Genomic DNA, 72,089 nt, shown 5'->3' on the forward strand with positions numbered 1-72,089 from the left:
AAGATGAGTACAGAAAGTCTAACAGCATAGACAATGTATTCAGTGAGGCTGTAGTAGTTTTCTTAACCTAGTGAAAGAAACAAATTTCTAAATCCAAATACAAGAGACGTTTATGTCATAGAAAACAGGTTAATTATGCATGGATGGTTTGGCTTTTGAAAATTAGACTAGTTCCACACAACAGACATGCACTTTCAAGACATACATGCTAATTGATAAGCAACGTGTAGTTTACACACACAGTAGAATATTATTTGGTCATAGAGAGATGGAAAAATGTGGGTAACTCTCCAAAGCATTAGTATGAATAAAAGAAGCCAGGCACAAACTGTCACATGGTGTATGATTCCGCTGATGGGGAACATCTACAACTGTCAAATTTATAACAAAAGAAAGGTTTGTGGCTGTCAAGATCTGGGGGGAAAAGAAGGTGGGTGATTACTGCTTAGTGGGTACAGAACCTCCTTCTGTGATGCTGAAAATGGTTTGGAACTTGGCGGAGGGCGTTGTTTAGCATTCTTATTGTATTGAAAGCCACCGACTCATTTAAACTCAATGTGCTTAACTGTATTTCATGTGAGTTTCAGCTCCAAAGTTTTAAGCTGTATATTTTATTTCCATCAAAAAAATTAAAACATGTGACGAGAAGCTTTAGGTACCATGAGAGTTTGGTTAACTTGCGTCAAACTAGAGGAACTTGATTTGAGCATTTTCAGGATAATTTCATTGAGGATGGAAAAATTCACAGAGTGTGGGCACCATAATCTCAAGAACCAAGGACTCTCAGTGAATAAAAATGTAAATCAGGTGCAGGTCTGTGAAGCACCAGAAGTCACCCCTTTGTGTCCCATTGAGAGCTGCTGGTAGCAAAAGTCCACCAGAGTATACAACAGTGACAACTAGAGTTCAGAAGGTCAACCTATCAGAACTAAGGGTTCTGTTAGAGGAAACCATCTCTCAAGGCATCATGCAATTACTGCCTTTTGAATGAACTGGCTGTCTTTTGTTGTAAACTTCTTGTGCAATAACAGCTATGATTCTCCCCATTTACCATGCATTTCCATGTTATGTGTACATGTAATCTCAGGACTGCATCTCAGTCACAACTTTCCCTATACATTTGGGGTAATTGGATAACTGTCCCCAGCTGTGTTTATTTTTCATTAACAAATCTGGCCGAGGTCATTCTCCAGACAAAGTATTTCAGCAAAGATACCTTTGTCCAAGGACAAATGCAGAGAAATAAACATTAGCTCATTTCACCCACAGATAGAGAAAATAACCACTAGCAATTAAATCCTCAACTCTTTACCTTCTCTCCGGGTTATTTACACAAGACCTTAATTTAAGAGATTTACTGTTCACATTCCTGGGATAATGTTTTAGCCACTTGATAGTTACTGAGTTAAGGTAGTTACTTCCCACTGACCCAAGGGGACTGCTGTCAAGGCCAGAAAGGTGATAAGTGCCAAGCTTCTTTCTTGTGCAAATTAAGTTTTACTTCCTTCTCAGCCATGTGCTATTCCCAGATTCCCTAAATTATCTTACCCTTTAGTTGACCCTACCAGAGACCTCCCCTTTAGTCACTCCCCTTTTGGGTTGTAATTAGAAGCTGATATTTATTGCTTTATGTGTGAATCCTTATCACCTCTCTCTGTGACCCTGAAAACTTTAAGCCTCAACTGCTTTGTCAGTTTGTTTTTATATACTGGTTCCCTCACAGCCTGGGGAGAATGGATTTAGAAGAACAAAGATGAGGATGAAGATGGAAAGAACTAGATAGACATGAGAGAACAGCAGAAGGGACTGAGAGGAGGAGGGACTGAGAGGAGCTAAGTATGAGAACAGAAAAGGAACTGTGTAAATGGTTGAACTTAGAAGAATAAAGTGAATGGACTAACAAACTCAGTGTGTTTAGATTCATTTGCTATCCCTCAGATTAGTATCCTTAGTTGCTTGTAGCATCTGTTCTGGACCCTGATGGAAATCTCTTCAAGGCAGGCACTAGGGGGGAATTTGGTAGTGTCCTGATGGCAGACACACTATAATGAGCCACCCCAAGGCATTCCCTTGGGTCACAACCCCACCATGTGAGAATGAGTTGATCATCAATGTACTTTGCTCTTTGCACCCACCCCAGGAAAACAAGACATCAGTGTAGACAAGAAAACAGACATTTATTATCAGAATGCTCCATAACAATAAAAGAAGAATTGTATCTAGAGAGACATCTGATGGATCTGTAACTTCTGTCTCTTCAAAAACACACGTTTACCTAAAAACTGAGGTGAAAAAAAAAAACATGTTAGAATGAATGTCTCGGTCTCCTCTACTGTCCCAAGATCAATATCACGTGTGTCTCCTTCCCTCAAAAATAGTACTTTTTTCTCTCTCAGATGAGAGATCAGAATAGAATGAGTCCATGGAGCAGATGTGGCCAAAGAAAAGTCCATGCTTCCTGATTGTAACACTGTTTAAAAGACATTTAATTCATTGATCACTGTCATTCATTGATCACTGTCAATGTTCAGGAAGTTTGTTTTAATCAGAAATCTCATATGCGGATGATGGATAATCTCCAACCACTTAAAATTTGATACTCCATGCACACAAGAAAGTCGGGGATATTGATGCATTCACAGGGAGACCCCCCACAATGTGTTTTAAATGATGATCAAGCCATGGTGACAGAGGGGAAAGCAGATTCGGTTATATTTTAGAGACTTTAAAATTGTGTATCTGTGTAGATGTGTGGGGAGACACAAGCAGCTGTGGAAGGGAGTTCCAGGGGAGGAGAACATAAGGAATGCTGATGTTTCTCTTGTCATGTGCTGTTTCAATGTTTCAGTATCTATCTCATATTTATTTTGTGACTCAAAGCAAGTTTTAAAACTGAAAAACAGTCCAGCGGTGACACACACCTTTAATCCTAGCACTTGGGAGGCAGAGGCAGGCAGATCTCAGTGAGTTCGAGGCCAGCCTGGTCTACAAAGCAAGTTCCAGGACAGCCAGGGCTGTTATACAGAGAAACACTGTCTTGAAAAAGAATTGAAAAACAATGCATCCATAGTAAAGTGGCTAATTAGTAATCATTGTTAATGTGACTGGATTTGGAATCACCCAGGAGACACACATTTGGGCATGTCCCAAATGATTTAACTGAGAAACAAAAACTCACCTGAATGTGGGCAACAACAGCTCTTGAACTGAAGCCTTAGTCACTATAACAGGAAAAAAGGAGTCATCCAACTGAGTACAAGCCTCTATCTGTCTCTCTGTCTGTCCACCTCTCTGTCTCTCCTGAATGCAGACACAATGTGATCAGCTGACTCATGTTCTCACCACCGCACCTTCCATCCATACCATAATGGACTATGTTCCCTCAAACCACAGTAGCCCAAAGATACCCTTCCCTCCTTCATTGAGTTTTCTTTCCTTGGGTGATTTGTCACAGCAACAACAAAAGCGACACATGTGATTTATAATCATTAGAAAAACATGTAAATGGACACCAGCATGTCAGATTTGCCAATGACCCAGTACACTTGTCCTTTTGTGACTGTGTTTGTGCTACCAAGCCAAGCTGAGTGTTTTTGACCAGCACCACATAAGCCCACTGTAGTCAACAGGAGACACTTCACAGGAAATGTCTGCTGCCCCCTGACTAAGTCATCAGACTTCTCACCCACCAGCCTAATGCTTTGCTCCTTTCACAGCTAATAGGACATTGACCCACCTCTCCCATCATCTTACTTGTAAGGAGAACATTGCTTCCATTTTTTATCTTTGTTGTAATTGTCAGTCAATGAACACCAACTCCGATTCAAAATGTAGCCTTCCTTGGTGCATTCATAAATGTACTTTTTTCCAAATTGGAAAGGAAAGATACACATTGGAGGATCTGCAGAGAAAGATGGATAAAGGATGCACTAAGAACACTGTCCTCAAACTAATCCCTGTGGAGAAAATAGTCAACTATTTTTTTCTATCTGATTGGTTTTATATATATATATATATATATATATATATATATATATATATATATATATATATATATATATATATGAAAGACTGCTTTCTGAAATTTAAAACATTTTCTCCAGATTCTACACACTGCCTCTTGTGTCGTGGTTATATAATATCTACCTTTACAGGACTCTCACCAAATGCTTTGCAGTATCTCCACCTTCCTTGGAAATAATAATCAAGGGAACACCAATCATAGTCACTGTGGACAGAGATGCAGCTGTGGTAGATTACCTCGTTATAGATGAACGGAAAGGTACAGTTTGGCACAGGAAATTCTGGAGAAAAGGACAATTTCAGAATGTAAAAGATGCTCACAATGAGAAATGAGTTTGTTTTGTTTTGTTTCTTTGATTCCAGGATCTCACTATGCTGACCTGAGCTGGCCTAGAATTTGCTATATAGATCAGGCTGGCCTTTAACTCAGAGATCCACCTGCCTCTGCCTCCTCAGTGTTGGAATTAAAAGGCATTTGTTATCATGGTTAGCAGGAATTGACTTTTAAATTTTTATATTTCATTTAATTTTTAAACAAGGTTTCACTTCTGTAGCTCAGTCTGTCTTAGAATTCTGTAGCTAAGATTGGCCTCTGATTCATATCAGTCCTCCTGCCTCAGCCTTCTGAGTGCTGAGATTAAAACCTGAGCTACCATGGCCAGCTGGGACTTGATTTTAGAATGTTCATTTCAGTGAGGCACAGGCCTGCTCTCCCAAAACCCCTACATACACCTGTAGCTGGTGTCACTCACTACCTTTCTGCTTGTGACAGAAAATATCAGCAAATCTCCAAGAAAAATCAGAGATTTCCTCAATTGGAGGTCCATTAGCAGTGAGAGACTTCATTTCCAGAGCTCCTAACTCTGGAACCTTTCCCATCATCTGTTCCCCTGACTTACCAATGTAATCTCCAAAACAACTCTCCAGTCTCTCTGCTGCCCTCCACAAGCATTTTCATCATTTAGCATTTTTCTTTGTTCTGTCTGCAGCAATAGCATATCTATGCCTTCTCCCAATGTATTGTTCCATTCTGAAGGGCCCGTGCTTACTCTTAATCATAAACGGAACCATACAGATGACCTATTGACATTCCCTTGTTCTTAAGATAAGACAAGTCTTTGACATGGCTTATCTTTTTCTATTAAAAAAAAACTGAAGCTTGTCAGAATAATTCCTAACTGCATTCTAAATACATATCCTTATACCCACAGATAAGTGTAGCTCCCAACCTTCATCAAATAAGCTTCTTCTAGCAACTAACAGAGACCGTCACAGAAAACCACAACTAGTCAAAATACAAAGAACAACTGATCATAAGGTTCCCTTTCCCTGTGGGTACATCTACAACACAACTCCTGCACAGAAGGCTCAGGGAACACTGTGGAAGAGGGGACAGAAAAATTGTAAGAGTCAGAAGACCAGGAAATTTGCTGTGAGATGTGCCTCCTAGAAATGGCAGGAAAGCTTCACCCATAAAGCACAACAATATAGCTGCCTATTCAAGACCTGAACAAGGACAGCACCAATGGGCATGCTAACACAGAAGGGGGAAATATCATTAACTCTCGCGCCGGGTCAAAGAACTACAGGAAAAGATGCTGGGAGTGGGAGAATTAGTTTTCTCTCATGGAGGAGCCTCCAATACCAAGTGGTCAGCCCTGTAATCATGTACATGCATGATTACATGAGGCCAGGAATTTGAGAGAATGTGATGTGGAGGGAACATTGGAGGAGTTGGAGAATGGAAAGGGAATGGATGGAAATAATGCAATTATATTTTGATAAAATAAATACATTTTAAACTGGTATTTGTAACAAGATGGTTTTATTAATTACATTAATGACCTTGATTTAACCACTCATAGTGTGAACCTATATCCAAGCATCAAATTTGACTCCATACATATGTAATTACTATTACACTGTAAAAAGAAATAAACAACCAAGTACAGAAACCCACATAGTGCCTTATCTGAGTCCCAATGGATAAAGGAGTGCCTTCCTTGAGTGACAAGTGAGAATCTTGAGTTGGTCACTTAACTGGATCTTCAGTATTGTTTAGCTGATGTAGCCCAGGGAAGCCTCTTAGGTCAGAAGAATAAAACAAAAAATTTCCACAGCAGGAAAGTATGCATCTGCTACTCTTAAGGGGTGTAAGCTGTCATTTAAGATGCTGCCAGATAGAGGTTGCCCCCTTACCTTCCATTGGGGGCCGAAAATAGGGAGTCAAGTCTGAAAGACAAAAAATAATTTGTAAAGTGTAAGCCACCTTCTAAAGCCCTGAATATACAGAATGACTACAAAATATACATCAGTGTCCTGCAACATCTCATCAAGCTGGGGTTGTATATCTCCCAGGGAATGATGTCACATCAAGCTGTGGAAAGCCAGGAAGTTCCATCCACTTAGATGTGAGCTCTTACTCCTCTGATGTCTTCCTTGGAGTCAGTTAAAGTCATCCCACCACGTCCAACGCCATGCCAGTTCTGTCCATTCACTAAAAGTCTAAATAATATTCTTCTTCCAACTTATTGTTAACAGAACATTTCAATGAGAATATGGTGCAAAAGTAAATGTTAGTCATATTTAAGGAGCCTGGGTCAAGTGGGGATAAGAAAGTTTGTCAGATAAATTGAGATTATAATGGACCCCAAACATCCATAATATGAGTGGTGCCACCCCAAAATGCAACCAACACCTGCTGGAAAATGTGATTGAGAGAGTACTTACAAGATTTTTTTGTGTGTTTGAGTTTTTGTTTTGTTATTCTTTATAAATGTGTGTATGTGTATTTGTGTGTGTGTGTGTGTGTGTCTGTGTCTGTGTCTGTTTCTGTATGTCTGTTTGTAAGCCTTGATATATGTGTGGAGGTCAGAGGACAACTTGCAGAAGTCATTTCCTTCTTTCTACTATGTATTCTGTGAATCCACATCAGTTGGTGAATCTTAGGGTCAAGCTCTTATATCTACTGAGCTACCTCCATGCCTGATCTCCTGTAAGGTCATTTACACACCCTTCGTGTATAGCTGTCATTCCTGTAGAGCATTTTATAATAGCTTTTTCATTTTCTGGAGCAACTTCCTAAGGATCCTTCCCTCATAACTTTCTGGCTTTACACGTTTTATTTTCAGTTTTGTTAGGACTGACTTAAGCAACTTCCTTGATATTCTACTATGCTTCCACAAAGTTCTGAAGTGTTTTTATGAGATAAAATGAGTCATGATAAGAGAACTTCAGAATTCAGGGGGAACATGGGAGGGTGCTGTGGGATGTCCTGTATGCCATAAATATATGTTGCTATGATTGATTGATAAATAACATGCTGATTGGCCAGTAGCCAGGCAGGAAGAATAGTGTAGGTGAGACAAGGAGGAGAATTCTGGGAAGTGCAAGCCTGAGGCAGAGAGATGCTGCCAGCCACTGTGATGAGAAGCAACATGTTAAGATACCAGTAAGCCACAAGCCACATGGCAACTTATAGTTTAATAGAAACGGGTTAATTTAAACATAAGAACAGTTAGCGAGAAGCCTGAGCCTAGAAGCCTAGACCAAACAGTTTAAATAATATAAGCATCTGTGTGTTTATTTTATAAGTAGGTTGCGGGGCTGTGGGGCCTTGGCAGGACCTGGAGAGAAAGACTCCAGCTACAGGAGGGAAATAAAGCCCTGCCAGCAAATGGTCTTACTCCCTTCGCCAAAGCGAGTGACTCAGTATACTTTCCTCAATCCTCACTTGCTCTACACTGTCCCCCTCCAACCCTCACCCCCTATTTTCTACCTATCTGCTTTCATTTCTTACTTAAAGACAGCTACTCTGCCTTGTCGTAGACAAGATTTACTAAGATACCATGTTATAGCATTGGCCTCCTTTCTGACTGCATTCCAACTTGCATGATTCTTGCTTCCTTTGTATCTCTGGTAACAACAAGAGTCCAAATCCTTTCTAAGAGAAGAGGATATGTCTCAGTTGGTTGAGTGCTTGCATAACATGCACAAAGCCCTGAGTCTGATCCCAACAACATATAAACCGACTAGGGATGGTGGTACTTGCCCATAATCTCAGCTCTCAAAAGGTAAAAACCAGGAAATCAGGAGCTTAAGGCTATCTTCATCTACATGGTGAACATGAGATCTATTTAGACTACATGAGATTCTTTCAAAACATACTTCTAAAACAACAAAGTGTTCTAACTCTCTCTTCGTTAGAGAGTACAGAGTACCCCACACTCTGTATATTTCAAGCTGTCCTGCACAAAAAGCACAGCTTTCTCTAGGGCTCTGCATTCCTGTGGACACAGCTGCAGGATGATGGCCGTGCTAAAGGACTCCTCTACCCTTCCTGATTAACCCTCACAACCACACCACAAGATGAGACCCCTTGTTCTGCATTGAAATTACTTGTCTCCTGAGGATGCCATTCATATGGTTCAAATTCCATATAAGTGACTTATAAAATGAATCAACATGAAATTTCTCCCCACCAAACCTGACCTCAGTCACCCTGACATCTGCCCCACAGGCAACCCATGTCATGTGTGTTTGAAACTTATAGACACTGTCAGTCAACAACCAGATAGGAAGGCATTAATAGACTACTCTAATGCAAAGAATAACTGAGTCCATACACTATTTTAGACCTTGCTTCCTTAACAAGATATTTTGCAGAAATTTCCAAAACAACTCATACTAGTTCCCCTCTTTCATGAAGATATTTTTTATTACTATACAGATGCTGAAACTAGGGCTCCCTCACAGGTAAAGTCACCTGTTCTGTGCTCACTCAACCAAGGAGGGGAAGAACAAACAATTAGTCCAATCCACAGCTCTCTACCCTCTGTTGGCTGTACTGAAAAGATGTCACGGACAGCTGATCTCCAGCCTTTCTCAATTCTCATTTGCCTTGGACTCTCCTGCTCCAACCCTCTCCCCTCTTTTCCACCTCACCTGCATTCAGTCCATACATACAGACAGCTAGCAACACCCAGCCCACAAGATGTCTCATCACCTCCAGTTGCCTGCAGATGGCACACCCAGGAGCAAACCTTGCCTCCAACTTTATACCCTCTCTTTCTGCTCCTCCTACTCTGTCTGCTCACACACTTCCTCCACAGTGAATTCCCTTTGTCCTAAATGACTTAGAGTGATTCAACATTTACCTTAGAATGTTCCATGGTGTTTTTCTGAAAGTGTTGTTTGCCCTGTAGGGGATCTTTTGTTTTTTTCAACATGACAGCCAATCTTTGAATATCTTACAACTTTGTAAGATATAGTCTGTGTCTTCTCCTGATTTTTAGAGATGAAACCTGGAGATATATAAGTATTTATTCAACACAGCACCATGCAGGTGCATTGGGGATCACATCCAACTGTGTCTGATTTCAAAAGCAATAATTAACCAAGAATTTGTCCTTGGGAATGAGGAAGGGAGGAAGGAGGAGAGAGAGGAAGAGAGGGAGGAAGGGAAAATATGAGAATGGAGAGAGGAAGGTTAACAGTGAGGGTGATATTTGGAAAATAGAACACCAAACCAGAAGTAGATATCTCCCTTGCAAATGGCTTGGTGTACTTCAAGATAATCCAAAATAAAGAACAAATGGTCTTAGAGGTCAGGCATTATGGCCATGTTAGTAAAAGCAGGGTTAACAGTCATCATTCACCAAATGCCTATGAAGACATCAGGGATTCTTTTTTTAGTCATTATTTCTATTATGACCATATGTAAACATGAGAGGAAATGCTGATAACGGCACAGAACCTGGAGAAGATGAGCATCAAAAACACAGGCTTTTATACTTTTGATAAACTAGCATAACAGCCATAAAAACCCTCCAGTGTTGCCATGGATGATGAATATCTTCATCAGATGCAAGCATGAAACACACAGGCTAGCAGTGCTTCTTGAATAAACCCATAGAAGTCTCATCACAGTGGCACCATATGGGATCCTGTACTGGGTTCCACTAGGAAATGTAGGGCCAAAGATTTAGAAACTGGGGGCCAAAGAGTCCGAGTCATTCATTAAGATTAAGTGTCTCCACAAAACCAAACTAGTGGGAACTCATAAACATTAGACCAACATCTGTGGAGTCTCCATGGGACTGGACTAGGCCCACTGCATAAGTGAAACAGTTGTGTAACTTGATCTGTTTAAGGGACTCCCTGGCAGTAGGATCAGGATCATCCTTGGTGCATGAGCTGGCTTTTTGGAGCCTATTACCTATGGTGGGACACCTTGCACAGCCTTGATGCAGGGGGACAGGCTTGGACCTGCCTCAACTGAAAGTACCAGGCTCTTTGGACTCCCCATGGGAGACCTTGCCTTGTTAGAGGAGGGAATTGGGGGGTGGGTTTGGGGGGAGGTGAGTGGCATGGAAAGAGAGAGGAGAGGGGGATCTGTGATTGGTATGTAAAATGAATTAAAAAATTCCTTAATAAAAGAAGATTAAGTATCTCATGAAGAAGTGGAAAATCATGGGTTTCATTCAAGCATCCTGAGCAGATCTATCTGACTCATCCTCACTCCAGAGTCTAGGAGATCTTACAGGTTAAGTGTCTTCACAGGACGCCTGATCTTCTCACAGCCACTGGAAAAGTCATCTCTCCATTGGAAATAATTGATTTAATGCCAGTTACAACTTAGTTCACATGTCTGGAAAACAAGGGACCCCAGCCCAAAAGACAAAAGCTATTTTGGGAGCCTACTTTGAGGGAAAAATGGTTACTGTTTTAGTTAATTTGTGTTCATTATTTCCCATCATAACCCTGTCTCCAATTAGAACTATCACAATCCAATTTACATACATCTCCAGGAATGAAAGGTTCTGGTCCATATCCCTTACTCATAGAGTACGGCAAGTGGCTGGAAGTTAGCACACCCTTGAATTGATTCAGCTGCCTTTTCCCTGCTTTGTTGAAGAACATTCTTCTAATCCTCTTTACTGTGGTCCTAACTTTTCCCAAAGACAATGGGCAGATATATTCCTGAATGCTAATGCAGTTACGTAAATTCTGATAAATATTTACATAGTGAGTGAGGAGTGGTCAAAAGATTCGTTTAGTTTTACATGCTAAAGGACATTGTGATCAGAGGCCAGAACATCTCACCCTCTGGAAAGACTGCAATGGACATCAGAAAGAACCCATTATTCCTTTCTATCTCACCTGAATAGTTATTATGTCCTAAGGCTATTGTCACTTGTGCTAAAGAGAAAGCTTTCCAATTTTCTCAGAACCAAGGCTGGTATCTAGCCAACAACATTTGGTGGCTTGGGGCAAGTTTCAAAGGAAAATTTTACCCAAGATCAAAAACCTACAAAAAGGCAGAGGTGGGCTTAGATTTTACAGCTTCTATGTGAATACCCAATTGATTTGCAGGCCAGTGAAAATTATCAGTGATTCTGATACAGAAGGAATCAATAGGGACTCCATTTTTATGTGGAACACAAAAAACAAAGAGATATAGCAATGAGTTCACACTTTTACTGTCTTCTATAGAACTGTAGAACCTTGAGAATATACACCCATTAATATCAGATAGACTAAAGCTCAAATAATGAATCTCCATTTGTTAGTCAGGGTCATGGATAAAGGACTTTTTATCTGTGGCAGGGGTTGTTTCATATCTGTGCTTCATAGTCACACAGCATAAGAATATTAAGTTCTCAAACATCATGAGTATTTGTGAATTTAAGAGTAAGGCAATTGGAGGGCATGGTGGCACATGCCTTTAATCCCAGCACTCAGGAGGCAGAGGAAAGTGGATCTCTGTGAGGTCAAGGCCAGCCTCATCTACAAAGTGAGTTCCAGGTCAGCTAGGGCTACACAGAGAAACTCTGTTGCAAAAAAGTAATAATAATAACAAAAAAGAGTAGAACAATTGTATGTGATATGTATGAGTCTATTATATTAGTCTGCTAAAACTGCCAGTACAAAACACCACAGACAGACAAATCATGCCCTCACTCATTCAAATCAATGAACTCCCTGTCATTCCTCAAACATCTAAACAGAGTATTCTTTAAAAGCATATGCATTTCAACACTGTTGGCCCCCAAACACTATTCCTCAAAGTTATCAGACCAGACTCATTCACTCCTTTTCTTCAGATCCCAGAGAACCCATGTGCTGTCATTTGATAGTGAAACGTCAACCATAGATTCACGTTTGAACACTTTATCAGCAGCAGGGGGCACTATTTTGGAAGGTGGCACCTCCTTGGAGAAGGTGAGTCTCCAAGGGTGAGCCTTGAGTGTTTATGTCTTGGCCCCACTTCCTATCTTCTCTCTGCTTCCCAACTGCAGGCTAAATGTGACCAACAAACTCATGTTCCTCCCATCATGCCTTTCCTGGCATGATGGACTGTGTCACCTCAAATTGTAAACCAGAAGAAATCTCTTAAGTTGCTTCTTGTGAAGCATTTGGTCATGAAAGGACATGTAGCAATAGCAGATACGTAGTCTGAACTGGTCATCTCCTGTGACCGGATTGATGCCTACCCCAATTGTCATCAGAGAAATGTCATCCAGCAACTGATGGAAATAGATGCGGACCCACAGCCAAACATTAGGAGGAGTTCGGGGAATCCTGCAGAAGAGGAGAAAGAATTGTAGGAGCTAGAGGAGTCAAGGACGCCACAAAAAAACACACAAGATCAACTAACCTGGGCTCACAGGGGTTCACAGAGACTCAACCGACAACCAGGGAGCCTGCATGGGACTGACCTAGGCTCTCTGCATATATGTTACAGTTGTGTAGCTTGGTCCTCTTGTGGGACTCCTAACAGTTGGAACTCTTTTATAGGCTTTTGGGACCCTCCTCTTCATACTGGGTCACCTCGCCAAGCCTTAATAAATGGGGTATATGTTTAGTCTTACTACAACTTGATATGCCATATTTTGTTGATACTCATGGGAGACCTGTCCTTTCCTAAACAGAAACATGTCACGTTTTGTTGATATTCATGGGAGACCTGCCCTTTCCTAAACAGAAATGGAGGAGGAGTGGATTGGGGGGTAGGAACAGAGTTTTGCAGGGAGGGACTTGGAAGAGAGGAGGTAGGGGAAACTGTGGCCAGGATGTAAAATAAATAAATAAATAAATAAATAAATAAATAAATAAATAAATAAATAAATAAATTTATTTATTTTAAAGAAAAAGACATCATGTCACTTACTCAATCTCCATTGCTTCTGCCTGATGTCTACTCTATATTTGTATCAATAATTCACATTTGCACCTATTGATGTGCATGTTTATTATCAATTCCTTTTATTGCACTGCAAGTTCAATGAAGATGGAGATTATCCCCAGACAAATGGACTAGCGAATAACATGCTCAGCCCCATTGTTTTGAATGAATACATCATGCTTTTTCCACAGATTTGGGAATAAGGATTTTGTGGCATAGCATAGGTAAAGCAACTAGGATAGATGGCATGTGCTGAGTAATTATACAGAATAGCTGTTGGATTTTTTGTGTGTTTTTGTGCCCCACTTCCTACTTCTATGCTGGAATATTGTCTGCGTGGAGCTTTTACAGATCTTTTGCGTGCTTTCACAATCACTGTGAGTTTGTGTGTGTATCTGCCCAAAGTTGGGTGAGAAGGTGGAGAGGGTAGCAATGGGAAAAATTGAAGGAGGGGAGATGAATATGTCCAAAATTTTCAAAAGGAACCAGAATTGTTAAAACAAATAAGTAAAAGTAAAGGATGGCTGTTGGTCCAAGGACCTTGATGTGTTTGTCTGCATCATGAGATAGTTCACGTGTCCATGTTTGCCAGAGAAGGGACAGTAATGATTTTCAAAATATTTTCTGATGCTGACCTTAGAAACTCTGTGTTTTCACAAGCTGTTATTTTCAGTTAATATGTCTGGTTCTTTGTGCTTAACTTTCCTGATGTGGTAAAATACAGGTGACAATGGAACCATGGTCATCAAATTGCAGGGATTTTTATGAGTCTGTGTGTGTGTGTGTGTGTGTGTGTGTGTGTGTGTGTGTGTGTGTGTGTGTGTGTTAGCACGGAATATAATCCCTGGCATAAAACACTCTATAGAAGCATTCATTGCTATTATCAATGCAGCTAACAGTAACTATTATTTTAAAACAGTGACGCTACCAAACTCTGTGTCTTAGGTACCGTTGTATTGCTGTGAAGACCATGGTAAGTCTTATAAAAGAAAGCATTTAATTGGGAACTTGCTTACAGTTTTAAAAGGTTAGTTCTCCATCATCATGGCTAGAAGCAGACAGATATGGTACTGGAGCAGTAGCGGAGAGCTTTACATCCTGATCCCCATACTTCTGGCAGAGAGAGAGAGAGAAAGACTGGGCCTGGCATGGGCTTTTGAAACCTTAAAGCCCACCCCCAGTTACACACTTCCTCCAACAAGGCCACATCTACTCTAACAATGCCACACCCCTACTCTTTCTCAAACCGTTCCACTCCTTGGTGACTAAGCATTCAAATATATGAGCCTATGGGGGCATTCTCATTCAAACCACCACACTCTGTAAGAAAAACAGTAGTGTGAATGAACTGACAGATGGAGAGGTTAAAGTGTTAAAAAGTTAAGTCCCAGTCTTATGACTGTTAAAATCTGGGCTAGAGTTTCACACTCCTTGTTACCTGACTCCACTGTATTTTGAATCACCAAAATACACTACTTCATTGTACATTGCTTTCTGGGTTGTTTTGTATGGAAGAGTGAATCAAGATTGACTTAAGGCTTCCCCCTAGTGGGTTCCTTATGAACATGTGGAAACAACCACCATTTCTTCAGGGTTCGTACATGAACACTGTCTGAAACCATCATGCTTGATGGACAGCTTGGCTGAATATAAAATTGTTAGTGCCTGTATTTTAAATATGTGACTAAAAATGTTGTGTTTTCTCTATTATTTGTTCTTGAGCCATGGGAAGCCAAAATGATAGCTATATGGCAACTAAATGACCAATAAGTAATGAATGAATAAAAAATTTGTGGTATATTTACACAATGAAATACCAGTAATTCACTAAAAAAAAAGTCATGAAGTCCTGCCATGGACAGTAACATAGAGAGACCTGAATGACACTATGTTAAGTGAAACAAGACAGTAATAGAAATACAAATATCACATCATTTAATCCATGTGGAATCTAAAAACATTGATCTTGATTAATACTCGGCAGAGACCAGGGAAGGCCAATAGAGGGGTCATGGACAGTTTGGATGGTGAATATAATGTTACAATTAGATAGAAGTAATAAATTCTGGTGTTCCATGGCACACTGGGTGGCTATAGTTTAAAATAATGAATAATGTGTCACTCAAATAAGTTAGAAGGGAAGATTTTGGGGCAGTTGTCTTTTGTTGGGATGCCTGAAGGAATCTGAGTCTTTTGAATTGTGTCATTTTACTTGGGTAAGAATCAGCATCACAACTCAAAGTCTATTTTTCTATTTAGAAGACATATTTTCATCTTATATTCACACACAGAAACACACACTATGGAAAAATGAAATGAAATTTTAGAAGAGAATACACAAAGCAGAACTATAAAACAATGTCCCTGATGAACATAAGTGGAAAAATTCTCAATAGTATACTTGAAAATTGAACTTAGCTATACCTTAATAAGATTACACCTACAGATAAGTGTGACTGTTACCACTCATCAGAGAAACTTCTCTTTACAACAGAGAGACCTTTAAAGAAAACCACAACTAGTCAAAATACAAAGGACAACTAATTATGAGGTGCCCAGCCCCACTGGATACATTTCCAACACAACTCCTGCATCTAAGGCTTGGGGAACATTGTGGAAGAGGGGACAGAAGATTATAAGAGTCAGAGGACAGGAAATCTGCTGCGAGATTGTGTCTCCTAGAAATGACAGGGAAGCTTCACCTATGATACCTCAATAATATGACTGCCTAAACAAGACCTGAACAAGGACAGCACCAATGGACATGTAGACACAGAAGGGGAAATCTCAGAGGGTCCCACCTTTAGACAAAGAACTGTAGGCAACTGATGACTGCTGAGAGGGGGAGAAGTAGCCTTTCCCAGGGATGAGCCTCTAGTTGGCTATCCAATACAAATTGTCAGCCCTGAAATCATATATACACAAGCAACAAAAACAGACTCACAAGGTGCATTTGGTCATGAAAGGACATGTAGCAATAGCAGGTACGTAGCCTGAACTGGCCATCTCCTGTGACCAGATTGATGCCTGGCCCAATTGTTGGCAGAGAGGTGTCATCCAGCAACTGATGGAGGCAGATGCAGAGACCCACAGCCAAACATTAGGTGGAGTTTGGGAATCCTGGGGAGGAGGAGGAGGAGGAGAAAGGAGTGTAGGAGACAGAGGGATCAAGGACACCACAGGAAGGCTCACACTATCAACTAACCTGGGCTCATAGGGGTTCACAGAGACTGAACGGACAACCAGGGAGTCTGCATGAGACTGATCTAGGCACGCTGCACATATGTTACAGTTGTGTAACTAGGTCCTCTTGTGGGATTCCTAAGAGTGGAAACAGGGGCTGTCTTCAACTCTTTTACTGGCTTTTGGGACCCTACTTCTCATACTGGGCCACCTTTCCCAGCCTTAATACATGAGGGATATGTTTAGTCTTACTGCAACTTGATATGCCATGTTTTATTGATACTCATAGGATACCTACCCTTTCCTGGATTGAGATGGAAGTGGAGGGGGCTGAGAGGTGAGAGGGGGAGTGGGGAGAAGGACTGGGAGGGGAGTATGGGGGAATGTTGTGGCCAAGATGTAAAATAAATAGATACATTTTTAAAAAGAAGCTCATATACAGTAGCTGGGGTAAGATGGTATAGTGGGTGTTGTCCCTGTGTGGCCCACTTACTAGAATATTCTGTTTAAGGAAGAATGGGCTCCATCCCAAGAAGAAAAGGGAATAATTTTCTAAATCTACAACAGTCATGCTAGAACCACTGAGAGGTGCTGAAGGAAAAAAAGGAGCAAAACATTGAAGAAAAATAAGTCACCAGACTAGGAGATGACTCCCTGACTAAACCACTTGCTGTGCAAAGATGATGCCCAGAGTTCCGATCCTTAATGCCTACATTAAAAAAAAAATGCCAAGCAGAAAGAATGGATCCCTTGTATTCCCGGTGCTAACTTGCTGAGCTCTGAGTCAAGTGAGAGACCTTGCTTTTGAAAAAAAAATTTTAACTAAAATAGAATAACATCATAAGTGTAGCTACTTTTCATCAAAGAAGCTTCTCTTTACAGTAAGTGGAGACCATCACAGAAAACCACAAGTAAAATCTCCGACCCCACCTCTCTCTCTCCCTCCACTCCCATGAGGCATGCACCCCTCAACCTCCCTCTCTTTCTTTCTCTTTTTCTCTCTTCTCTCGCTCTCTCTTTCCTATCTTCTCTTTGTCTCTCTATTATAATAAACCATTTCTGTGCAGATGTAGCCTCTGGATTGTGAGTATCCACCTTCACCCCGCCACCTCACTGCCATGCCCACATGGAGTGAGTCACTCCCCAGCCCACTGCTGCATCTGCCCAGCATGCCAGCATGGTCCCCTGCACTCATGGGATACCCTGGCCCAGCTAGCTGGGGGTTTCCCGTGTGTGCATAATTCATAACAGTCACAATGCAGAGATCATCAACCACGTGGATCCCACCCCCAATGAATACATCTCCATCACAACCCTTCATCTGTAGCTCAGGGAACATTGTGGCAGAGGGGTGGGAAGATTATAAAAGTCAAGGGACCAGGAAGTCTACTGTAAGACTCTCTCCTCGAAATGGCAGTGGAGCCAGGTGGCAGTGGTGGCACAGGCCTTTAATCTCAGCACTTGGGAGGCAGAGGCAGGCGGATCTCATTTTGAGACCAGCCTGGTCTACAAAGCAAGTTCCAGGACAGCCAGGGCTGTTACACAGAGAAACACTGTCTCAAAAAAAAGGAAAAAAAAAAAAAAGAAATGGCAGTGGAACAATAACACTAAGTTTTCAAAGGTCCCCCAGCTCTAAACAAAGAACTACAAGGAGGCAACTGATAACTGCTGAGAGACGGAAACTAGCCTCTACCCAAGATGTTGTTTCAATATAGAAGGTTGAGAGTGACCAAAGAGGACACCTGATGCTGACCTCTGGCCACTGTACATATAGGTACACAGATATGCACACCACACACACATACACAGGCAAAAATTAAGTAAGCCCAGAAGAACACAGTTCAAGCTTCTCAGTTCTTTGGTATTAGGAGGAAGCTAGAGCCTCATCCAAAAATTATGCCAGGTGGCCAAGGTCAAACCAGACTGACAGTATCCCCTCCAGACAAGCCTAGAGCTCTTTTGAGCTTCAAATCCAGGTGCAGGTTTTTAGTGAGGTGGTAATTCCTCTTTTGAATGGGGAGGCAGTGCGCAGAAATTTTATTTTGTCATTCTATACAATTCAAGGAGCATCTCCTAGTGATGTCTTCAGAGGGAATCTGTTGTTTAAAACTGAGCTACTGCAGGGACCTGAGACAGAGAGCTACAAATCTGGGAGCCTAGATTTAGCCTTATAGAGCCATAGGAAGAAACAGAAATCTAGGACACAATTGTAGGGGGGTGAGTGCTGTGGAACAATCATTTTCTACAATATGAATATGTATTACTATCATTGGTTAATAAAAAGCTGACAGGCTGGTAACTGGGCAAGAAGTTAGGCAAGAAAACCAAACTGAGAATGATGAGAAGAAGGAAGGTGGAGTCAGGGGAGATGCCAGCCAGCCATAGAGTAAGCAGGATATGTTAAAAATGAAACAATAAGCCATGATCCATGTGGCAAAGCATAACTAGAAATATGGGTTAAGTGTAAGAGTTAGATAGTAACAAGCCTGAGCTATTGGCCAAGCATTTGTAATTAATATAAGTTTTTGTGTGTTTCTTTGGGACTGAGTGGTTGGGACAGGGAACATCGGATTACATGGGGGAGGTCTGGATGTTGTCAAGCCAATAAACAGCAGGTAGTAGGAGCTCAGCTCAAGTGGTGAAATATGTAAGGAAAAGTAGCCACACTCCTCATGGCCAGAAGAGCTCATCAGATGAAAGTAATTTTGGATTTTTCTAGCTCTGTGTATGAGGTCAGTGGATGGATTAACCTCTGGAGCCACTTATCTATCGTACATGTCTGCAGAGTAGGAAACCCTGAAGGTCTACCAGTGATATCTACAGCTGCATCCCTCCCGCAGGGATATCCATACTTGCAGGAATTTGGGGAATTATGATGACAGGGCTTAGGTCCATGTGGGTGTCAGTGCTATTGCTTCTCACATTCCCAGAAGAAATGTCTCCTTATTCAAACATCAACTATCCCTGGAGGTACCACTGTCAGAGTATCTAATGTAACAAGAGAAATGTAATGAGAAAATGTAATGAGAAATGTAATGAGAAAACCTGATCAAGTCCTGTGGCAACAAAGGTCATTTTGGCCAGTAGAGGACACTGTGGCACAATGAAGAGGCACAAAGAAGAAGCAATACTGAAGCCAAGGCATGTCTGTAAGGAAGCTCAGCAACCAGTGTAAACTATCCAACAGACAAAACTCTCCAAGTTCAGCTGTCCTCCCTCCTGCCCAATTAACCGTCAGTCTCCAGTCTTCAAAGACCCAGAAAGAAACTGAGCAAACAGTTCTTTACTCTTTTATTCTTTTTTAAATTTCCTTTTTTTTTAACTTCACCTCTGATGCTTCCCTTCTTTGTCTTTTTACTACATTTTCAGAAGTATATTCTCTTTACTGTATTTTAATAGTATATAATTTTTATTCTACTTCAATCTTTAAAATTTTTAGGACTTGTATTTATTTTATGTGTATGTGTGTTTTGTCTGCTTGTTGTCTCTGCACCATGTGCCTGCAATGCCCACAGAGGCCAGAAGAGGGCATCAGACCCCCAATACTGGAATTACAAATGGTTGTGAGCTACCATGTGGTGGCTGAGAACTGAACCTAGGTCCTTTGTGAGAACAAGAGCTCTTCCCCATTGAGCCATCTCTCTAGTCCCCTACCTCTTTTCTCTATCTCACTTGGAAACTTCATAAGCCCAGCCATCACTCACTACCCAGATTTCTCAGCATTCACAGCTTCCAAACCCTGCCAAAATGGCCCATTAAGCTCTCTGCCCACAGCATTATCAGGATTCACCAGGTCACAGCTGCACATGCTTCCACATTTCTCCCACATACCAGTTCCAAAGACCTATAATCCATGTGACCAGTATAATGACAGCAATGACCCCAACAATTCTCTGAAAGTAGCTACGTTTTTATTGCTAAAGGATAAAGGGATTTATTTTGACTCATAGGTTTGTGCATGTGCGTGTGCATGTGCGTGCGTGCGTGCGTGCGTGCGTGCGTGCGTGTGTGTGTGTGTGTGTGTGTGTGTGTGGCTTGGAAGAGGAGATCTTGCTGGAGGAAGTACGTCACTGGGAGCAGGCATTGAGGTTTCAAAAGATTTGCTCCATTCCTGGTTTGTTCTCTCTGCTTCCTGTTTGCGGTGTGAGATGTGAGCTCTCAGGTTCTGCTCCTGCTGCCATGCCTTCCCTCAGCCATTATCAACTCTAAACCTCTGGCATTGTAAACTCAATTAAACTCTTAATCTTATAAGTTGCCTTGATCATGTTGTCTTATCACAGAAAGGTAACCAATACAAATGCTTTCCCTACATGTATTTTGGTGCACCATGTGTAGGGTACTTTTGGAAACCAGACAAAAGTGGAGAATTCCATAGAACTGGAAGTTACAAAGGATTGTGAGCTGCCATGTGGGTGCTGGGCATTGAATGTAAGTCTTCTGAAAGAGTAGCAAGTGTTCTTGAGCCATCTCTCCTGCCCCTTTACTCACAGGTTGAGCATTCAGTCCATTGTGATAAGGTGGTACACTGAGATCAGCTGTAGCTATGGAAAAAGGAGCAGGAAACAGCTAATCACATTGTGTTCACAGTCAGTAAGCCAAAAAAAAAATTTTGTTGTAGCGGTCCATTCACTTCCTTCTTTGTACTCAGTCTAAGACCCCAGCCCATGGGATGGTGCCACTTTCATTTAGGGTAAGTCTTCTTCTCTCAGTGGGAATGTCCGATAGAAAGGGTGAGGCAATGTAGATATAGGTTGGTATCAGCCAGCCCAACAAATATGAAAAATGCAACCAGTTTCTCTTCACAGACCAATTAATAAGGACTCACTAGGCGATTACAAATCTCTTGTCTGCCTCAGAAACAGGTACTCGTTCCATTCAATTTACAATTTGGGGGGGTGTGATAATATTTATACAGAATATAAATATTCTGTATATGTATATATACTCTGTATATGAATATCAACAAATAGTGACTACAAAGCATGTAGCACACTATATGTCTTAAGTGTTGGATAGAATCTACTTGAAGAAACATGAAACTTACTCTTACTTGGTGCTTCCAAGAAAATGGCCTAACCACAGTACATGATCTTACACTACCCAGGAGCTTGTGACCAAAAAGCTAGTCAAGTAATGGGGAAAACAGAAAGTATAAAATGTGGCTTAATCACAGGAAAGCTAAACAAGGAAAGTATATATCAAGAAACATCCTATCAGCTTAGTCATTCCATGCAAGAATTGTGGCCAGAACTCCACTCGCTTTGGCTTCCCCGTTGGAGCTTTGTGGTATAGCCAGAGCTAGCTGGGTCCTTGGAATTAATCTCAGGTAAAAAACTTGTGCCTTCCCTCCTGCCCCCCTCCCCCAGAAAAACAAACTCCACCGACATTGTCAACAGATGCAAGAAACACTATCAAAAATTACAGTGATTTCAGTCTCAAGGAGCCAGGCTAATGCTTGCAAAGGCAAGTGATGAAAAATTGTGCACACTCTTTGATGGCTTGGGACTCCTGATTCTTGGAACAAAAGGTCATATGCAACTTTCTTGGACAGTAATCATCATGAGCCCTAGTATGTGCCTCCCAGGAGAAACTGGCATGTACTGCACTACCTCATGTTCCTCGTGAAAAAAGCAGGTAGTTATAAAGTGGAAAGTCTCTCCTGACATTGATCCTAATATTTCTCAGCACTCACCCCCACAGTGGTCTGGGCCCTTCTATGTCAACTATTAATCAAGAAAATGCCCTGTAGGTTTGCCTACAGACAATATGATAGTTATTATCTCAATTGACGTTCCTTTTCACAGACAACTCTAGCTATGTCAAACTGACCAAAAAATCAGGACACCCTGTTCTCCTGATCTCCTGTTCTCTCTATCTCTGTCTTTCTCTGCCTGCCTCTGTCTATCTGCTGTCTCTATCTGTTCTCTCTCTCTCTCTCTCTCTCTCTCTCTCTCTCTCTCTCTATCTATCTATCTATCTATCTATCTATCTCTATCTATCTATCTATCTATCATCTATCTATCTATCTATCTATCTATCTATCTATCTATCTATCTATCTATCTCCTCTGTCTGTCTGTCTGTCTGTCTGTCTGTCTGTCTGTGTCTCTCTCTCTCTCTCTCTCTCTCTCTCTCTCTCTCTCTCTCTCTCTCTCTCTCTTTCTCTGGGTGTGTGTGTCAAATTGCAGGAATCAGTTCTCTCCTTCCACCCAGTGGGTTATGGGGATGGAACTCAAGTCATCAAATTTCGTGACAGGTGTCTACCCACAAAGCCATCTCACTGGGTCTACTATGTACCATTTCTTTAAGGTAGGAAGTGTTAGAGTAGGGATCCAAGATCATACTTTGATTCATTTTTCAATGCCCCCTCTCTTGGTCATCTGAAATAGAAACTAGCACAAAAGAAAGTGAAATCTAGATTTTAATGTGGAGCATGAATTGAACAACTTTTGTGTATAGATTAATTCTTTTTTCACATCTATCAGCACATCTGTAACTGAGTATATGGTGATGGTATTACAGTTTTAAAAATCTAATGATAGTTTTATTCTGGTGGAGGATGATTAATAAATATGTCTATTGGTGCCTGCTAGAGATAAGTAATTTCCCAATTAATGTATTTTCTTTATCCCCGTTGATATTCAATCTTCATACCTCTTATAGCCTTTTTAAAATATTCAAAAATTATTCATTATGCATATGTAAAACATGTAGTCTGCCATTTTGAAAATTTAGTACATATGTCAGTGTGGTGGTTTGAATAAAAATGGCCCCCATAGGCCCTAGGGAGTGGCACTATTAGGAGGTGTGACCTTGTTGGAATAAGTGTTGCTTTGTTGGGGGAGGTGTGTCACTAAGGGGCTGGCTTTGTGGTCTCAAATACTCAAGCCAGTCTCTCTCTGCTGCCTTCAGATCCAGATGTGGAACTCTCAGCTCTTTCCCCAGAATCATGTCAGCCGGCCGACCAAGAACCATGCTTCCTGCCGTGGTGTTAATAGACTAAATCTCTGAAACTGTAAGCTAGCTCCAATTAACTGCTTTCTTTTATAAGACTTGCGATGGCTGAGCCAGTAGGTGGTGGTGCATGTCTTTAATCCCAGTACTTGAGAGGCAGAGGCAGGAGTATCTCTGTGAGTTCAAGGCCAGTCTGGTCTACAGAGTGAGTTCCAGGACAGCCAGGACAACACATAGATACCCTGTCTTGTTGTGGTCATGGTATCTCTTCACAGCAATAGAAACTCAAACTAAGACAGTCACTATCATTATTTCATATTTTAATGACTGTAACTAGTATTTCAAATCTTGTAAAAATCACCCCAAACAGTATATTTTATACTTATCAACCAGTAACCCCTTATCCTTTCTTTCTTTTAGCTATGGACCACTCCTGATTTATTTCCTGTCACTAATATTTTGCCTGGTACAGACACTTCACGTAAATGCAATGTAACAGCTAATCCTCATGGTCAGCTTGATTGGATTAAGGATCACTGTCTTAGTTAGGGTTGCTATTGCTGTGACAAAACACCATGACTAAAAATCAAGTTGAGGAGGAAAGGGTTTATTTGGCTTACACTTCTACATTGTTGTTCATTACTGAACAAAGTCAGGACAGAAACTCGGGATCCTGGATGCAGGAGTTAATGCAGAATCCACGGAGGGGGCCTGCTTACTGGTTTGCTTCCCATGGCTTGCTCAGCTTGCTTTTTAATAGAACCCAGGACAACCAGCCCAGGAATGACACCACCAACCATGAGCTGGGCCCTCTGCCATTGATCACTAATTGAGAAAATGCCTTACAGCTCCTTCATTTCTGATGACTCTAGCTTATGTCAAGTTGACACAAACTAGCCACTACAGTCACCTGGGAGATGAACCTCTAGCCGTGTTTGTGAGAGCATATCCAGAGAGCTTCAACTGAGAAAAGAAGACCCATGCTAAATGCAGATGACATTGTCTTATAGACTCCTGGATCCTAGGCAACAAAAAGGGGAATATGGAGGAAGTGAGCTGACCACCAGTATTCTCCTGTTTCCTGACTTTGGATGCTATGTTAGCAGCTTCCTCATAGGCACAAATAAGCCCCTCTGCCTTTTAAAATAATGTTTTGATTTACTCTTTGAAATTTGATATATGTATACAACATATCTTGATCATATCCACCACCAGCCCCGATCCAACTCCCCACAGGACAACCCAACACATCTTCCTCCCCATTTCTTGGTCTCTTTTTTGTCTTATATTTATTTATATTTTAGTCCACTGGGTCTTATTACTATGGCCCACACTTGTGTGAATGTGATCATTGGTTCTGCACATAATTCACTCTTTTTCTTCTCTTAAATTTTTCATGGAATAGCATGTTTTAAAATGTCTTTCAGTTCTCCTTCCTTTTCTTTGTCCCTTCCATGAGCAATCTGAGTATTACTAATCATTTGGTTAGGGGAGGGTTGCGGGGGGGTGGGAGATTCTTGTTTGTGTGATTATCTGTTTGAGACAGGGACTCTGGTAACCCAAACTGCCCTCAGATCCACAAGAATTACCTTGAGCTTCTGATCCTCTTGACTCTACCTCTCAACTTCTGGGATTACAGGATTGTGAAGCCATGCCTGGTTTATGAGGTGCTGGAGACGGAATCCAACAGCTTGTGCATGCTAGGCAAGCACTCCACCAAATGAACTCCATGCACAGACCTACTACTACTGGTATGTCAATCCCACCTCTACAGCAAGTTCCACATCTCCACTTTGCCAAGCCTTTATCAAATCAAAGTTTTCTTCACCTTACAAAGCAGATGAATAGCATGGTATTGATTTTTTAAAAAGTCAGATTTTCTGGGGTCTTTTGTTATGGATTGACATGTGTACATAATCAATTGCACTTAAATAAAGTCATGATGAATTGAAGATCTAGTTCTCATTTGGTCATGCCATGCCAAGAGAAAATCATTATCACTATTAGAAAGCACGATTCCCATTACAGTGTAATCTTTAACTTTTAATTACATTATAAATATGTAATATTTAATTACATTTATTAATAATTTACAATTATTAATTGTGTGGGAGGAAGCAGGGATCAGGAGACAACTTACAAGAGACTATTCTCTCCTTCCACCATGTGTATTCTAGGGATCAAACTTGGGCCATCAGGCTAGGCTTGGTAGCAAGTGCTTTTACCCACTGAGCCATCTCATCAGCCCCTTCCAAGAGTGTGATCTTCAAATGCCTTAATATTGCAGCAGGCATGATAGTGAGGGCTTATAATCCCAGAACTTGGAAGGCTATGTAGGAAACTCACTAGTCTAATGCAAACCTTGCTTATATACAAAGACATCATCTTTTTTTTTGAAAAGTTATGAACATTGCAAAAGGCAGACATTTAGTGGGGTGGCTCCGTGTAAACCTAAATAAGGCCTAAAAAGCTTGGTAATGGAGATTTAGACTTCGATTTCGTACTGTGTTCTTGCATTAACTCTTATGTACAGCTGTTGTTTGAATCTTAGATGGTCTTTTAATAAAAAACTCAGAGCCAGATATCAGGGTGAAAGCTGAAAGATCAGAGAAGCAGAACAGCCAGCCACTACTTCTTACCTCTAGGAAATTCTCAGCCTAAAGAGAGTGAGTTCCTGTTTCTACACTCCTTATATACCTTTCTCTGCCCTGCCATAGTACTTCCTGAGATTAAAGGTGTGTATGCTTTCCAAGCAAAGGTGTGAGATCTCAAGTGCTGGGATTAAAAGTGTGTGCCACCACTGTTTGACCTCTGTGTCTAATCTAGTGGCTGGCTCTGTCCTCTGATCCTCAGGTAAGTTTATTAGGATACACAATATATCACCACATCCAGCTCTAACCCAGACACTTTTCCCATGCCCAAAAACTGTTGACTTTACTACCTGGATAAGAAAGGACACAGACACAGTTCTCTAAAGCTCAGATTCTTGGCTTTTCTCCTTTCAGGATCTAAATGGGTGCTGATGTCTTTTGAGATCATGTGACCCTGCTCAGAAGCTCACTGAAGCTATTCCCATCATCTTGGTAGCTATAGCACCAAGCTATAGGTGGTTAAGGTATGCATTGGCTCTTTTGTATTCTGGATGAAGTAGGAGATAGGTGCAACACCCACCAATTTACACAGTGCCAGATAGAGCTCCTACTAGTCTAATGCTGACAGTTCCTCGGTATCTTCTATTTGAAGTCCGTTAAATTCTGTTCGGTTGACTTCCCCTTTTAGACAGTTTACACTTCTAAGTACAGTATTCCAAAGGTGCTTCATGTTCCTGTGGTGTTTCTATAGCAAAATTCTTCTCATCTGTTAAGGTAGGTTGTACGGTCTGCTGTCCCTCTTTGGGGTGAAAAAAAATGAGGCATTTGCTGAGTATTCTTCACTTTCAAATACAAATGGTGCTAGGAGAGGGTAGAGTGGATTATGAGATGAGTTGGTTCAGGTATAAAGCAAAGTGGACATGGAGCAGGGCAGGTGGACATGGAGCAGGTGTTCTCAGAATTTGGTCTTTCTTCAGCAATGAACTTCTAGTTGACTTAATTAGACCGTTTTCATCTTCAAAGCAAAATCAAGCAGAAAGTGATAGAGATTTCTCATATTCCCTTTGTTCTCACACATGTATCACCTCCTCTGTTACCAACACCCCCATCTGAGTAGTGTGACTGTGACCACTAAAGAAACTACATTGCCAAGATGCTTTCACTTAACATGGTATTTTTAAGGGCTTCATTTTACACACATAGCAAATAAAATGTGGAAACTAAACAATAACTCTCCATAGAATGCCATAATCCATCATCTAACCCCAAGTGATCTACAGTCAGAGTATCTTCAACTCGCATCTTAGAAAAAGAAAAGTTAAATTTAAACAAAAGCTTGTAATGAAGATTCTACCTTTTCTTCTCCTGACCAAAAGAAAGGATGAAAAGTCCTCCCCAAGAAAAATCCATATTTTCCCTCCTATCCTCCTCCCCCTGATTTTCCTCCTCATCTTCATCTAGTAAATCTCACCATTATGTACAATATTTCCAAATCTTGTCTTTGTTGTAATTTGGAGTGAGTGAACACCACTTTTTTCCAAACATTTCCCCATCCTCTGTGCATTCCCAGTAGATCATGTGTCTGAACCAGAAGGGAAAGGTACATTTAGCATAGTCTGTAAAAGAAAGAACCATTGGTGAGAGGAACACTTTCTTTTTTGCAACACACACACACACACACACACACACACACACTTCTCCACAGTCCGCTCTTCCTTACTCCACCAATAGCTTATGAAAATTATATTGCTACTACCCTGTAATCCACTTCCCCTTTCAGGTTCTACTAGTAGTTTTCTTATAAAGACAATGGAGTCAAAACACGTCTAATACATCTTTGATTATGTGTGATTTTGATGCTATCAGAAATTATGCATCTCAGAGAATGTGAAGACAGCTCAGTATGTAAAGTCCTCACTATGCAACCATGAGGATCCAAGTTCAGATCCCTAGGACCCAAGTAAAAAGCCACGCTTAGTATTACACGCTTCTGACCTCAACACTATGGAGGTAGAGAAAGGCAGATTCCCTCAGGCTATGTGACCAGACAGTCTCACCAAATTAACAAGCTCCAGGTTTAATGAGAGACCCTGTTTCAAAAATAAATAAATGATAATAATAAAGTAGAGAGTAATAAAAGGAGATACATGACATTGACCTCTGGCCTCCACACACTCACAGGTACACACCCACACATACACATACAGCATATGCACTCACACACAACAACAAAGAAGTTGTGTATCTCTTATTTTCACTTCAGAATCTGCTCTAGATTCTGAGTTCTTGCCTATCACACCAAATGGTCCCCAAGACAAGGCATACCCTCCCATCTGTGGAATTTAGAGTCAAGACTCTTACCTGAGACAAAACAGTACCTCCAGTATCCTTGAAAGGTCTTGTTCAAAGAACACCACTTATGTTTTGCATTGAAATTGACACAGTCATAGAATATTTCATTTCTATACCAGAATGGAAAGACACAGTCATCATCTAAAAGAAAACAAAAATCCTTTATCTGTCCCTGAGTTTGTTAGTAGTGTTTTTTTTAATTAATTCCTGCCCTAAATGAGACATCTATATCAACATACCACACACAAATACACACAAGGCTCAGGGAACATCTCAGAAGGGGGATGGGAAGAATGTAAGGTCGGGAGGATGGGAGGGAGAGCTGTGACATACTGTCTTCTAGACATAGCATGGCCATTGCTCTCATGACCCCACTGCAGCTGGGGTGACCTGCCCAAGATCAAATCAACAAAATGACTCAATATTCCAGCATGCATCGCTAAGTGGACTCAGTGAGTTACCAAAAAGAAAAAAATGGAGAGGACATAAAAGGAGGAAGGGCGTGTGAGGGAACATTAGGGGACTGGAACAGGGGGTTAGAGAAGGATATGATCAAAATACACTGGTTTTTTTGTTTTGTTTTGTTGTTTTTTTGTTTTTTGTTTTGTTTTGTTTTTTTGTTTTTTTTACTTTTTCGAGACAATGTTTCTCTGCATAACCCTGGCTGCCCTGGAACTCCCTCTGTAAACCAGGCTGGCCTCAAATTCACAAAAATCTGCCTGTCTTTGCCTCCCAAGTGCTGGGATTAACGGTGTATGCCACCACTACCTGGCTTGCATTGTTTACATATGTGAAATTGTTGAAGAAAAAATATAAACTATTCTATGTAACACATTTTAATTAAAATAGAATTATATCACATTCCCCCTTCCTTTAAATGTATTAGATTTATATATTTTTAAAAAACTGTTCTGTTTCAAATTTTTTAAGTGAGTTTTTCCAGGACTGAAGAGATGGCTCAGTGATTAAGAGCACATACACAAGAGGATCCAGTTCAGTCCCCAGCACCCCAGTGTGGCAACTCATAATTCCTGTAACTCAGGCTCTAGGGGAGACCCTACACCTCTGGCCTCCACAGGCACCTGCACTCACATGAACATGCCCAAATACAGACACAGGCACATACATACTCAAAAACTAAAAGTAACTCTTAAAAAAAGATGAGTTTTTCCTCAGAATCCCTGACCTCTGAGATCAAAGCCACTATTAGAACTGTGGATGCCACTGTGAAAAAAATGGGCAATTCCTGGATTCCATAAGCTTAAAAAATATTACTTATTTGACTCTGCCTAGGTCAATGCCATGTTTTTATATTGAAACATCTATACTATGGTTAGGCAGCTGGTTATAAAATGAAGTGTTTTTCTACCTCAGTACTGTTTTGTTCACGATATCCCAAATTATTATTGGTTGATTTCTTATGTGAATTTTAAAATCTGGGATTCTCTATTAGAAAGGCAGAAATTTAAATTTTTAGTGCTGGTAAGAATTCATGGCGGCAATAAATGATGGAAGCAGATGCAGAGATCCACAGCCAAGCACCAGGCCGGCTCGGACGTCCAGTTGAAGAGAAGGAGGATTATATAAGCAAGAGGGGGGAGGTCAAGATCATGATGGGGAAACCCACAGAGACAGATGGCCTGAGGTTGTGGGAGCTCACGGACTCTAGACTGACAGCTAGGAGGCCTACATGGGACCAACCGAGGCCCTCTACATGTGGGTGACAGCTCTGTATCTTGGTCTGTTTGTGGGGCCCCTAGCAGTGGGACCAGGATCTTTCCCTGGTGCACAAGTTGGCTATTTGGGACCTATCTATCCCCTATGGTGGGATGTCTGCACAGCCTTGATGCAGAGAGGAGCTTAGTCCTGCCTCAACTTGATATGCCATGTGTTGTTGACTCCCATGGGAGGCCTTACCCTTTCTGAGGAGCACATGGGTGGGATAGAACGGAGGTGCGGGAGGAAACGGGAGAAGAGGAAGGGGAAACTGTGGCTAGTATGTAAAATAAATATAAAAAATGAATTCATGGTGGCGTATTTCATGTTTGGTGTCATATGCAATGTTTTATGAAAAAAAAGGGGGGGAAGAAAAAATTTACTAGAAGCAAAATCACAAATGTTCCCATTTTTATGGAATCAGAAGAGAACACAAAGGCACTGGAGAGATGGCTCAGTGGTTAAGAGCACTGGATCCTCTTCCAGAGAACCTGGGTTCAGTTACCAGCACAAACATGGCTGCTCACAATCTTTTGTAACTTCAGTTCCAGGGAATTTGATACCCCCTTCCGGCCTCCCCATGCACTAGGCATGCATATGGTGAACAGACATACAGACAGGCAAAACACCCATACACATAAAATAAAAATAAAGATTAAAAATTTTAAGAGAAAGAACATACATTAGTAATGAAAATTTTCTGATCAACTTACCTTCTGTCTCTGGCATTTTCATGATAGAATCTGAGAAATAAAAATTTAAGTAAAGTTCATTTTAATCTTAGGCTTTAAAACAGACTCTTCTAGCAAATGACATTAATAGCTATGTTAGTCCAAGGAAAAGCAACACTGGCATGAGCTTATGTCAAGGATACCACACACAATCTGTTTTTCAGACCTAGTTTTTTCCACCTGAAATTATTTACTTTATTGAAATCCTACATATTTTTTCATTGCTAGGAACTGAACCCAGGGCCTTGCCCATGCAGGCAGGGGCTCTACCACTGAGCCACACCTGAAGCACCTCACTGGGGGATTCTAGGCAGACTCTCTTCTAATCCTATGTGTTTCTTAATGACTTAATTCCAAAGTTGTAGCTGGAGAATTTCTCTCCAGCTCCCGCCACCAAGTCCCGCCAGTCTCAGAGCCCACTTATAAAATAAACATATAAACTCTTACATTATTTAAACTGCTTGGCCATTAGCTCAGGCCTGTCATTGTCTAGCTCTTACTCTTATATTTAGCCCATTTCCATTAATCTTTACTTTGCCACATGGCTCGTGGCTTACCGGGATCTTCCCATGTGGCTTGTCATGGTGGCGGCTGGCAGTGTCTCCCTCTCTCAGCCTTCCATTTCCCAGAATTCTTCTCCTTGTCCCGCCTATACTTCCTGCCTAGCCAATGGCCAATCAGTGATTTATTTACTGACCAATCAGCAACACACTTGACATACAGACCATCCCACAGCACAAAGTACATTTCATCATCAGTGTAAAAGAGAGTACTTCCTCTCTTATCAATGACTGATTGGCCTTTAACATTAATTATCCAGTGGTAGGTAGCTCTTGGTTCACAAATTCTCTTTCATAATATCAAATAGATTAGAAGTCCCCTCTCCAATCAAGTTAACTAGTATTGTTGACAATAGGTAGTCCTGTGTTTCCTGGATTAGTTGGAATAACACTCCAATTAAGAATGCCATTCACAGCAGTTACTTCAGGAAATCACATGTGGTCAAAGTGCAGATAATAATCACCTATGGAGTGATCAGCTACAAATGAAACACTGTATCATACACCCTGCCCCTGAGGCTCAGGAAACATCATTGAAGAGAGGTAGAAAGATTGTAACAGCCAAAGAACATGTAAGACCAGACCAAGACCTCTGTCTATACCAGCAGACACGCACACATATACAATCAAGAGTAAAGTAACTCTTTTTAAAAATAGTAAATTAAAATATCAATCAGTAAGGGAATTTTAAAGAAAAATATGCTTTATAGTACATTCAGCTGTTATCAAAAATGATCATTTGAACAGACACAGAAAAGTTCTCTTTCATTATTTTCTTAAGTATTCAGCCTTTGCGAAAAGAAATATCAGTTTGACATGTTCATAAATGACACATTTAATCACTTAAAAGTACTGATGGAAAATCATTATTCTTTTTAATTTTTTGAATATTTTTATTAATTTCATACATTATATTTTGATCATATACTCTCACTATAGAAGGTCCTTCCAGATTCACACCCCATTCCATACCTACCCAATGTTTTTTCCCTATATGCTATTGGGTGTGTGGCCATCCATTGGAATGTGGTCGACCTTACCTGAGTCCACACCTTTAAAGAGAACTAACTCTTCTCCCAGAAGCTATCAATTAGAAAATAGCTCCTCAGTGAGGGGTGGGACTTCCTGCCCACCACTCCTAATAACTTGTCATTATACCCAAAGATTAGTGCAGCACTCAACCGTCATCAGAGAAGCTTCTTTTTGTAGTAGGTGGTATTTAACAGACACCCACAACTGATCAGCATGCAGAGAATAAGACACCGTGGGATGTTCAACCTTAAATGGGACGTCTATACCACATTCCATCCTCCTCAGAACCAGGGATCATTGTGAATGAGGAAGTAGAAATACTGTTAGATCCAGTGGAATCACAGTTGAATTCATGGCAACTGTGACAGCATGCACAGGACTCACGCAAGCTCAAGCCATATAAAATCTTTAACTATTTTTAAAGGAACTGACACTGCCTTGTATATATACGTAAACTAGTATTTCATCTTTTAAAAATATGGATGATCCAGTGACACCACTTGTCACAACTTTTTTTTACAAGTTCTAATAAACATTTTTTAAAACAAGCTTACCCATGGTTGGTGGATAATAATCTGAAAGACACAATGGGGAACAAATACTTATTTCACTAAATTTAACACTTAAAATGAAAGAAACAAAAATATCTCACCAAATTCAACTGTTGTGAAAAATGTAGTTTGAAGATCATTGTTTGTTTATACAGGACAAGAGAGTACCCTTGAACTCTAGTCCAGTGGTCTCAGAGGTCAGTGCAGAGCTGAGTTTTGGCTCCAGTACCCAGGGCCCCATAAAAGAATGGGGCTTTGGTGCCAGAGACTCTGCTGATGTCCATAGTTGTGCTGCCACTGAGTGTCAGGATGGTGTCAGTGGTCTGTGCTGTTGCTGAGGGGTGTTGACGCCCGTGGTCCCTGTTGCTGCTGGAAGCCATGTTGGTGTCTAGCCTGTGCTGCCACCTGAGGCCATGTTGAAGTCTGTGGTTCATGCTGCTGCCTGAAGCCATGTTAATGTCCATGGGCTGTGCTGCTACTGGAGGCTATGCTGATGTCCCTGGGCTGTGCTGCGACCTGAAGCCACGTTGCTGTCTATGGTCCATTCTGCCACCAGGGATCATGTTGGAGTCCATAACCCTGCAGTAGCCGGGGGCCATGTTGATGTTTGCAGCCCATGTTACCATTGAAGGCCATGGGGATGTCCATGTTTTTGGCTGTTCCCTGAATCTATGTTATGTCCATGGTCTGTGCTATAGCCAGAAACCATGTGAAAGTCCATGATTCAAGCTGCAACTGACGATAAAGGGCAAGGAAGCTTTTTGTTGCTGTGGTGTTGATGACTAGAGACTCACAGTTGAAAATGAAAGACAGAAGGCAATTGTGACAATCCCTCTCTCCCACCACCCACCCCAAAAAGAAACAGTCTAGACAGGAAGCCAATAAAGAGAACTCTTAAAAATTGTGGTAGGGATGCTGAAGTGTAACTCTTCACAATTGATGGCTTCTGTTGGGGGTTGGGGTGGGGAAGGACTCAATTTTCTTTAAGGGGATGGCTACTAGGGGTTTGTTTTGACCATGCTCCAATGAGTATATTGGCAACACAAATTGGACTTGGTATTTTTTTTTCTTTCTTTCTTTTTCTTCTTTGGTTTTGAGGGAGATCACAAGGGTAGGGGGGTGGACCTGGGAGGACTGGGAAGTAAATGTGATCAGGGTGCATTATGTGCAATCTCCAAATAATAAATAAAAATATTATGTTTAAAAAAAGAATGGAGCTTTGGTCTCTCAGGTCACTGTGTGAGTTGTCTTCTCACTCCTGAAGTTCCGATCATTGCTGCAGGATCTGGACTCTATATAGCTGAGGCCCCAGAGGTTTTTTCTGAGCTGGTGACTTTATAGCCACCAGTTGTAGACAGACTTCACTGGATCTGAAGATGGTATTCTGACCCCGGCAGATTCATAGAACCCAAGGGGTAACTGAGGTTTTGACTCCACCTAGTCACCTTGGTGCTGAGTGTCCAGCCTCACCTTTTGTCTCATTGGCACATAGCCAAAAAAATAGTAATCCATTTGATAATCAACACTGTGTTACACCAGGCCCCTAGGTGAACTACATGTGGATAGTCCTCTAATATGAGTCACGGAAAACAGAACATCCCAACAGGCTTGGGAGAAGAGGAAGCGAAAACCAACCCACTTCAACAAGCATGTAAAACATGACAAAGCAACACAGAAAAAAATTAACATAACCTCCACTTGTGACCTATTACCTACCAACCAACTCCAGTATAAGGCAATCCAAAGTTACAGAAACTGAAAAAGAGAAATGCGTTTCAGGAAGACTAATTTTGGGGTCCTTCCCTATGACTAACATTCAAATATAAGCTGTAAGAGGATTGAAACAAGATAACATAGGATACTGAGTGTTCAGTCCTAAATGGGACATCCATATCAAGCCCCTCTCACTGGGGCTTAGGGAATGTTGCAGAAAAAGAAGCAGAAGAAGTGTAAGAGCCAAGTGTGGGGAGAAGTGTGGTGAAATTCTGTCCTTTGGACATGGCATGGCTGTCATACTCATGAACTCACAGCATCTGTGAGTATCTTGCACAAGGTCAATAGAGCCAAAGCTCCAGCATAGAGGGGAGAGATGATCTCTCCAGGCCCATGCCTTACTGGGGAGCTATCAGTATTCAAAAGCTTCTGGGGGACAGCATCATTCTTTTTTGAGGGTGTGGCTACTGATAGGATTCCCATGCTTCAGTAGATGGCTCACACCCATGCACACATGGGTGCCATTCACTAGACTTAATGGGTTACTTTTTTAAAGGTTGAGAATAGGACATATTGGGGGAAACTGAAGGGAGAAAGAAGAGTATATATAATTGTATTTTATTGTATGTACGCATATATAAAATTCTTAAGAATAAAGAAAAATTTTAAACAAAAATAGAAGGAATAGAAAGTAAGAGAGGTTACCATTTGCCAGCTTTTGGTTATATATTTTATTCCCAAAATAATAATTTCAACCCTGGAACAAGATCACTCAAACCAGTCCTCTGTGAAGCGTTTCCAACTCAATCACTTCTCTTCCTCCAGGCCATGATCATAAATGGTTTCAGCAAGTACCGCTCAAAGCCTGTGTCTTCTGTCTTCCCACGTGCCTGTTCAATCATTGACTGAAGATGTCTGCGACACTTAATTTTTTTTCACCCCAAAGCCTACCATACTATCACTGCCAAAATGCTAAAATTTGGTCATTTCCATTGTCTGATTTCTCTGAAAGCAGAATGCCTCTAACTTCTGATCACATTCTGTCATCCTCAAACTGGCTGTGGTGGCAACATGATAGCTACAGCCCACACTAACTACAGTCAGCATCACAAGCTTTCAGTATGTACTTTGGGGCTCAGACAAAAGCCCCATAGGCACTTGGCAGCTAAAGGAACCTACCACCAAGACAGGTCTGAGGACCTAGCGCCCACAGAGTGGAAGGAGAGACTCAGCTGTTACAAGTTGTCCTCTGACCACCACATAGCAACTATGATAAGCTACCCCCAAACACCCAAAAAAAGCATAAAACAAAATTGAGGTGACAAATGGAGAGATGTCTCAGTGGTGAAGAGCATTTACAGATCTCGCAGAGAGAAAACTTGGGTTCAGTTCTCAGGAGCCACATGCCAACACATAGCCATCTGTAACTCCAGGTTCAGGGCATCTCTTCCACCTTTTACAGTCACCAGGCATGCACATGGTGCATTTATATGCACAGAGGCAAAATGCTCATTTTTTTTAAAAAAAAAAAAGGCATTGATGGGGCCCATTGTAACTCTAGGAAACTAATGTTCATGAGCTGTCTAAAGGAGGATCATGAATAAAGCAGCAGTTGGAATGACCGAAACCAAAGCAGCACTGCATAATTCTAAGTACAGGCTAACATGCCCAGGATCCATGGGATCTCACTCTAGATACCAGAAATTGTAATAGTAATATATGGAGTGATAAGACAACAGTACCTTCAGAGGCCAGACATTGAAAGTGGAGAGGTCTTAGGAGCATCTTATCAACTTCCTAGTAGATGTACCATGTAAAGTGTACATGGTAAAAGCGAGACCTGGGCCAGCAAGATGGCTCACAGAAAAAAGTGCTTGCTCCCAAAGCCTGACGACCTGAGTTTGATCCCTGGAATCCATATGGTGGAGGGAGGAAATAGACTCCTGCAAGTTGTCCTTGGACTTACACATGCATACCATGACATGCAAGTGTGCATGCACATAAACAAATAAATAAATATTATTTATAATTTTAAAATAAAGACACACAACTAAGGAAAAAATGTTACCTTTCAATAATCATAAAATAGGAATCCCAGTTGACACTAAAGTGGTCTTACAATAAGAATCTCTTGTTCCTCTTTTTTCTCTTTCATTTTTAAACACTTATCCACTCTGCTTTTTGACTATTTTAAAACATGCCGAGGAGTACTTAAATGAGTATGTACTCTCAGCCACTCCATAACAAGCAGTATGTCCAGCTCTGCATAATTCTTACAACACTAAGAAATGAACCAGAATGAAGTCCCTTTGTAAATAGCCATTTCAGAATCACTCAAAACATTACAACTTTGATAAAGAAATAAAATAGTCTTTACAGAAGTAAGTTATATTTTTCTCATTCTATAGGCACTTAAAACATCAAAATGAAGAAAAAAATTGTTCTGTGACATGACTTCTGACTTTCCCCCTTGTTAGTTTAATCTTGCTAGTTTTGAGCCTTTTTGGAAGATCATGTTTTCTACACTTAAAAAAAAAAAAAAACTAGATGATAGAGAACTTGCCCCTTTGTTTATTACGACACACAAAATCAGGGTGGCCTCTCCCCTACAGGACATCTCAGAATTTGTTACAAATGGTATTGATGTGTGCAGCTACTTCATCAAAAACTCACCCCCAGCCACACTCATTCCCATGCCTCACCTTTGTCTGGAAGACTGAACAATCTGTAAAACAGGCAGATGGAAACCAACAGGATACCCACGGGCTGGACCATGTTCCTCCTGTCAGAAAATGGTTGATAAACCTAGCTTACTCTAAAGATCTTGAAGACCTGGGATCCAGTCACAGCCTCTGTCTCCTCCTTATTCCGTCATCTCTCCCCTCCTCCCTCCTCTTCCCACTCTTCCTTCTCTGAACAACTAGGCTCAGTCTGCTACTTGTCCCTAGCCTTCTCTACTGCAAATACCAGTCTGGTTTCTCATCTCCTCCCTCCCCTCCTCTCTTTCCTTCCTCCATCTCTTTTTTCTCTCCACCTTCTCATCCATTCCCATATCTTCTTTCGTTCCCAACTAATTCCATCTCTAGCTTCAGATCATCTTGTCTTCTGTCACCTTCTCTCCTTAATCCCTTTGATTGTCTCTACTCTCCTTCCCCTCCTCCACTTCCCCTCCCTCTCCTCTTCATTCTCCTCCTTTGCCTCCCTCTGCTGCTTACTGTGTCTCCACCCCCCTTATATTTCTTCCTCCATGCTGCCTCCCTCTCTCCACACTACAAAACTAAGCCTCTAGCCTTGCAATTGAATTAATACATAAAAAGAAACACTTTCTGTTAATGGCACTAAGCATAAGCAAAGAAAATGATGTTGGGGAAATTCAAGATGTTCTCATGAAAATAATCACCCAGATCACATGGAGACTCATGGGTCTAAAGACATCTTAATCCAGCTTCATAAACCAAAGTTGAGGAATACATTATAGAGACCCAGGGACTCTTCTTGTTTCATAGGACTCTTTAGAGAATTAATAGATCGGTAGATGAGGGGCTGGTTAGCTCCCTAAATAGCATTGCTTTCATACAGCACCACGTATTTACTGAAATGTGTTTACCTCCAAAGGAGGCAGGAGCAGTTTTCAGAGAGGCTACTTTACTTCATCCTCTGGGAAACTCCACAGATCCTCTGTCTTGTGCCATCTGACAGTCACGCCTTGGGCACTAGGAACATCATGACCCAGGCAGTGCCATCCACCTGCCAGTGCAGGGGAAGTCTGTAGGCAGAAGTCTGGGTTGTCTTGTAGGGAGCATTGTTGCCTTTCTATCCAGGAGGGTGACATTCCCCTGTGCCTGTGAGATCGTGATGCTGTGAAGAGGCCCAGGGGACTCTGCTCTGAATTCCTAGCTCCCATGAGTTTGGTTTCTAATGAAAATGAAGAACTCTGACAAAACATAAGTGCCAGAAAGTCACGGCTGGAGTCTGACAATCTATCCTTTGACAGTTTTCTTGGTAAAAATTTTGGTTACTTGGTTGCTTGAGTTTTTGAGACAGGGTCTCACACAACCCAGGATGATTTCAAACTCTTGGTGTAGTTTAAACAGACCTTTAACTCCTGGTCTTCCTGCTCCAGAGTGCTGGGATTACAGGCATGTGCCACCAAGCTCAGCCTTAGCAATCATTTTTATCAAAAAAATGATTATTGCATCCATCAATGAGATACAATTTGAAGTTGTTGCATATTTGTAAAGTGTAGATGGTATTATCAAGTTAATCAAGAAATCTATCACCGCCAAAATGTACTATTTTTTGTCAGCAAAGTACTGAAAGTTTTTTAATGCAATGCTTTTATGCTTGGTAGTGGGGTGGTGTTTTTTTGAGACAGGGTTTCTCTGTGTAGTTTTGGTGCCTGTCCTTGATCTCGCTCTGTAGACCGGGCTGGCCTCGAACTCACCTGGCTCTGCCTCCCAAGTGCTGGGATTAAAGGCATGTGCCACCACCACCCAACACACTTTTATGTTTTTTTTTCTTTTCTGGGCCTCCATCAGAAGGACTTGGGCCCCCCACTATCGGCACCAGGGAGTGGGTCTTCCATATGCCACATTTCCCTCACCCGAGCGATGGGGATTCGGCACTGGGCTCTTCCCTGTTCACTTGCCATTACTGAGGGAATCCTGGTTAGTTTCTTTTCCTCTGCTGACTAATACGCTTAAATTCAGCAGGTCACCATGTCTGATCTGAGGTCATGTGCTTTTATGTTTTAAAGTAACAAGGCACATCTTTGTTTTTTACCTTTGAAAGTGATCTCAGGGGCTGGAGAGAGAGCACTGGCTGCTCCTCCAGAGGACCTGGGTTCAATTCCAAGGACCCACGTGGCAGCTCACACCTCTGTGTAACTCCAGTTCCAGGGGATCTGACATCACACATATGCACATGCAGGCAAAACACCAATGCACATAAAATTTTTTTATGCATATAAAAAATTTAAAAGAAGAAAGTGATCTCATTGGACTTCTATTTTAGGAAATTTTGTTTCTTTTTTCCTCGTTTTATTAAAAAGAGATTATTTTCTCATACCATATATCTTGATTACAGTTTCCCCTCCTTCTACATCTCCCAGTTTCTCCCCACTTCTAGATCTACTCCCTCTCTGTAACTCATTAGAAAAGAACCAGTTTTTAAGAGGTAACAAAATAAAACATAATAAGATAAAACATAAATCATTACCTCAAAACTGGACAATGCAAACCAACAGAAGGAAAAGGGCCCTGGGAGAAGGCACTAGAATCAGAGACACACTTGTTCATACACTCAGGAGTCCCATAAGAAACTGAAAGCCATACTATATGTGCACGGGACTGGTGCAGACTCATGTCAGCCTTGTGCATGCTGCTTCAGTCTCTATGAGTTCATATGAGCTTTGCTCACATCTATTTAGAGGGTCTTATTCTCCTGGTGTGCTCCATCCCCTCTTGCTCTTCCACTCTGTCCATCTCCTTTTCCATAGGGTTTCCTGAGCTCTTAGAGAGGAGATTTAATGAAGACATCCCCCACCCCCTCTCTCTCTCATGCATGTGTGATGTCTGGCTGTGGGTTTCTGTAACTGTTCCCATCTGCTACAGAAGGAAGCTTCTCTGATGATGTCTGAATAAGGAATATGAGCATGTTATTGCAACTTTTCATTTTTCAGACCAGTAGTACTTGGCTTTAGCATAGGTTTCTGGGCTATATGGTCTCTGGTCCTTCATTACCCAAGCAGTTTTGAGTATAGGTTCAATCTTGTGGAGTAGGCCTTAAGTCAAAGTAGACATCGGTTGATTACTCCCACATATCTTATGGCTCCATTGTTCTAGAATATTCAGAAGGCATGAAAGATTGTAGATCAAAGACTTTGTGGCTGGCTTAGTGTTTACATTTCCCTTTGGTAGCTTACAGAGTACCTTCCCATACCAAAGACATTTGAAGATGGGGGTGATGTCATCCAAGGCACCAGCTCAACTCTCCATGTTCAATGAGTTGTGTGGGTGTTGTCTTCAGCAATGGGGCTACACATCCTGTCAAAAAAGGTCAGAACACATTTTCAGGTGAAAATACATTGGCTATGACCAGGGCTTGTAGTTTTTCTGTAAATGATGGTGTGTGATTCTACCAGTGGTGGAGAAAGACTGATAGAAATGTGCTAGTCTCCTTGAATTCACCTGTCCTGGTCCTAATAGAGGGGCCCCTGGGTCTCCCTCAATAGAGTCTGTAAGCACCTTGCAGAGCCTGGGAGAGTGGGAAGGGGCAGGGAAGGCGGCCAAACAAGTTCTTCTGTGATTCCTCTTGGGATGGGCAAGGGGTGTTTTGTGTAAGGCATTTGCCTGCAGGCAGCTCAGGATCCAGCCAGGAGAGTCTCTCAAGTCTCAGATAATTCTGTGGAAGAGATGACTTCTCGGAAGGGGGTATAAAAGTCTCCTGAGGCACCTTTCAGTCGGACCCTGGTCCTGGTGAAGCATCTGCTGAGGGAGGTTGAATATTAGCACCAGCAGCCCAGAGCTCTGGCCAAAAGGAACTCAGGTGGTGCTGAAAGCATAGAGGATGGAGGTAGAGATGGGGGAAGGGGCAGATGAGGGGGGATTTTCTCCAGTTCCTCAGAGGATGCAGGTAGAGATGGGGGAAGAGGGGCAGATGAGGGGGGATTTTCTCTAATTCCTCAGAGGATGCAGGTAGAGATGGGGAAGAGGGGCAGATGAGGGGGGATTTTCTCCAATTCCTCAGAGGATGCAGGTAGAGATGGGGGGAAAGGGGCAGATGAGGGGGGATTTTCTCCAATTCCTCAGAGGATGCAGGTAGAGATGGGGAAGAGGGGCAGATGAGGGGGGATTTTCTCCAATTCCTCAGAGGATGCAGGTAGAGATGGGGGGAAAGGGGCAGATGAGGGGGGATTTTCTCCAATTCCTCAGAGGATGCAGGTAGAGATGGGGGGAAAGGGGCAGATGAGGGGAATTTTCTCCAATTCCTCAGAGGATGCAGGTAGAGATGGGGGGAAAGGGGGAGATGAGGGGGAATTTTCTCCAATTCCTCAGAGGATGCAGGTAGAGATGGGGAACAAGGGGCAGATGAGGGGGAATTTTCTCCAATTTCTCAGAACAAAATGGGCTTTTTAGGCTCTGATCTATTCTTTAAAAAAGAAACCTAAATTATCATCATAATCTTATAGGTTTTACTTGAGATAAGCCTCTAGCCATTTTGGGCAAGTGACAACCACATCTTGCCAGCAATCAATGAAGTGAAAGTGATCCAGTGCCCTGGTTCCCTGTGACATAACTACTCCCTTGTCCAGCAATCCTCAGAAGGCCATCCTAAATGAAGGCCAGTCATTTCACAGAACATTCTGGGTTTCCCAGGAGACAGTTTAACATGATAGTCTGCATACTCCTCTCTTAAATTCTTTGCTATGCAATCCTGGGAGTGAGTTTTCTGTGGTATCTTCCCATTTCATCCCACCAGATGGCATTCACACACAAGAGGAAGATGGAAGAGACTAGGACTTCTGGATTGGTTTTCACTAGGTTGGAGTATTGCTCATCCATTGCTCCAAAACAAACGTTCTTGGGAATCCCATACCAGTCTAATAGTCAGAAATTACTCAACATCTGTGCTCTGTCTCTTTACCAGAGTATTCAAACAGCTCTAGAACATCAGAAGTTGATCAGACCACTTTTCCATTCAGTCAAGTGGGCTAACAAGAACCAAAACCACATGATCCTGAATTCTTATCAGTCTAGTGGGTGATACTCTCTGATATGATCCCTGGGTCTGGGTTCTTTTGACTTTCAAGGCCTCTGACATGGTACCCCAGGAGAGGCTAATCTCTAGAAAATGGAGAGAGATATTAACGGAAGATATAGATTACATACATAGATAGACAGGCAGACAGGCAGACAGACAGACAGACAGACAGACAGACAGACAGATAGATAGATAGATAGATAGATAGATAGATATTGAAAAAGTATAAAGAGGAGGAGAAAAAGAAACAGGGATGGAGAGGGGAGAAGAGAGTCAGTGAATGATAAGAGGGGTATGTCTGAGATACAGCAATAGAATCACTAAGATATAGAGAAGACATGAAGGCTAAGCTAGAATTAGATCATGTAGACAGGCAAGGGAATGACCAAAGCCTCAAGGTCCCTTATTCTGGAATAATGAGAATTCATTGAGAACATGACATCGGCCTTACCTATGGTCCTGCTTCCCAGCAGTTTACTGTGTGTCATTCACAAGTCCTTGGCACTTCTACACTTCAACTTCCTCCTCATCAAAGGAATCCTTCTTGGGATCAACTGTAATATGTAGTCAGTCCTGAAAGGCCAAAGAAGGGATTACAGCCACCTTAAAAGAAATTCTAAGATGTTAGAATTACATTTAAAAATTAGAATGAGGCTAGCAAGGTAGGTCAATGGGTAAAAGTGCTTGCTAACAAGACTCATGATCTTACTTCCATCTCTCTGACCTATAAATATGCACACATGCACCATGATGGGAGCAAACACATACAAAATAAGTAAATAAATGGTAAAAAGTAAATTTTTAAAAATTAATACACAGCAGGGTGTAATGGCTTATGTCTTCAATCACAGCACTTGAGAGGCTGAGGCAGGAGGCTATGAGTTCAAGGCCAACCTGGACTACATGGTGAGTAAAGGACTAGCCTGTGTGACAAAATGAGATCCTATCTCAAAAAAAAAAAATCAGACCAGCAATCCTCAGGATCACACCTAGTGCTATGATGAAACACCAGATGCAGCCTCCCTTTCCCCCATCCACATCTTCCGTGGATCCCACAGACCATTCCTCCCTGGCCTCCCTCCCAGTTCCCTCATCACTGTATACCATTCACTAACTCAGGGAGACAGCCCCTGTTCAACCAAAAGCCTCAACTGCCAGATGACTCAGTAGGCTGCATGTAGACCTTGTCCACCCTTTTTGTTCCCCTAGACCTAATCAGCAGGATAGCCATCTCCCCCTAGCCTCCCATTTCCCGAGCCTTCAACACCAGAAACCAGCCAAGCAGGTCAGTAAAAGAGGCAACATACAGCCAACACATTCCCTGAAAATTCAGAGAGGAAACAGAAGCCAAGAAACAAAATACAACCCAACAAAGACAAACACAGAAATCAATACTTAGACCTATAATCACCCCAAACCCAGATGCCTAGATGCTAGTATAAGACCACAATCAATAACAGCCAGAGCAACAAGACTCTATCAGAGTCAAGCTACCTTACCACAACAGACCCTGAATATTCCAACATAGCTGAAGCACAAGAAAAAGACACTAAAACCAACTGTATGAATATGATAGAGGTCTTTAAAGAGGAAATGAATAAACTCCTTAAAGAAATCCAAGAAAACACAAACAAATAATTGGAGGAAATTAATAAATCTCTCAAAGAAAGCTAGGAAATAAGAAATAAACCATTGGAGAAAATTAATAAATCTCTTAAAGAAAGTAAAGAAAAAACAAACAGTTTCAGGAAACAAATAAAACTGTTCAAGACCTGAAAATGGGAAAAGAATAAAGAAAACATAAGCTGAGGGATTCTGGAAATGAAAAAGTTAGGAATTTAAACAGGAACTACAGAGGCAAACTTCACCAACAGAACAAAAGAGATGGAAGAAAGAATCTCATGCATTGAAGATATGATAGAAGAAATGGATGTATCAGACAAATAAAATGTTAAATCTAAATTATTCCTAACACAAAACATCCAGGAAATCTGGGACGCTATACAAAGACCAAACCTAAGAATAATAGGAATAAAAGAAGGAGATGAATCCCAATTCAAATGCTCAGAAAATATTTTCAACAAAATCAGAGAGGAAAATTTTTCTAACCTAAAGTAGGAGATGCCTATAGAGACACAAGAAAAATACAGAACACGAAATAGATTGACCAGAAAAGAAAGTTCCCTAGCCACATAGTAACCAAAACACTAAGCATACAGAACTGAAAAAAGAATATTAAAAGCTTCAAGGAGGAAATACCAAGTAACATAGAAAGGCAGACCTAGCCGGGCAGTGGTGGCGCACGCCTTTAATCCCAGCACTCGGGAGGTAGAGCCAGGCGGATCTCTGTGAGTTCGAGGCCAGCATGGGCTACCAAGTGAGTTCCAGGAAAAGGCGCAAAGCTACACAGAGAAACCCTGTCTCGAAAAACCAAAAAAAAAAAAATAGAAAAAAAAAATAGAAAGGCAGACCTATTAGAACTACACGTGACTTCTCAATGGAAACTTTAAAACCCAGATGTCGCTGCAGACTCTAAGTAACCACAGATGTCAGCCCAGACTACTATACCCAGCAAAAATTTCAATCACCATAGAAAGAGAAAATAAGATATTACATGATAAAGTCAAATTTAAATATCTATCTAAAAATCTAGCCCTACAGAAGGAGCTAGAAAAAAACTCCAAACCAAGGAGGTTAACTACAACCATAAAAACATGAGTAATAAATAATCTCACACCAGCAAAAACAGAAGAGAAACACACAACAACAACAACAAGACAACAGGAATTAACAATCACTGGTCATTGATATCTCTCAATATCAATGGTCTCAATTACCCAATAGAAAGATACAGAGTAACATAATGGATACAAAAATAGATTTGTCTTCCTGCTGCATTCAAGAAACATACCTCAAAATCATGGATAGACATTACCTCAGAGTAAAGGGTTGAAAAAGATATTCTAAGTAAACAGACCTAAGAAGCAAGTTGGTGTAGCCATTTTAATATCTAACAAAATAGACTTCAAACTAAAAATAACCAAAAGAGATGGGGAAGAACACGACATACTCATCAAAGGAAAAACCTACCAAGATGAGATTTCTTCTTTTAACATCTATGCCCCAAACACAAGGCCATTACCTTTGTAAATGCAACACCACTACAGCTTAAATCACATTTTGACCTTCACTTACTGATAGAGACTTCAATACCCTACCATCACCAATGGACAGGTCGTCAAGACAAAAATTAAACAGAAAATTACTGGAGATAACTGATGTTATAAACCAAATGAACCTAACAGAATTTACATAACATTTCACCCAAACACAAGTTCTTCTTAACACCTCACAGAACTTTCTCCAAAACTGACCACATACTCAGACACACAACAAGGCTCAATAGACACAAGAAATTAAAATAACTCCCTGCATTCTATCAGACCATCGCAGATTAAAGCTGGATGTCAACAACAGAAACAATAGAAAGTTTACAAACTCATGGAAATTGAAAAACTCTCCACTAAATGAAAAATGGTTCAAGACAGAAATAAAGAAATTAAAAACACTCTAGAATTGAATGAAAGTGAACACACAACATGCCCAGACTTACAAGACACAATGCAAGTGGTGCCAGGAGGAAAGTTCATAGCACCAAGTGCCTAAATAAAAAATTGGAATGATCTCATACTAGCACCTTAACAGCACACCTTAAAGCTCTAGAACAAAAAGAAAAAAATTACACCCAAAAGGAATAGAAGACAAGCAATAATCAGAGAACTGAGATCAATAAAATAGAAACAAAGAGAACAATACAAAGAATCAACGAAACAAAGAGTTGGTTCTCTAAGAAAAATCAACAAGATAGACAAACCCTTATCCAAACTAACTCCAAGATGTAGATAGAATATTCAAATTAACAAAATCATAAACAAAAGAAGGGACATAACAACAGATACTGAAGAAATCTAGAGCACCATAAGGACATACTTTAAAAACCTGTACTCCACCAAATTGGAAAATCTAAAAGAAATGAATAATTTTCTTGAGAGGTACCACTTACCAAAGTTAAATCAAGATTAGATAATTTGGACAGACTCTGCCAGCTCCAATTGGACCAAGACGTGAGTCTTTGTTCTCCTAGCCAATCACACCAGCCTCTAGGCTTTAGGCCCAGGGACACAACTAGTGCCCCCACACCCCACCCATTGCAGCCCCAATTGCAGGCCAGCAGGCAGGACTCCTGCAGACAGACCTGATTACAACCATCCCCCACCAGACCCTGCAACCTACAAGCCCCATTCTACACCCAAACCCACCAATCCTCCGAGATCATAACTGTTCCCTGATACAGACTTGGCCAGCTCCAACTGGACCAAGAGTTGAGTCTTTGTTCTCCTAGCTGATCACCCCAGCCCCTAGGCTTTAGGCCCAGGGGCACAACCAGTGCCCCCATACCCCCACCCATTATAGCCCCAGTTGCAGGTCAGGCAAGCCTGACTACCACCACCATCCACCCCACTGGACCCATAGAAAACCTAGGATATCCAAAATAATTCTTTACAATAAAGCAACTTCTGAAGGCATCACCATCCCTGACTTCAAGCACTAGTATAGAGCTATAGTAATAAAAACAGCTTGGTACTGGCATTAAAAACCAACATGTATGCAGCAGGTTACTAAGTCAAAAAAGAAGATATGAAGTTCAGAGGGAGATAAGGTAGTAGTACTGGGAAAGTTGGAAAGAGGTAGTGGTAGATGAATATTATCAACATATATTGCAAACATAAAGGAAAATTTTAAGGAATATTATTCATAAAATAATTAATGTTATTTTATTAAGATTATAATATAATTACAACACTTCTCCCTTTTCTTTCCTCCCACCAAACCCTTCCATATACCTCTCTTTACTCTCCATCAAATTAATGGCCTTTGTTCTCAACCATTATTATTTGCATATATGTATGCATATTTTTATAATATGTGATTGTAAAATAAGTGCAACACATAGATGACATACTAAGACAAAATTCCACTGTATACAATGCATTCAAATCAAATACACTTCATTATATGAAGATATAAAATAACTCACCCACATTTTATTTAAAATACGAAGTTATTTACCTAGCTATTGAAGAATGATTAATAAAATAAAATTATATTTGGAATTTTTCAATATGTCTGAACTTACATTTTTTAAAATTTTTATTCATTTTACATGCCAATCACAGATCCCCTCTTTTCACTTTGCACCAGCCTTCCCCCAACTCACCCCCTGTTCTCTCCTCCAAAAAGGCCTCCCATGGGGAATCAGCAGAGCCAGCATATTCCAGAACTTAAATATTTTAATTTAATTCCAAGTCAATTGTATGTGCCTTTTGAATGTTTAAATTGTGAATTATAATATATAGTCATGTAATTAGAATAAGCAAAATATATTATTTTAAATATAAGGCTGCTGTTACTTTGGGAATCAATTTGATGACTTGATTTAGGGATTGTTTCATAGAACAAAAAGAAAATATAAATGATCTTTTTAACAAATTGAAGCAAAACAATTCTTAGATGAACATAGAACACATTGTCCACAGGACAAATATAAAGAGCATCATTCAAACCATCATTTCCATGTGAAAAGACTTGCATATATTTTAGCATTAGTTATTTTGTGCAGAGTAAACCAAATGAAAACACCAGTCATTTATGTTAACACTGACACCAGGTTCTTATTGTATCGTAAATCATTAGAAATTATATTTTGAATAAAATTGTTTGTGTAGGTAGCCATTTAATCCTATGGTGTGTTTATAGTACTCAACATTACAAATCTAATCCTCAACTGGTGAATATTTTTAAGTATATTTGTTTTAGTTTGCTTTCAGTTTTATCACTTCACGCAGTTTCTTTACTTTGAATACTGGTTTCCTATTCATCTGCCACTCTCTTGGGTAAGAAAAACATCTTACTTACTATGGATTATGGAATCAGTCCGGCCCACCTCCTGAGATCTCTCCAGTGCTGCTTCAAGGCAGTGGGCTGATAGCTTTTGTTTAGCATGGCTGGACAGTTATTCTCATCTATTGCTCTACTACACACTTCTAAAGAAAACCACTTGTTATCTAACATGCAATTAAGTTTGTCTTTCTCCGATATAACCTTCCCTTCCTCGCCTATTTTGCCTCTGAAACTCTGCTGAGTGCTTTATTTACTTCCTGCTATAAATCAGTTGAAGGCAGAATAGGGATAATCTAAAATCCTCTTATCTGGACACACAATGGGAAAGAAGGGGTATAAAATTGTCTAATTACCACACTTTCTCTACAGCAGTCTTCAAATTTCAAAACATCTCATTGTATTATGTATATTTTAGAGTTTAATAAAATCACTATTAAATGCCATATAGAATTTCTAGTTTTCTATTTAATGCTTGTTTTCTAACATAATCATTTATTTTAAAAAAAAAGAAAAAAAACAACATGTAGACCAATGGAATTGAATTGAAGATCCTGACATTAATCAACACAACCTGTGAACACCTGATTTTTGACAAAGAAGCCAAAACTATACAGTGGGGAAAAAGAAAGCATCTTCAACAAATGTTGTTGGCATACCTGGATGTCAACATGTAGAAGATTGCAAATAGATTCATATCTATCACCATGCACAAAAATCAAATCCAAGTGGATCAAAAACCTCAACATAAATCCAGCTACACTGAACCTGATAGAGAAGAAAGTAGGAAGTAGCCCAGAATGCATTGGCACAGGAGACCACTTCTTAAATATAACACCAGTAGCACAGACACTGAGAGTAACAATTAATAAATGGGACCTCCTGAAACTGAGAAGCTTCTGTAAGGCAAAGAACACAGTAAATAAGACAAAATGACAGCCTATAGAATGTGAAAATATCTTCACCAACCCCACATTTGACAGAGGGCTGATCTCTAAAATATATAAATAACTCACAAAACTAGACATCAAAATACCAAACAATCCAATTTAAAAATGGGCTATAGAGCTAAACAAGAATTTTCAACAGAAGAATCTCAAATGGCCAAAAGACATTTAAGGGATTGCTCAACATACTTAGTCATTAGGGAAAAGCAAATCAAAATGACTCTGAGATGCCATCTTACTCCTGTCAGAATGGCTAAGATCAAAAACACTGATGATAGCTATGTTGGAGAGGATGTGGAGCAAGGGGGACACTCCTCCACTGTTGGTGGGAGTGCAAACTTGTACAGCCACTCTGGAAATCAATATTGTGGTTTCTCAGAAAATTGGGAATCAAGCTACCTCAAGACACAATGATACCTCTCTTGGGCATATACCCAAGGGATGTTCAATCATACCACAAAGACATTTGCTCAACTATGTTCATAGAAGCATTATTCATAATAGCGAGAAACTGGAAGCAATCTAGTTGCCTCTCAACTGAAGAATGGATAAAGAAAATGTGGTACATATACAAAATGGAGTATTATTCAGCTATAAAAACAATGACATCATGAAATTTGCAGGCAAATCGATGGAACTAGAAAATATCATCCTGAGTGAGGTAACCCAGACTCAGAAAGAAAAACATGGTATGTACTCACTCGTAAGTGGCTACTAGATGTAAAGCAAAGGATAACCAGACTACAACCCACAGCTCCAGAGAAGCTAAGAAACAAGGAGGACCCTAAGAGGAATGTACGAATCACCTTAGGAAAGGAAAACAGAGGAGATCCCCATGAGTAAACTGGGGATGGGGGGCAATAGAGGGGAGGGGATAGGGGATGAGAACATGAGGGAATGGTATAGTCAAGATAGCAGAGGGATGAAGTGGGAGAGCAATGAAAGAGATATCTTGATAGAGGGAGGAAGACATTATGGGGTAAGGGAGAAACTAGGTGCTATGGAAATTCCCAGGAATCTACAAGGATGACCCCAGATTAGATGACTAGCTATTGTGGAGATGGTGCCTGAGCTGGCCTACCCTGGTAATCAGATTGGTGAATACCCTAACTGTCATCATAGAGCCTTCATCCAGTAACAAATGGAAGTAGGTGCAGAGATCCACAACCATGCATCAGGCTTAGCTCCAGGAGTCCAGTTGAAGAGAGGGAAGAGAGATTATATGAGCAAGTGAGGTCAGGATCATGATGGGGAAATCTACAGAGACTACTGAACCAAGCTCAAAGGAACTCACCAACTTTGAACTGACAGCTGTGGAACCTGCATAGGACTGGACTGGACCCTCTGAATATGGGAGATAGTTATATAGCTGGATCTATTTGAGGGGCCCCTGGCAGTGTGATCAGAATCTATCCCTGGTGCATGATCTGGCTTTTTGGATCCCATTATCTATGGGATCATCCTTGATGCTCATCCTTGATGCAGCAGGGAGGAGTTTGGTCCGGCCTCAACTGAATGTACCAGGCTTAGCTGTCCTACCATGGGAGAACTTATCCCATTGGAGGAGGGGATGAGGGATGGGGGGTAGGAAGGCTGGGGGAAGTGGGAGGAGGGACGAGAGGGGGATCTGTGGTTGGTATGTAAAATGAATAAAAAATAATTTAAAGAGAGAGATAACTATATTCCAGAGGAAGAAAGATTGCATAATTTAAATAGAACTATAACCCCTAGTGAAATAGAAGCAGTCATTAAAAGTCTCCCAGCCCAATAAAGCCCAGAACCAGACAGTTTTAGTTCAGAATTCTACCAGACATTTAAAGAAGAGTTAATGCTAATACTCCTCAGATTATTCCACAAAACAGAAACAGATGGAACATTGCCCAATTCATTTTATGAGGCTATAGTCACCCTGATACCCAAACCGCATAGAATCAACAAAGAGAATACAGACCAATTTCCCTCATGAACATAGATGCAAAAATACTCAATAAAATACTTGCAAACTCAGTCTAAGAACACATTAAAGAGATCATCCACAATGATCAACAAGGTTTCATCCCAGAGATATAAAAGAGGGGAAGATCTCCCATGCTCATGGATTGGTAGAATTAACACTGTAAAAATAGCCTCTGCACATATATTATGGATGTTAGTTTGATGTTTTCCTAACAGTGGGAGTAGATGTGTCTTTGACTCTTTTGCCTGCTCTTGAGACCTTTTTCTTCCTATTTGGTTGCCTTGTCCAATCTTGCTATGAGAGCTTTTGCTTTTGCTTATTTTATCTTGTTTTGTCATATTTAATTGTCTCTTGGAGGCCTGCTCTTTTCTGAAAGGAAATGGAGGGGGAGTGAATCTAGGAAAGAGAGGTGATTGGGGAGAGCTGGGAGGAGTGAGTGGAGATGGGGCAACTGTGGTCAGGTTGTATTGTATGAGAGAAGAATATATTTTCAATTTCTAAATATTAATATTAAAAAATGTTCATAATAGTCAGAACCTGGAAACAACCTAGATGCTCCTCAACCAAAGAATGGATAAAGAAAATGTGGTACATTTACATGATGTAATTGTTAAAAACAGTGACATCAGAAAATTTGAAGACAAATGGACAGAACTAGAAGAAATCATCCTGAATGAGGTAACCCAGCAGAAAGACAAACATGGAATGTACTCACTTATAAGTAGATATTAGCTGTAAAGTAAAGGATAACCATGCTATAATCCACAAATCCAGAGAGGCTAGGTAACAAGGAGACCCAAGGAGGGATATCCCTGGGAAGAGGAAATAGAAGAGATCTTGTGGGTGAACTGGGACTGGGTAGGGAAGAGAACATGAAGAATAGGGTTGGGAGTTGGGTGGAGGGGAAGAGTACTGAAAGACATGACTGGAAAGGGGGGTGGATATTTTAAGGTCAGGTAGAAACCTGGTACAAGGGAAACTCCCAGGAATCTACAAGGATGAGCCCAGCTAAGACTCCTAGCAATAGTGGATATGTAGCCTGAACTGGCCATCTCCTGTAATCAGATTGGTAAGTACACCAATTGTCATCAGAGAACCTTCATCCAGTAACTGATGGAAACAGATACACAGACCCATAGCCAAACATTAGGCTGAGCTCAGGGAATCCTGCTGAAAAGAGGGAGGAAGGATTGTACCAGCCAGCGGAGTCAAGGACATCATAAGAAACCCACAGAAACAACTAACTTGGACTCATAGGAACTCACAGAGTCTGGACTGACAGCCCGGGAGACTGCATGGGACTGACCTAGGCCCTCTACATGTGTGTGACAGATCTGTAGCTTGGTCTACTTGTGGGACTCCTAGGACTGAGGGCAGGGGCTGTCCCTTACACTTTGGTTGACTTTGGGGAACCTATTACTCATTCTGGGTTGCCTTGCACAGCCTTAATACAAAGGAAGGAACTTAATCTTACCTCAACTTGATATGCCATGCTTTGTTGATACTCATGGGAGGCCTTACCCTTTCTGAACAGAAACAGAGCAGGCGTAGATCATGGGGGGTCTGTTGGACAGGAGGTGGAGGGATGGAATGGGAGGATAAAAGGGAGGGAAAACCGGTCTGGATGTGTATAAGAAATAAATAAATTTAATTATAAAAAATCAACCAATTTGTTTATTAAAATTAATAAGAGCAAGAGCAAATTGGATAAGACACTTCAAAAAGTAAATTTCAACTCTCTCCTAATTTATCAGTAGAAAATTCTGGGACCTTTGGTCTTAATTATTCTGTTGAAACTTTCCAAGTTCCTCAGAGCTCAATATACAGAACACTTCCTCCTTCCTTTATTAATAGTCTAACTCCAGCCCCTGGGAAACTTTAGATATATGCCCATGACTATATTGTATGGTCTCACATGAGACACATATTCATCTTTAAGTATTGTTAATCAACCCATGAGTTGATACCATCGACACTTTCTCCTGTTAATAACTACTTATAGAGGACTCTCTTCTCCAAAGGTGCCACCTTGCCCTGCAGACAGGCTGGGTCCAGTTCCAAGATCATCTGGAGATCTTGGGAGCAGAACTCTTGTACTGGACATTTTCTTTTGGTCCACCAACCAGCTCCCAAATCATGACACAGAGACTTATTGTTGGTTTCGAATAGTTGTTCTAGCTTAGGCACATTTCTAGCTAGCTCTTTTAACTTAAATTAACCTGTTTAATCTATCTTTTGGCTCAGGACATTTTAACTTTTCTTACTTTCTTGCTGTCTCTATGTCTGGCTGGCTGGTGGCTGCCTGGTTTCTGGTCCCAGGAATGTCCCTTTTCTCTCCTCCTTCTTCTCTCATTCCTTCTTCTCCCAAGCCTAGGTTTCTCCTCCTATTTATTCTCTCTGCCTGGAACCCCACCTATCCCTTCTCTGCCTAGCTATTGACCATTCAGCTCTTTATTAGACCAAACAGATGCCTTAGGCGAGTAAAGTGAAACAAATGCAACACATCTTAACATAATTAAACAAATACAGCATAAAGAAAAGAAGCAAACCTTTACATAGTTAAAGTAACATTCTGCAGAATAAACAAATATATCTTTGCCTAGTTAAAGTAATATTCCACTATAAACTCTGAAGACTATTTCTGCACAGAAAGTGTGGTGGGACAAAGAAAAACTCCCTCTTAAAGGTGTAGAAATAGGGAAACTTGTGAGGACCTAGATCTCTATAGCAAATAATCTCTCAGTCCTCTAAGAATGTAATTTGAACTGTAATTTATAATGTTAAGTTTTATGATGGATATTATTCTAAGAAAATAAATAGATGCAATTTATTTAGGTGCACGCAATATGAAAGCTATTAACTATTTCAGCACATTAGGAAAGCAAAAAATATTGAGATAATTTGCATTCTTTGCAGCTTGCCTTCTGGTCCAGGAAGTATTTTACATAATTTGGACACACCATATTTCAATAGCTCAATGAACCACAAGAGGCTTGGTGGCTGTGGGATGGACATCAGGGAAGTTGGTAGAAATGGGGTAGGAGGTTCTGAAGGAAGATTCTTTTCTCCATGAAGAAACTTGAACCAGGTTTCTCTCTATCCCCATGATGTCTCTCTCTATCATGGTATCTCTTTCATTGCATTCCCCCTCCCTCTCTGCTCCAGCTCAATCATCTCATTCTCTTATGTTCTCATCCCCTATCCCCTACCCTCCATTGCCCACCCCACATCCCCAGTTTACTCATAGAGATCTTATCTATTTCCCCTTCCCAGGGTGGTCCATGCATCCCTCTTTGGGTCTTCCCTGTTAGTTAGCTTCTCTGGAATTGTTGTGTAGCTTGATCTGCTTGGGAGGCCCCCTGGCGGTAGGATAAGAATCCATCTCTGGTGCATGAGTGGGCTTTGTGGAGCCCACTACCTCTTGCAGCCTTGAGGCAGGGGGAAGGGCTTGGACCTGCCTCTACTGAATGTGCCTCCCCATGAGAGGCCTTGCCTTCTTGTGGGTGGGAGTGGGGGGTGGGTTGGGAGGGGGAGGCTGGGGGGCAGGAGGAGGGAAAAGGGGGATCTTTGGTGTGTAAAATGAATGAAAAAATTTTCTTAATAATAAAAAAAGAAACTTGAGGAACAAGGAGAGGGAGAGTATTTGTATGATGTTATGCTAAGGAAACCTGCCTGTATCCCAAGGCTTAAAGAAAGGGAGCTGGAATAAATGAGTCCTTTCTACAAAGCCCTTGGACTAAGCTCTTCATAGATGCAGGAATGTTTGTACCACCCCTGTGTGGTAAGGCTTGTTCTCCTAATTCTAGAAAGGAGAAAAATGGTGATGTAAAGAGATCCTCTGAAGATCTCCAAAGGCAATCCAAATACGTAATATTAGAGAAGAGATAGGGGAGACAGGAAGAAGGAGTCGGGTAATGGGAAGATAAGAGAGGGGGGAGACAGAGAAAGGAAAGAGAGGAGAGAGATAGGAGAGAGGAGAGAGGTAAAGAGAGAGGAGAAATGGAAAGAAAAGTGAGGAGAGAAAGGAGGGAGAAGAGAGAGGACAGAAGGAGAGGAGAGAGGAGAAAGAACACTTCTGTAAGATTTTTAAGACATGGAACCATTTTCTACCAATGACGGAATAGCCTTCATTGTGGATAATGTGAGACCCAGACAGGCAGTAACTTCGTTGGGGTCAGAAGGGAACAGAAGGCCAAGCAGCCCAGCTCCCGAGCAGGTACTTTTAAGCAGTAATACTGTCTGCCTGGATGTTAGGACACATGCAACAACACTTAGTTGGATTTCAATCTCACCTTTTTCCTCACTAAAGTTAGGAAAGCAAGCCTTGCCATAGCTGAGTGGTACGAAGCCTCACATAAAGAATTAGTGTAAGGTAGAAATGGAATATTAAGATTAAAAAATTATCTAAGATGTAGCTGTCAGGTTTCTAGTAAGATACAAGCATGGAGTTGCTACTGGTAAGCGCTCTGGAGGACATAGCAAAAGGTGCTTCTCTGCCTTCTCTATAAATGGGAGCTGGGGCAGGAAGGGTGGCTCATCAGTTAGAGCACTGACTGCTCTGCCAGTGGACCTGGGTCCGACTCTCAGTACCTACATGGTGCCTCATAAACATCTGTAACATCAGTTCCAGAGATTTGACACCTTATTCTGACTTCTGCAAGAACCAGGCATACACTTGGTGAACAGACACATGCAGGCAAAGCACCCATACACATAATAAACAAATAAAAACAAACAGGAACTAATATCTAGCTTGTGTGCCCCACCCCTGGATATCCAGTACTGGAATACCAAATTCCAGCTGACAGTCCTTGGTCCCAAGATTCTGCTGTAGACAAAGGATAAGAGTCACTACAATCATCTTAATTTCTGGACTAGTCAAGAATATGTTGCTGTGTCCTGTGATGTTACACGTTAAAAGAGCAATGCCAGTACATTGCCCCCGTAACAAAGTTCTCTTAGACTCTCACAATTCTTTTGTGTGTGGAGGTAATCATTGAGGGGGTGAGGTAATACTTTTCCAATTACCTTGAGGAAGCAATAACCTTGTATAATGTATACATTGTTTATCATGTCCCAATACTTCTTTTGGAAACACTTCAAGACATCCCTCCAAAGCAGTGTTTTTTGCAAAACATACAGGAATTTCTTTAGCATGTCCAATGTAAGAAAATTTTCGAACAATTGGGTACTCTTGAGTGTCAGGTTGATCTAAAAGCCTGGTATCATTGACTGCAACCACAATTTTTTTCCTTCCCAAATCGCAGGATGTAACACAGGTGGATCAGGAACATAAGCCCAATAGGTCTCACTCTGGCACCTCTGGATTATTACCAACAACATCAGAACCAGCATCTCTCTGCTCCGTACCATGCACCAATCATTCAGGCAACCAATGAGCTTCATTTTCATCCTGTGAAAAAAACACAAACATGCCCTTGTCCCCATATCAACACAGGGTCAGAGCCCTTCCCTAAACCGGTATAAGGATCTCCATTTGACTTGAGCAAATTTTATGGTGGTGCTTGTATGCCAAAATCAATCACCTGCAGATTTTCCAGCAGCATCCATATTAAAAAAATAAACAAATAAGGCATGATTCAATTCATTATGTGGTGACTGAGGGTATAACTCCTCCTTTTTCATTTTTGAAGATGTGCTTTGAGACTGCCATGAACTCTTTCAACGAAACCTTGTCCTTAAGGATTATAAGGAATACCTGTTTTATGCTCAATTTCCATTGAGAACAAAATTGATGAAAATCTTTACTAACATATCCACATCCATTATCAGTTTTAATAACTATTGGTATCCCCATATAGGAGAAACATTTCAGGCAATGAGCTTGACAACCTCACTAGTTTGAGCAGTAGCCATGAAAAATCTTGAATAAGTATCAACTGTTACATGCACATATTTCAATTTTCCAAATTCTGTAATATGAGTAATATCCATTTGCCATAAATTATTAGGAAGAAGACCTTAAGGATTTACTCCAAAATGAGGTACAGACAAATATTATGGACACATAGCACATTTCTTAACAATTTGATGAGCAGTTTCTCCTGTTAAACCAAATTGTTTTCTTAAGCTTTTATTATTTTGATGATGCAAAGCATGTGATCACTGAGCAAGCTCAGCTTGAGATAAAGCAATCAACTGAGTAAATTTATCAGCTAAAGCATCCTTCAGCCAATGGACCAGGAAGATTTGAATGTGCTCTAATACGTCCCACAAAATATGGCAATTTTCTTAATTGAATGGCATCCTGAATTTGTTGAAATAGCATTCTTATTTACTTATTAGTAGTTTTAATAGAAGAAACAGTTTCTATAACTTGAAGAGCTCTATAAATATAATGATTATCTATACATAAATTAAATGAACCATCTTTAAGAACTTGAAAGACTATAGCAACAGCTCATTGACTACTTAAGCTGAAGTAGTACTAGTCTGGATTACATATCATTTCCATTGATTGTATAGGCTGCTTTTCCATTAAATAAGCCATTAGGAAAAACTAAAGCAGCGTCTTTCAATGGAGTTTGCATTACCACTTTAAGGAAAATAAAAGAATGCATCTGAGCAAACTGTAATAATTTATCGAGAGGAAAATGATTATCAATTTGACCCAAAAATTGAGCAAAAGCAACTGCCCAAAAATCATTTTGAAATAGCCAATCAATTTGTTGTCGAGTGAATGGCACACTAATTATCTCAAGCTCTTTGCCAAAATATCTTCTAGATTCAGCTTGACTCTTTTGCACTAGACATGCTACAGCTTCATAATATGGATTTAATACTTTAACTGGTGAAGATGTGTAGTGGGTAGCCATTCCAGCTTTGATCAGGAAGTTCCAACCCCCATTGAGGCTTCGGTAACTGTCACGCCTACAAGGCGGGGCCAAGAGAGGGCGCTGAAGACCCGAGATCCGGATGCGCCTCCCTCTCTTGGTTCCTGGACCCTGGACGCTAGAGGTGGACTGAGCAGAGTTCTCCAGAGAACACCGCCGGACTGCACTACATCTTCCCCAGACCCTGCAACCTACCTATCCCTTCATTTGTAAGTTATGCCACTAAATAAACCTCCCTTTTAACTACATGGAGTGGCCTTAATAATCTCACCAATAAAGATGTAACCATAAAAGAGGGCCATTTTGCCATAATACTGCTGTAGGAGTAAGTCCAGTGGGCAGGATATATGCTTGCCAAGGTTGATCATAATCAACATAACGTACCTGTCGATAGAATAGCCTTCTCAATCTGTGAAAGAACCTGCTGTCCTTCTTCCATTAACTTCCCAGGTGAATTGGGATGACTGTCTCCTTTTAGAATGTCATTCAAGGGTTCCAAATCACCAGTAGATAATTTTAAATAAAATTGTAACCATTAAATATCCCCTAATAACTTTTGAAAAAACATTCAATGTTTTTAACCCATCTTTTCTTATTTCCAGTTTCTGAGGCTTTAGTTCCTTAGGATATATGTCCTAAATACTGAAAGGGCAGAGTCATCAGATATTTTTTGAAATGAAGAAAGCCAACCAGAATTAACCTAATATTGTTAAATCTCCAATATATCTTACAGTTTCCCTTCAAATTCAGCATAGTCACATCCTCTCTGGCCCTCTATAACTTCCCATGTACCTTCAAGTCAGGCCGTTACCTATGTTTGCTCTTCTGGATCAGCCAAACACAGACAATTTTTTTTCCTTTTCTTTAATTAATCCAGTCTTTTGCCTTCTTTTGCTTTTCAGACAACGTGCAAATTTCCATCAAAATCCTTTTTCTTGTGGTTTCTTCCTAAGAGTTTAGAACACTGCATAGGCATAACATTTCCAACAAGAATAGAAACATATATGTGTGTGTGTGTGTGTGTGTGTGTGTGTGTGTGTGTGCGCGCGCGCACGTGCACATATATCATAACAAAAAACTTACATTTGCACTAATATATAAAAACCTGTATCAATGTGAAACATTGGAGATTAGCAGCAGTTTTTCTAAACCAATAATAATTTATAATGAATTCTCTTAAATGATGACAAGTATTTGTAATCATTGAACTCAAATGATCAAGATCCATTTAATTTTCCTTTTCCTGTGGAAGCAAAAGCATAATTTTCCCAAACATAATGTGTCTTTGACTTTTATTCTAAAGTCAAAGCTTTTCAAAGTATGCAAACTGGTAATTCAACACTTTTTTCAAGCAGTATCAGGACAGAGAAGAAGGGTTAAGGTGGGAAGCTCCTGGCCAACAGAAGAGACCTTGAAGTTATCACAGTGAAGAACTTGGCTTAGGAAGGAAAGGAGGGGATAGTGGGCACAGAGTGTGCCCTTGGCTGCCAGTGTTCCTGAAGAAAAATTGTTAGCTCCTCTGACTATGGTAATTAACAACTAACCTCAGATTCCCTGTTCAGCTTTCAGCACAGCTTGTCAATTGTAGGTAGTAAACTCCCCGCCACTTCACCCAGAGCTCCTGTCTCTGCCCTTCCTGCTCCAAGAACGTGCACCCCCAACCTCTGTGAGAGCCACTGCCTGGCTGCAGACCTCTCCTACTGGCCAAGACCAGCTCTGCCCATACTGTGGGCCTGACAGCAAGAGAGCTACAGAGAGAGGCAGCTCTTGCCATGCCCCTTTCTCCTTCTCTCCCAGGAAAATGAGGCAAGTTAGTAGACAGAAACAAGTAACAATTACACAGACAACCAAGTACTGGTACATCAGCACTAAGATGATGGCCTCACTCTCGGTTAGTGAGTCCCGTCTAACAGATGGCTTCTCATGCAATACACAAGCCGCCACCTGGCAAGAGCTACCTGCTTATCCCAGTTCAGTCAGGGGGACCCAATCCCCTTCAACACATGGATCAGAACAGTAACACAGTAACAGTCAGAACACAGACCAAGACAAAGAGCACTCACATTTACATTTACCGGCCAGCCATGAACAGATCTGAAAATGAGACACCAGGCTAGTGGTTTAAGGTAGTGACCCACTTAATCTTTCCAGAGGAACCATTCATAGTCAGGAATGGAGGTGGGGGACAATCTTGAGGTGGGGGAGAATCTTCATTATGATATTTAGCAGCCTCTCCTTCTACTTCTGCCTCGTTGTCAGAGTCTAAACTGGTCATTATCATTAGATAACTTTGTAAAAGCATCTGCATAAACTGGTTCCTCTGGCAGAGCAGAGGTTTAGTTTCAGTTTTACTTGGTTCAGGAAACACTTTCTGCCTTTCAAGATGGAGGTCTAAGCTGTCCCTAATAAGTGTGCAGAGACTAAAGACATCTATTGGAATTTTTTCTGGGCCATGCTTGTCATAATATTGCTGTATCTTAACTCCAATACACCCTCAAATATCTGCATCCAAGGTATCCTGCTCAGGAAACCAAGAATGAATCTTCTCTACAAATTCTAAAAATGTGCACAGTTGCTGACATTCTACTTTAGTACGTCCAGCCTTTAAAATGTCTTTAAGTAAATGTACAAACAGCTGTTTACTATTTCCTTGGCCCATACTTATTTTTTACACTTATTCTAGATTTTTTTTTACTGCGCATCTGCTTTTTTATTCACACTTATCACTTTTACTCTCAAGTTGTACTTACCACAGTTTCCACTTTTCTCGAGTATCGCTCATTTTTTTCTCTGCAGTGTCCATCACAGTATCCTCTGTACCCGCCCCTACGCAGGGCGCCACTTGTTGGAGCCAGGTGACAAGTCGACCAGGTAGCTGGGTGGAGGCATGCGGATTGCAGAGACAATGAAGAAGACAGAACAGAGTCGAGGGAACCACCAGTCAGTGCCAGACAGTGCCTGAGTTTATTTCACAGCCAGCTTACATACAAACTTGAAGAACAGAAGTAGAACAATGCACAGCACAGGCTTTCAACCACTGTCTATCCTGTCCTTGGATCAAGGAGCAGACAGTTTCATTTTCTATCATGATGCACCTCCAGCTGGTATCAGCAGCCTGCATTTAGCTAGATAGTATGTTCTTTCCCATGGGCTAATCAGGACTTTCTCACAGCCCTGGAGCAAGCAAGCCTGAGCTCTGTTGACTCAGGATAGACTTCAGATTCAAACTGGGAAACTGAGTCACTTGTGGGCTCCCACAATTGCCAACTCCTGGGTTCCTGTTGTTGCTTAAATGATATGTTTGTGGATCATGAAGGAGACACATGAAGGGAACAGCAGTCAGAATGGTTGATGAAAATAGTAAGTACCAAATATTAACTGACTCCAAAAACTGACCCGAGAGAAACGTGTCCTGCATGAAGATGTAAAAACACCATTAGAGATGCAGTGTGCATGGAATCTTTGGATGAAACTCTGGGTAGAACACTGGCTCTGCCATGTCTCACTGTGTGCACAACACAATACTAGCTTTCTTACTTGTACAATGAAGATCAGAAGAAGAACTGGCCTCTGTGGCTGTGATGCTGCTATTCTGGAGGCTGATGCAGAAGAATCTTAAGTTCAAGGCTTGTCTACACTACCGAGGGAGTTTGATACCAGCACGGATGATATAACAAGGTAACTGTTTCAAAATAGCAGGTAAGGAGGGAGCTGGGAATGTGCTCTCAGTGGTAGAGCCCCTGCCTAGAATTCATCACAGAGGGGCTGGAAGTGGGGAGCATGGCTCTGCACTAGATTCCTTGCAAGCTGACAACTCTTTTTCTGAATAAAGCCTAAAAAGCACTCACAAATTCACAGGCTTTGACTACTCAATGCCAGGGTCACTGGTGGACTATTAGAGGCCATAGAACACTGATTTTATATTTTCAAATGTATGACTCCCTAAGGATTGGGATTGGGGCTGTTATTTTAACAGATAAATTCCAAAATATCAGTTAAACACAGAAACTTTTTTCTTGTTTCTTCCTATAGTTTAGGTCCTAAGCATCTCCACCTTCTTTTTATTTTATTTATTTGTTTGTTTGTTTGTTTGTTTGTTTAACATCCTGACCACAGGGTCTCCACCTTCTTAAGCTCCATTATTAAAGACTTACTCTTTGGGTTATGGTGCTATGGGGAGGTAATAAAAATTTGGAGGTGGAGCCAAGAAGGAAACCTGGTGGGACATGGCCTTAAAAGGAGTTGTGGGATCCTAATCTCATTTTGGTCAGGCCTCCCTAAGAACACACCTGTATTCATGAGGGGAAAACTTGCTATCCCCATATCTCCTCTGCACAGATTTATTGGTGCATTTGTTTATTCAGTGCATGTTCGTTAAGTGACCTTAAGTTCAAGGTTCTGTATTATGAACAAGGGATGCAGCTATAAATCTAGCACCCCCACTGAAAAAGCTTACACTGAATGAGACTGTAGATCATAGACAATACTTTCAGATTGGGAAGTTCCTTCAGGGATATGCGGAATAAAGCATGATAAAGACTAATGATGCCGGTAGTGAGCAGTTTGTCATGAGTAAAGAACAAGAACTACAGACAGTAAAAGAGGAATGGCATTCAGGGTGGGATAAAGGACATGAGAACAAAAGACCAGAGATACCATGGGTTAAGGTCAAAGAGATGTTCATCAGAGAGTGAGAACACACAGGTCAGGAGGGTCTGGATTACGGAGGATTGTAACCCAGCTAAGAAGATTAGGCCATCTGCTGAGTTGCTTCACAGATGGCTAATAGTATTCATTACGTTTGGGTTCTTACTAACAGCTCTGAAGGATAACCTTAATTCCATGCACAGGGGCCATCTGCCCTTTCCATCTCCACAACCTACCATGTACTTAGTGCATCCCATGGTAGAGGAAACACTTTAGTGATGGTGATGATGATGGTGGTGGTGATGGTGGTGATGGTGGTGATGGTGGTGATAACAACATGACAGTGTTAATCATGACAGAGGCAGCTGGTGCTTGTTAAGCAGCACTCATGCTTCATATATACTTTAAGTAGTTTCAAGATTTAAACCTATTTAAACTTCACAACATCTCTGAGAGCCACAGGTGGGAAATAGCATGTTACTTAAGAAAGTGCAGCCAGTTTTAAAAGTAGAAGTCTCTTCATTTTTGCTAATCCATCCCTCATAGTCCAGAACAAGGGATGAGGCAATTCTGCAAACAGCTTGAAGATGCACTTCATATTGCTCATCCATACTAGTAGAGGACTGACTATTGTAACAATAGTTTACAATAATGTTTAAGTTCATTTAACACATCATAATGCAAATTGTGTAGAAAAGCATTTTCTGGTAGACAGAGGACAAGGTCTTCTGCTTCATCTCTATTATTCCCAGGGACTCAGATCTCTCTCTTAGAGTTTCCCAATCATGCTCCTATTTGAAATTTAGAACCCAGTGACTCTTCACTCTGGAGACCATGCCTGTGCATCATGGGATGTAGGGGAGTGGCAGATGCTAGAGCCAGAACTATCTGACTCTCCACCAGCTGTAACAACCAAAAAAACTGTCTGAAATTTTTGTTAAACTCAGTGGTAGTAAGAAATACAGTTTCCCCTCCTTCACCAAGCATGTTGATATGTACTTAACTAGAAGATGACAGAGGATGCTGGACAGAGGATTGCTGTGGGATGTTCCGTATGGCAAAAGTGTTACTGATTGGTCAATAAATAAATCACTGATTGGCCAGTGGCCAGGCAGGAAGTATAGGTGGGACAAGGAGGAGAATAAAGCTGGGAAGTGGAAGGCTGAGTGAGAGACACTGCCAGCCGCCACGATGACAAACAGCATGTGAAGATGCCGGTAAGCCACGAGCCACGTGGCAAGGTATAGACTTATAGAAATGGATTAATTTAAGCTGTAAGAACAGTTAGCAAGAAGCCTGCCACGGCCATACAGTTTGTAACCAATATAAGTCTCTGTGTTTACTTGGTTGGGTCTGAGCAGCTGTGGGACTGGCAGGTGAGAGAGATTTGCCCTGACCGTGGGCCAGGCAGGAAAACTCTAGCTACAGAGGATTCCTTGATAATTGTTTTGAGCTGGAAGATATCAAACACCATTTCCACTACAGAGCATTGGATAAGGGGGGATAAGTGGAGGGATTACCTACCAGATTATTTTACTTGTGGATTCCCTCATTATGTCACTAAAGGAGAGAACAAAATAAGAAAATAAAAAATAAAATAGGAAAATCAGAGAAATGCAAGAATGGAGGCTGTGAACCTGGATTAGCAGACAAGAAAGCTTAGCAGGCATTCCATCTTTACCCCAAACATGGTGGTAACTTTACATGACTCCTTGGCTGGTGTGAATATGTGAATGAATGTTGGCAAGAACAGCACTCCCTGGGATGTAAGAGCAGATATTAAGTATCTAGCATTGAGTGGTGAAAAAAATAAAGTAACACTCTAAATACTTTGGCTCTAATTTGCATTTTACCTATTCTTATGATTCATTTATTTTTTTAAAAAAAAAAAATCTGCTTAGGGCCTGGAGAGATGGCTCAGAGGTTAAGAGCACAGGCTGCTCTTCCAGAGGTCCTGAGTTCAGTTCCCATCACCCACATGGTGGCTCACAACCATCTGTAATGAGATCTGATGCCCTCTTCTGGTGCAGGCAGAACACTGTATACATAATAAATAAATAAATCTTTTTTAAAAATCTGTTTAGCTTTATTTCCTCTGGTATTCTCTAAACTTGGTTTATTCTGTCAGTTGTTTTTTTCAGCATGAACTGTGACTAATTCACCACTCTGGGGTCTATGAACATATTGAATAAAACATGAAATTCTCATTCTCATACAGAAAAATAAAATACCAAGGGATTGAGTTTCCCAAGCTTAACAACTCAAATGCCACCTTCTCTTTGTTTCCCACATCTAGATACCACCAAAAATTACTACTTACTTGGCATTTTCTTTAAGTTCCATCCCCTGTAGTTCACTTTAATATATTCATCATTTCTTTGATAGAATAAAAAAGTCAGCAGTACTGTTTGTGCACGGGGAATGCAAATAAAAGGTTCTATGAAAAGCCTGTTGTCAAATTTCACTAGATACTACTGTTCAAATAAGGCTGTGAGCTAAGTCCTGGCCTCCTTTTTGCTAAAAGGGGAGATTATGAAATTAGACAGTAGAGATGTAGCTGCATTAAATTGAAGCTTTCCCTTTTCATAATCAGAGGGATTCAAAAGACCATTGGAAGGGATTTATTTTTCTATCAGTCTATAATGTTTCAATGAGTCATTATGCATCCCTGTTTATCTAACACAGTCTTATCAAACACTAAAATGAAGTTTTGTAACATTGCTGGTGCCTATTCCACTCTCTTAGAAAGGTATCTGGAATGATATACCTTGTTTACCTTTGTTGTATCTGAAACATGTCCTAGTGAGCTTTAACTGTCAACTAGATGCAATCTAGAGTCACCTGAGAAAGAAATCTCATTTGAGGAATTACCTAGATCAGATTGGCCTGTGGGCATGTCTGTGGAGGAAGGTCTTGATTGTTAATTGATGTAAGAGAGCCCAGCCCACTGTGGGCAGTGCCATCTCTATGCAGGTGGTCCTGGGCTATATAAGGAAACTAGCTTGAAAGACAAATATGGTAGGTACTCACTCATAAGTGGATATTAGCAGTAAAATAAAGGATAATTATGCTACAATCCACAGACCTAGAGAGGCTAAGTAACAAGAAGGGCCAAAGGGGGACACCCAGGTCTCACTGGGAAGTAGAAATAGAAGATATTTCATGAGTGGACTGAGGGCTGATGGGGATGAGAATATTGAATGATGTGGGGGAAGAGTACTGAAAGAGCTACTGGAAAGAGAGGGGCATATCTGGGTCAGGTAAAACCCTGGCACAAGGGATGACTCCAGCTAAGACTCCTAGCAATAGCAGATACAGAACCTTAAATGGCCATCTCCTGGGACCAAGCAAAATTTCAAGTGGAGGGAGTGGGAAAACAACTCAGCCACATAACCTTCGACCTCCAGTCTGCCCTTTCGTGTAGGACATGCTGGGGTAAGGGTAGGCTAGAGATTGAGAGAGTGACTAACCAATGACTGGTCTAGCCTAAAATCCATGCCAGGAGAATAATCCGACCTTTGACACTGCCTGGAGCACCAGGACCGAAAGGTTGGATGACCCAGAGAACCTAGGATAGAACCAAACATGACTGGAGAAAAAAAATGTCAAAGTAATTATGCCCAACTCTATTCTGCTGTACACGTAGATTGGAGGCTAGCCCAGTTGTCATCAGAGAGGCTTTATTCAGCAACTGATGGAAACAGATGCAGAGACCCACAGTCAAACATTAGGTGGAGCTCGGGGAATCCTGCAAAAGAGGGGGAGAAAGGATTGTAGGAACCAGAGGACTCAGGACACCATAAGAAAACCCACAGAATCAACTAACCTGGGCTCATAGGGGCTCACAGAGACTGGACAGACAACCAGAGAACCTGCATGATACTGACCTAGGCACTCTGCATATATGTTAGAGTTGTGTAGCATGGTCCTCCTGTGGGACTCCTAACAGCGGGAGCAGGTGCTGTCTCTAACTCTTTTTCTGGATTTTGGGATCCTACTCCTCATACTGGGTCACCTTGTCTAGTCTTAGTACATTGGGAGGTGCTTAGTCTTACTGCAACTTGTTATGTCATGTTTTGTTGACACCCATGCTGATACCTGCCCTTTCCTGAACAGAAACAGAGGAGGAGTGGATTGGGGGTTGGAAACAGAGGGAGGTGGGGGAGGGACTACGAGGAGAGAAGGGAAGGGAAACTGCAGCCAGGATATAAAATTAATTAATTAAATAATCAATTAATTGATTTTTTTAAAAAAGAAAGCTATCCTGGGTCCAGCTAGCAAGCAGCACCCTCCATGGTTCCTTCTGTATATCTTTGGCTATGAAGTGAATACCTTGGTCCAAGGTAATGCTGTGTGGAACAAGCAAGCTTGCCTTCAAGTTTCTACTTGAGTTCCTGGCCTGACTTAATTCAGTGATTGGCTGTAACTGTAACATGAAATGAAGCTCTTTCCTCTCTTAATTTGCTTTTGGTTAGAGTGTGTCTAATCACAGCAACAGAAATCAAACTAAAACAAAATGCTTTCCCGAGTCCTCTTGACCTAAACATAAAGTAGGCACAAGCTTGCTTATTATTAGTGAGCTGGATTCACAGAGCAGATACGCAGCCTTCAAACCATCATGCGAACTGCCAATCTATTTGTGCTACTACAACACACTACCAGAGACTGGGTGGCTTATGAACAATAGAAACATGTTCCTTACATGTCTTGAGGCTGAGGCCTGCAAACAAAGACACTAGATGATTCAGAGTCTGATAAGGGCCATCGTTCATGGTTCAGATAACAACTTTGCATTGTAAATCTCACATGATCCTAGGGAGTAGCCACATGAGATCTCTTTAATAAGAGCTGTACTCCCATTCGTGAGGGATTTACCCTCACGACCTCTCAGTGCTTAATGACATTACCTTAAGGACTGTGGGGTTTTTTGTGTGTGCTTTAAATTGACTAATTTATTTATTTATTTTGGTTTTTTTGGTTTTGTTTTTTGATTTTGTTTTTGAGAGAGGGTCCTACCATGCTGGCCAGGAACTTACTATGTAGCCCAAAGTAGCCTTGAACTATAGCAATTCTCTTACCTCAGTCTCCTGAGAACTGAGTATTACGAGCACAAGCCCCTAAGTTTAGCTGAGGCCTGGCATTTCAAGCTATGAATTTGAGGAACACAAACTTTCAAATTAAGCTGTGTCCTCACTTTATTTGTTGTCATGATTCTTTTCTGATTCGTCTTTCAGAAAACACTGAGTTGTATCTCCTTTCTTCTACATGGGAAGGTTTCTCTTCACCTGCACTTCATTCCATAGAATTGCCACTTGGTGTTCACTCACATCAACTTTCAGAGTCTGGTGGAAGTACTGCACAATGCTATAGTCTGGGGAGTGAACAAAATTCATTTCTCATAGTTACATTTCTCTGTCTGCACATTTTCAATAGGGCAAATTTCCAAAGGGACCATGTTAATGTGCATGACATCCTTAGATATGACTGTGTCTTTTTGGAAAAGTTTTTTTAAGATTTTATTTTATATGTATGTGTGTGCCTGCATATAGGTATGTGTACCATATGGATGCAGGGCCTGAAGAGGTCAAACGGGTGTGATAGATCCCCTGTAACTGGAGTTACAGACAGTTGTGGGCCAACTAATGTAGGTGCTGGAAACTCTTTACAAGAACAGCAAGTGCTCTTAACCACTGAGCCATCTCTCCAGCCCCAACCATATCTTTAAAAAATACTTTTTATATACATAGAAAATGTTCTTGAGCTGGGTGGTGGTGGTGCACATCTTTAATCCTAGCACTTGGGAGACAGAGGCAAGCAGTTCTCTTTGAGTTCAAGGCCAGCCTGGTCTACAGAGTGAGCTCCAAAGCTACACAGAGAAACCCTGCCTCAGAAAAAAAAAACAAAGAAGAAGAAGAAGAGGAAGAAGAGGAAGACGAAGAAAGAGAAGGAGAAGGAGGAGAAAATGTTCTTGAAAGCCAAACACTGGATGCTAATACCAGTTATGTATCCTTTCTGAAGCATTCAGGACCAGAAGCATATGGAGTTTTTGTTTTTCATATTTTGGAATAACTGTACATATTTAATGAGCTATTTGGGGAGCAGCTAAACATGGATTTCATATGTGTGATTTATATAAAGATCCTGGGGTCATTTAATACAATATTTTAGGATATTTGTGTTTTGATCACAGCCCATTAAAGGATGTCTGTTGTGGTATTTTCCTGTGGAGTCATGTTGGTGCAATAATCATTTCAGAATTTGTAATATTAGATGTTTACATTAGGGATGCTGATACCACAATAGGTAACAAAGTTAATAATGACAGTGCTAAAATCGTGCTCTCAAAGTGAAGATATCATAATATTTAAGACCAATTCAGCAAATGGACTATCATATTGTTTCTTACTTTGGATAGCTAATAAGTGGGGAAAGGGGTTAGAAAGATGGTTCAGAGGTTAAGAGCATTAGCTACACTTGCAGAGGACTGGAATTCCATTCCCAGAACCCACACAGTGGCTCTCAACCATCTGTAACTCCAGCTCCAGAGGTCTTATGCCCTCACCTGGCCTCCATGACACTGCACTCATATGCACACACCCACATAGACACACATACACATTTGCATTAAAATAAAAAATGAAAAGTTTCTGCACCCCAATAGGCCTCTCCACTGACACAGCAATCCAAGTCAGACCAAATCAAAACAAATTAAGAAAAAGCCCCAGTTCAATAAAATGCTCCTGGGAGATTTTCCAGCCTCCAGAAAGGAGACAGGGAAGAGAGACCAAAAATCCACATGTCTGTTTTCTGAGGTGCAGTTTAAATATCCTGTGAGAGTGGTCTTGAGCATCTCTGGGGGAGGAGCAGAGTTTGAGGAGAGAGAAATGAGGGAGGGAAATTGAGGTGGAACTTCCACCAGAACAAAATCTTATTTTTTAAAGGAGAAAAGAGAAATTCCAGGACATTTTTGAGGAGTGAATGATTTCTGATATTTTTGTTCACAAAGGCAAAAGACATTATGCCTATTTGAGCCAACCACTTAGTGTTAAATTGTTCCAACTAACTCCTACTTTTGAATATTTAGGATTTTCTTTTCTCTGGTACCATCGATCTTGAGCTTCTGGTGAAATGGACCCCTCTTTATAATAAATATAACATTAATTTCACTATTTTGAAATCAAATTTATAGATTGCAAGCCCTAATTATTTAACTGACAGACAGAAATAAAGGGAAGTAAAGTAATAAGTAGCCCAGCATGGTGGTGCACATCAGCATTTGGGAGGCAGAGACAGTGGGTTCTCTGAGTTCAAGGCTGGGCCTGGTCTACAAAGTGAGTTCCAGGATAGCCAGGACTGTTACACAAAGAAACTGTATAGAACCAAAGAAAAGAAAATGAAATATATGGAAATATATCAAAGCTGAGATATTCAAAAATGGTCAAAAGCTTTCCATAAAAAAGTAATTTTTAATCAATAAAGCTAAGTATTATTTCAAAAAGTGTCCATATGGCTTGAAGAGACGGTTCAGTATGTAAAGTTCCTGTCAACAGAGTGTCGTTCTGGAGTCCTGACCCCTAGCATCCACCTAAATGCTGAGCAGGCATAGAGGCCTGGTCTATGTTGCAGGCTTTACAAATGTTTCAGAAATGAATGGGAAAATTCTCTTCCAAACCTGAGGTTTATAATTGAGCAGTTTGTTGATTGATGATTGATTGATGATAAAACAACTCTTCCCTGTGGGTAGCCTAAGAAAGCTGAGCCATTTGTGAACTCTGTTCTGTACAGATTATGCACAATGTCTCTTTCTCTCTGCCTTTTACCATAAAGTCTGTCTTAGTTTGGGTTTCTGTCACTGCGAACAGACACTATGACCATGACAATTCTTATAAAGGAAAACATTTAATTGAGGCTGACTTACAGTTTCAGAGGCTCAGTCCATTGTTGTCACAGCAAGAAACGTGGTGGCATACAGGCAGACACAGTGCTGGAGAAGGCGCTGAGAGTCCCACATCTTGATCCACAGGTAACAGGAAGAGAACTGTCCCACACTGGGCATAGCCTGAGCATAGGAGACCTCAAAGCCCACCCCCACAGTGACAGACTTCCTCCAACAAGGCCACACCTACTCCAACAAGGCCAAGGACTCCGACAAGGTCATGCCTGCACCAACCAAGCCACCGATCCTAGTAGTGCTCCCTATTCAAATACATGAGTCTATAGGGGGATACCTACTTAAACCACCAAAGCCCAATACTATCTGCATAACAGACAATGGCAGAGACAAAAGTATGGTGTTTCAGCAACTACAAAGCTGACCCCATGCAATACTGGAAGTCCCGTGAGGTGACATGTGAGAAGTGGAGGCTGTGGGGGCTGCGTGATGGATGGAGACTGACCAGGTTGGGGCCTCAAGAGTGAATATCGAGTGTACTTGACACAAGCTAGTGTCATCAGACAGGAAGGAGCCTCAGTTGAGGAAATGCTTATAAAGGAAAACATTTAATTGGGGCTGACTTACAGTTTCAGAGGCTTAGTCCATTGTTGTCACAGCAAGAAATGTGGTGGCATACACGTTTGAGATCCAGCTGTTGCTTTTCTGTCAGCTTAGCAGCTACCCCTGAATCTTCTGATATTTTTACCACCATCTGTGGCTCCACAGCTCCACAGTCAGTGTTCCATCAGCCACTCAGGCCATAGCCTGAAGGGACTTCCAGTCCCGTGACCCCAGCTCTGCTGTGGCCACAATATGTAAGTTTTTAACTAAGTCTCTATTTTTCTATTTACCAACAAAGACTCAGGAGTCAGATATTGGGGTAAAAACCTGCTATATCAGAGAAGCTGAGAAGCAACCAGCTGACCTTTTTTGGTCAGAGATCCAAAAAGAGAGTATCCTTGCAGAAGGGTTTTTGTGACTGCCATGAGTTACTTGAGCCTTCCACACCCCTACTTGAGGGAAAAAAAAATAGACATGATTTCATAAAGGTCTCATGTGGGTGATATCAGCTGCCTTGATTTAAACAGATCATAATCAACCTGGAGGAGACAGCACCAATTATCTGGCTCAGTGGTAGAAAATCTTCCCAGAATCCCCCAGTGAGGGGCTGGAGTATGGCTCAATGGTAGAGCCCCCTGCCTAGAATCCTCCAGTGAGGGGTTGGGGGTGTAGCTCAGTGGTAGAGCCCCCTGCCTAGAATCCTCCAGTGAGGGGTTGGGGGTGTAGCTCAGTGGTAGAGCCCCTGCCTAGAATCCCCCAGTGAGGGGCTGGGGGTGTGGCTCAGTGGTAGAGCCCCTGCCTAGACTCCACCAGTGAGAAGCTGGAGAGATGGCTTGTTGTTGGGGTATTAGTCTTACATGAGAAAGGCTCTCTTTTCCC

The 72,089-nt window shown here is 41.1% G+C and overlaps 2 protein-coding genes across 2 annotated transcripts; both read right to left on the minus strand.

Annotated features, from left to right (window-relative positions):
* Positions 1-2,160: 2,160 nt before the first annotated feature.
* LOC131902712 (binder of sperm protein homolog 2-like) lies at positions 2,161-9,077 on the minus strand. The gene is made up of 5 exons (XM_059253711.1): positions 8,968-9,077; positions 6,223-6,255; positions 4,164-4,304; positions 3,179-3,901; positions 2,161-2,282 (listed from the first exon to the last, which is right to left on the minus strand). The coding sequence occupies exons 1-4, from the start codon at positions 9,023-9,025 to the stop codon at positions 3,750-3,752; spliced, it is 384 nt and encodes a 127-aa protein (XP_059109694.1). The 5' UTR covers positions 9,026-9,077; the 3' UTR covers positions 2,161-2,282; positions 3,179-3,749.
* Positions 9,078-27,410: 18,333 nt separating this feature from the next.
* On the minus strand, positions 27,411-37,472 carry Bsph1 (binder of sperm protein homolog 1). Its single transcript, XM_059253712.1, has 5 exons — positions 37,295-37,472; positions 32,883-32,903; positions 30,719-30,748; positions 28,299-28,430; positions 27,411-27,553 (listed from the first exon to the last, which is right to left on the minus strand). Exons 1-5 carry the CDS (start codon positions 37,365-37,367, stop codon positions 27,411-27,413), a joined length of 399 nt encoding a protein of 132 aa, XP_059109695.1. The 5' UTR covers positions 37,368-37,472.
* Between the last annotated feature and the right edge of the window lie 34,617 nt (positions 37,473-72,089).

This window comes from Peromyscus eremicus, chromosome 1, assembly GCF_949786415.1.
Source record: "Peromyscus eremicus chromosome 1, PerEre_H2_v1, whole genome shotgun sequence".
Taxonomy (NCBI): Eukaryota; Metazoa; Chordata; class Mammalia; order Rodentia; family Cricetidae; genus Peromyscus; species Peromyscus eremicus.

Bases quoted from the DNA above. Each gene is read 5' to 3' on its own strand.
- LOC131902712 (XM_059253711.1), bottom strand. From the start codon at position 9,025: ATGAGACATCTTGTGGGCTGGGTGTTGCTAGCTGTCTGTATGTATGGA. The intron at 4,305-6,222 runs GTAAGGGGGCAA...CCTTTTCTCCAG, and splicing joins TTTTCGGCCCCCAATGGAAG to AATTTCCTGTGCCAAACTGT. The intron at 3,902-4,163 runs GTGAGAGTCCTG...CTTTCTCTGCAG, and splicing joins GAGATACTGCAAAGCATTTG to ATCCTCCAATGTGTATCTTT.
- Bsph1 (XM_059253712.1), bottom strand. From the start codon at position 37,367: ATGGTCCAGCCCGTGGGTATCCTGTTGGTTTCCATCTGCCTGTTTTAC. The intron at 30,749-32,882 runs GTAAGCTTGTTT...TTTATTTCTCAG, and splicing joins TTATTATCCACCAACCATGG to ATTCTATCATGAAAATGCCA. The intron at 27,554-28,298 runs GTAAGAGTCTTG...TTTCTTTTACAG, and splicing joins GAGGTACTGTTTTGTCTCAG to ACTATGCTAAATGTACCTTT.